The sequence below is a fragment of the Nicotiana tabacum genome, chromosome 16 (assembly GCF_000715075.1).
Source record: "Nicotiana tabacum cultivar K326 chromosome 16, ASM71507v2, whole genome shotgun sequence".
Taxonomy (NCBI): domain Eukaryota; kingdom Viridiplantae; phylum Streptophyta; class Magnoliopsida; order Solanales; family Solanaceae; genus Nicotiana; species Nicotiana tabacum.
In genome coordinates this window covers 158,163,240-158,235,328 of record NC_134095.1, presented here as the reverse complement: position 1 = coordinate 158,235,328, position 72,089 = coordinate 158,163,240, and the positions used below count along the sequence as shown (strand labels likewise).

The 72,089-nt window shown below is 35.0% G+C and overlaps 3 protein-coding genes across 3 annotated transcripts; 2 read left to right on the top strand and 1 right to left on the bottom strand.

Annotated features, from left to right (window-relative positions):
- Positions 1 to 13,628: 13,628 nt before the first annotated feature.
- LOC142170481 (uncharacterized) lies at positions 13,629 to 17,422 on the top strand. Its single transcript, XM_075232402.1, has 11 exons — positions 13,629 to 14,288; positions 14,395 to 14,586; positions 14,868 to 14,936; positions 15,019 to 15,124; positions 15,226 to 15,291; positions 15,416 to 15,490; positions 15,571 to 15,654; positions 15,744 to 16,125; positions 16,228 to 16,354; positions 16,656 to 17,194; positions 17,281 to 17,422. The coding sequence occupies exons 1-11, from the start codon at positions 13,629 to 13,631 to the stop codon at positions 17,420 to 17,422; spliced, it is 2,442 nt and encodes an 813-aa protein (XP_075088503.1).
- A 767-nt stretch (positions 17,423 to 18,189) lies between these two features.
- Positions 18,190 to 20,903, bottom strand: LOC107825325 (uncharacterized). Its single transcript, XM_075232401.1, has 5 exons — positions 20,762 to 20,903; positions 20,388 to 20,592; positions 19,647 to 20,197; positions 18,911 to 19,447; positions 18,190 to 18,500 (listed from the first exon to the last, which is right to left on the bottom strand). Exons 1-5 carry the CDS (start codon positions 20,901 to 20,903, stop codon positions 18,190 to 18,192), a joined length of 1,746 nt encoding a protein of 581 aa, XP_075088502.1.
- Positions 20,904 to 27,904: 7,001 nt separating this feature from the next.
- LOC107826765 (ABC transporter G family member 6) lies at positions 27,905 to 30,498 on the top strand. The gene has a single exon (XM_016653790.2). It carries the CDS (start codon positions 28,154 to 28,156, stop codon positions 30,344 to 30,346), a length of 2,193 nt encoding a protein of 730 aa, XP_016509276.2. The 5' UTR covers positions 27,905 to 28,153; the 3' UTR covers positions 30,347 to 30,498.
- Positions 30,499 to 72,089: the final 41,591 nt, after the last annotated feature.

The following is a 72,089-nucleotide window of genomic DNA, read 5'->3' as shown; positions in this document are numbered from 1 at the left end:
AGGCCCGCTCCTTTAACATTCGAGGAACCGTCAGTAAACAAAGTCAAAGTCCATGGATTAGATCCGGTAAATACCTGTAACTCCTTTTCTGCTTCAGGAACTAAATTCGTGCTGAAATCTGCTACGAAATCTGCTAAAACCTGCGATTTTATTGCAGTTCTGGGCTGGTATATGATATCATACTCACTGAGTTCTATTGCTCACTTAGCTAACCTACCAGATAGTTCTTGCTAATGCATTATATTCCTTAGAGGGAAAGCAGTTATTACAGAGATAGGATGACGTTAAAAATAAGGTCTCAACTTTCTAGATGTCATAACTAATGCTAAAGCAAGCTTTTCTAGATGAAGGTACCGTGTCTCAGCATCTAACAAAGATTTACTAATATAATATATTGGGGATTGTTTACCTTTATCCTCTCGTACAAGCACCGCACTTACCGCCACTTCTAACACATCAAGGTAGATAAGTAGCCTTTCTCTGTTTTTTGGCTTGGCTAGCAAAGGCGGATTTGACAAATACGATTTTAAGTCCTTGAGGGCTTGTTGGCATTCATCAGTCCATTCAAATTGATTCTGCTTTTTAATACTGAAAAAAAATTAAAATCTTTTCCGATGATTTTGAAATAAATCTCCCCAGGGCTGTTGTTCTTTCAGTTAATCTTTGCACTTCTTTTTTGCTGGTGAGTACATCCGGTATTTCCTCGATAGCTCTGATTTGTGCAGGATTTGCTTCAATCCCTTGTTAGAAACAAGAAAACCTAAAAACTTACCTGAAGATATGCCAAAAGCACATCTTTCTGGTTGTAGCTTCATATTGTACTTGTGTAAAATCTGAAAAGTATCTGATAGATGTTGGAAATGATCTCCCGCGTTGATTTAACTAGAATATCGTCAATGTAGACTTCCATAGTCTTTTCCAGATGTTCTTGAAACATTTTAGTACCAACCTTTGGCTTGTGACTCCAGCATTTTTTAGACCAAAGTGCATAACTTTGTAACAGTAAGACCACATGTCTGTGATAAAAGGAAGTTTTTTCTTCATCTATAGGATCCATCTTTATCTGGTAATATCCTGAGTATGCATCTAAAAAACTTAACAACTCATGTTCGGTAGTAGAATCAATTAGTTGATCTATGTGTGGCAAAGGGAATGAATCTTTAGAACAAGCTTTATTTAAGTCAGTATAATCTACACAAACTCGTCATTTTTCATTTTTTTAGGTACTACCACAGTATTAGCTAGCCAGTTAGGATACTTTACCTATTGACCCAATATTTAAAAGTTTTTGTACCTCATCTTGGATCACCTGATTTTTGAAGGATCCCTGCTTTCTTTTCTTCTACTTGACAGACGGATATGATGGGTCCTCATTCAGTTTGTGTGTCATCACCTCCGGTGGTATACTTGTCATATCTGAATGCGACCAAGCAAGCAATCTGTGTTAGCTTTTAAAAATTCAATTAACTTACCTTTCATTTATGTTCTCAGATTTGCTCCGATGTAAATTTTTCTATCTGACCAGTGTTTAAATAGCACCAACGCTTCGAGTTCTTCGGTAGTTGTCTTAATATTTTCTTTTTCTTCTAACTCTTGAATAACATCGAGTCTCAAATCAACATCAGTTTATGCTGGGATGCCTTCAGTTGAGGTTTGTATTTCTCGCCTGCCACCTCGTTTACTATGCTGGTAGCCACTACCGAATTGATACTCCTAGAAGTTTGTTGATCTCCACAGATTTGACGGATCCCTCACTGCAAAGGAAATTTGATAACTTGATGCAATGTGGATGGTACATCATCCATATCGTGAATCTATGGTCTTCCCGGGATTTTATTATAGGACATATCTACATCTATCACCTAAAACTTTGTGTCCTTGATAACCCCTTATGCAAACGTAGCAAACACTACTTGCCTTTTTGTGGTGATGCTTGAATTATCAAATCCAGACAAAGTCCGTGATTTTGGTATCACCTTGTCATTAACTTGCATTTCATCCACCACTCTTAGTAAAATGATATTCATGGAACTACCTGGTTCAATCAAAATTCGTTTTACATTAGTATCGTGTACAAGTAAAGACATTACCAGTGTGTCATTGTGAGGAATCATCAATCCATTCGCATCTTCGTCATCAAATGTTATACTGTCTCCTTCCAAGACTTGGCGTATTCGATTTACATGAGTGATTGTGACTTTTGACGTCTTCTTCGCAGCTGTATAAGTCACTCCATTGACCTCGTCTCCTCCAGTTATTACATTAACTATTCCTTTTGGAGATACGTGTTTCGGGGATTCTTGTCTGTTCTCCATATATGATTTTCTACCCTTCTCGCTGAACATGTCAGTTAAATAACCTTGTTTTAACAAATGCTAGACCTCTCTTTGTAGTAACCTACAATCTGTTGTTCTGTGGCCATGATCGTTGTGAAATTCACACCAGTAATCTGGATTTCTTTTGCTTGGGCCGGATCTCATTTCTTTAGGCTACCACAACTTATCTCCCATATCTCTTAAAACAGTCACCAACTCGGAGGTACTGACATTAAAACTGTAATCACCGACTCTCGTATGTGTGCTGGAGTTGTCACCTCGTGCATCCCCTTCCTTTCTGAATCTAGATGAGGAACCCGCATCTTTTTGTCTTGATCTCGATTCAGATCATAATATTTCCTATTTGGACCGAGAATATCGATCGACAGGACCCATATAAGGCTCGTACTTGTTTTTCCCGGTCCTTTTTTCTGATTCTGAACATCTTGACCCTGATCTTTCATCAACCCTTGGCTGCACAACCGTGTCTTTTTCTATCTGCAACTTTGTGATGTATCTGTTGTACACGTCGTTCCAAGTTGCTGCTGGAAATTCTTGCAAATTTTCCTTCAGTCTCCTCGTTGCTTCTGAACTTTTCTCATTTAGATTGCTTGTGAATGCCATGGCTGCCTAATTGTCATATACTCGTGGTAATATCATCCTTTCCCGTTGGAATCTATCCATAAACTCTTTGAGTAATTATGTATTTCCTTGTTTTACCTTAAAGATGCCTTCCATCCTTTTTTCAACTTTTCGATCTCCTGAATGTGTTTTTGTAAATGAATATGCAAGCTCACTAAAAGAATTAATAGAGTTTTCAGGTAAAAGAGAATAACACGTTAATGCTCCTTTCATGAGTGTTTCACCAAAAAATTTAACCAAAACTGATTCTATTTCTTGCTTGGTTAAATCATTGCCTTTCACACCAGTTGTAAACGCGGTTACGTGATCTCGCGGGTCAGTTGTTCCGTCATATTTTGGAATATCAAGCATTTTAAACTTCTTAGGAATCAGTAAAGGTGCAGCACTTGGCTTCCAAGGCTGTTGTGAATATTTATCAATATCTACTCCTTTAATCACGGGTGGTACGCCATGTATTTGTTCTATGCAATCATTTTGCTCTTTCAGTTGTTTCTGCAAAGTTAGTACCAAACTTTGTAAATCAGAATTATTTGGTGTACCTGACCTTCCATCACGAGATTCATTGGGAGTTCCTCCACTTCCTAAATTGGCAAGCCCCGAGCGTGGGTTTTCTATGTTTGCGGTATTATTTGGAGGAGGTGTTGGCGGCACAGTTGGCAATCCCCTAACAAAGGCTTGGAGAGCACTGTTCACATGTTCTGCGATCAATTGTTTTAAAGTGTCTTGTTTAACAGTCTGCTCATCCCCTTGATGATCATTCGTGTGTGACGTTGATCTTTCAGGTGTCCCCTCTCATGACTGTCAAGGGGATCCTTGTGGAGAAGGGATTGGTGGAGTTCCTCTCTCATGCAGGTTTAGCTGGTTATTTTAGTTAACAATTGACATGACTGGTTATCAAAAAGAGAATTTGGAAAGCGAAAAGATTATCAGATTCCCGGTAATGGAACCAATTTGCTTAACCAAAAAAAAAAAATTCGATCAAAGTCTATATTTAGAAAAAAAAATGGGTTACTGATAATCAGGTTCTACTTCACTTTCTCAATGATATTTAAAGAAAATTTACAAAATGAAATAAGGAATAAATTAATGGACAAATTATAGAATCAAGCCTGGGAACTATATTTCAATAGTACTTGGGATCTGCCCTTACAAATAAAATTTTGTATCCTTATATAAGAATGTACAATCATAACGGTTTTCTCACATAATTTGGGTCTATTAATTATGGGCATTAATTATATTGATTGCACATTACCACAAGAAGCCGTAACTGGCGTATTTACTGCTATAAATGCCCTATAACTATTCCGATTCACCTTCCTTATTTACTTCGAGTTGATGTATCTTCTCTTCTTTTTTATTTTTATTCATTCCACCTGCGCCTCTTCTTTGACAACCGTTAGGCCCGGTTCTCTTCTTTGTACTGTCCCGTGGGTATTTCTTCGGTGCCTTCCTCTCTTTTTAGAGAAACCGTGCGGGCCTTTGTCCAAAGCGGACAATATCATATCATATTAAGAGTATATATTGAGTTGTTTTAGCTATATATATATATATATATATATATATATATATATATATATATATATGCTCGGATCCATGCTGAAACTCCCTTGTCAAAGAGGCCTAACCTGATGTTGTCAAGGTTATTTGAAATCAAGTTTTTGAAGCTTATTAAGTACTATATATATCTAGCTTGCAACAAATTAGCCTACCGTCTAGCTCTACCTTCTTAATTAGCTATACTTTCTATATATATACATATATATAAAATCTTGAAGCGACTGTGTAACAGCTAGCAGTTGTCATGTACGTGAGGTTTAACATGCCTTTTATAGATTGGAAGCAGTTTTGGTGAAGTGGTTATGGCTCTCTTCAGCAGGAAGATGTTTCACATAGTCAGGGTATAGGTTTCACATAGTCATGGTCAGATGCTATAAAAAAAAAATTATTGGTACTTGAGGTTTACACCATATAAATAGATTTATATGTGTTTCCACATAGACTTCAAACTTCTACCACTTCTATCGCTTAACCATGGTAATTGATTAATATATATATATTTTCACCTCAGCAATTTGGTGTAGTATATTTTTAGCTAAATTCTACCTGCATGATCTTAGATAATAGTATATGTTCAGACTGTTGTCTTGAGTTTTGCGTAAATAAATAAACCTGTCAACTTACGTGTGATTTTACCAAGTTGATAATCAACATTAAGTAATCAAATTAAAACACAACCATGTATAAAGCTTTGTCAAAAAAGTAAGAATTCGTGCTCCTTTTATACGTTTCACTTGCTGTAGATATTCTTGGCGCTAAGAGAGAGAAGTTGGCTGTATAATTAGATTTTAGATAGGTCCGGCGTCTCCTACCTAATGCAATTGAATGACTTGGTCGTTTCGGCCATTACTACTATACATAAAGGAAAGCAAAGCACCTCATGGTTGTCGTAGGTGCCTCCCTGAATTAACATCTATTAAAAGGGTATTTTTGGAATTTTGAGTTCTTTTTGGTGAGCTTGTATTACATTGTGTGGTCTAAAGAGTTGACTTTTAGCTGTGTTCACGAAAAAGCCAGGACTATTTTCTCTATTGCCCCTGCTTTTGCACTTTTTTTTACAATAAATATGCTTGTACACCTTCGTAAATCCAACAAGGTCACATAGTTGCTGATGTCACGTGAAAGTGATATGCTCTCACAAGTGTCAGCTCCAACTATTTTTGGCACATGTGATATAAATTTATTCTTCTTGAAAGTAGATATTATACACATTATACAAAAAAAGGAAACTCATTTTTCTGACTTAAATTTGATTTTTATTTTATTGATTGTATATTAAAATTAATCTAATTTGCTACTTTGACTATGTGATACTTTTTTATAACTTATGATTTTAGATAGACCATAATAATTTTATAACTATAAAAGTATATCATTAAAAGTAAATTAGGACGTAGAAGATTAAAATTCTTTTTACAGTGTATTAAAAATAAAAATAGTGATACTAAAATGAGAGGATTGGAGTAATAATTTGTAATTCTCTTGAGTGATGTGATATATTTCCAGATACAAAAATAGTAATTTTGCTGCTAGCAATCTAAACCAAATTGCATCGATTATCTAACTTTTATTTCCAAGGCAAATTATCATTATCTCAAGTTAATATCACGTGTTCACCGAACAAGCAAGATAATATTATACTTTCTCCGTCTCATATTATCAGACGTGATTATTAAAAATAGTTGTCTCAAATTATTTATCACTTTAGAAGTTCAAGACAAAATTGATTATATTTTTCCTTTTTTACCCTTAGTAATAATTAACCTTAAAGACTATAAACACCTAATTTTATTCAAATATCAATGAAAAAAGATTAAATAATCTCATTTCGAATATTGTCACTTAAATTGGAAAAACCCCCTCGCGCATTTAATCCTTCGGGGCGGGGCGCGCAAAAAGGAGGCGTGACAAGATGGAAGGAGTATTTATCGAGAATCAATAAATAAATTTTGTAAGTGCATAAACTAACTATTAAAATGATCTAATGAGAACATTCTATTCTTTATATAGGTAATTGGCATAAAAAGTTAGAACAAAATAAAGTGTCATTATTTTAAAAAAACATTGATGAAAATAATGATGAATAATTTGTGGAGTTGTGTTTGAGAAACTATAAGCAATAATATACAAGAATTACCTTTTATCTAACAATGGCATTTTACAATTCATATTCCAACAAAACTACGGCACTCTTATTTCATTAAAGTTTTAAAGTGATTTTTTAATAATAAAATTAAAATTACACTCCAATATTTAATAGTACCATAAAAAAGGTTGTGGGTGCTATCTTTTAAGTTCTATTTCTTGGTTACATTCTGAAACTTATATTGTTGTTCATATACTACTTTATAGGGGATCAGATCACTGGTACAAAAAGAGTTATTTACTCCATTATATTTGAGCTTTCTACTCCGATATTGTTAAATATGCACCAGTTTAAGAGCTGATAACAATCATTACTTTGGCACAAAAATTTGGAAATCGGATAACATAGAAAATTGTCGAAGGCTTGAGCTAAAAATATTCTATCACTTAAGTTGTCTCATAGGCCAACTCTGAGGTCCTTTTAAAATATCTAAAAAATTTCTAAATGGTACCACAATGGTGTTGCCCTTAACAATTGACAGAGAAACAATTAAATTAAGATATATACTGAGACATAAATTGTTCACATAGCCATTGCTCAGGCATAACATCACTAGTGTTAAGACAAGAACGAACACCACAGCAATAGTACCAGTGAAAATTGTCGTTATACATGGTATTTAAATGAGCATTAAGGTGTGCTTCTCTGCATGTGAAATATAATATTGTGAATAGAAAATATATCTATACGAATTGATTTTAAAGGTGTTGGTAGAAATGCTTCAATATTGGCGGAAATAGGACCTTAGACTAGTGAATCTGAAGTGCCAAGTTTAGGGGCGAAGGTACACTCTTGTAAGGCTAGTTAATTGATCATCCTTCGTCGGAAAATATATATATGTGTGTGTGTGAAATATTAGGTTTTTGAGGTATATAACATATATTGGACACTCTTTGTTGATGAATTCTTTTTACTTCTTTCAAGTTTGAACACCTTAGGAGAAATTTTTGGTTTCGCCACCGGCCAGGTTCTAATCAATGAATCAAAACAAGAGGTGGGATAATCAGGAAAAGATATTATTTGATGCATAGGAGATCAACAGATCAAAATTATTATAATAGATTTAAGCTATATATATAGGCTGGCACAAAAAAAAAATGTAATTTAATCAACTAAAGTAGGTTATTGTTTTATAGTTTTTAGATTATTATATTAGGCTTGCTACGTTACCTACGTACATCGAATTATAGTTTGTTATTGTATTCCAGTTTATCCCGATCATGAAAATTTTTAAAACTTGAATTCTACGATAGTTACTTGACTATGTCACGAGCGTGTTATTAAATTAATATTCAACATCTATCTTAATTAATAGCAACAAAGTAGATACACCGAATTATTACTTTATTAATGTAAACATGGAGATATTTTGAGACAAAGTATGGACAGGGAAAACCTCCACGATTGGTGAAGTGACTTTTTTTGAAGAAAAACGCAAAAAAAGAATGGGAAAGAAAGTACGTTATCTGCCTGAATTTGTCAATGGTTTGGTTTTAATTTTTAGGTATTGGAAGCAAATTAAATGGTGAATTTAACAGACAAAGATTGGTAACCACTATAGCCAAACCCCAAAATAGGGAAATTGAAGCTAGCTAGTGAGAAACTGGGAATTAATGGAGAGAAGACTTTGGACCAAGATATTATGTGGGCGTTAATTCGACATAAGAATTGTGAAATTTCGGAAAAAAATAAAGAAAAAAAATCAAGTGAAAATGATATTTGAAAAGTAGAGTTATGTTTGATTATGAATACAACTTGGAGCTGTTTTTAAATTTTTATGAGTAAGTTGAAGTAAAAATTTTGAAAACTTTCGAAATATAACTTCAAGTGAAATTTGAAATTTTCATGGCAACTTCGAAAAAAGTAAAAACAAAAATTATGGCCAAACGGCCCTATATTACCTAATTGTGTATGGGGGAACTGAAGATTTTTCCTTTTGTTTGTATATTCATGCATGTATTGCTGAAAACAGTCAATCCCATGCACATGCTGAGATTTGAAAATTGATCATGTTCAATTGAATTCTGAATGAGTTTAACTTCAATATACTAATTACTAAATACACTTTGAGGTAAAAAAAATTTACATTATCAGATACATAGAAGGTTAAGTACAAATTAATAATTGCTCATAAGTACAAGTAATTACCTAAAAAAATAAAGTAAGCAATTTACTAGAAAAAACTGTATAAAAATTCTTTACAAAAGTTCTTTATGTTGTCGACGTTCATTTATTTAAATGTTTAATCCATTATGAAAAAAAAGGATAGTCCGGAACAAATAAATAGTTGTTCATAAGTGAAAGTATACAAGAATATTTAAATAAATCTTAATTCTTGTATACTTTCATCATCCATTATGAAAGTATACACGAATATATCTACATATAGGGGTGTACATAGGTCGGGTTGATTCGGATTTTACAATAATCAAACCAAACCATTTGTGTCGGGTTATTAAATCTAAAGACCAAACCAAACCATAAAACTCGGGTTTTTCGCTCTCGGGTTTCTCGGGTTTTCGGGTTATTTGGGTTTTTTCGGATTTTTTCCCGGTAAAATCATCATAGAACAAAACATATAAATTGTGCTCAAAATATTTCTTTAATCCTAGTAAGATACAACTATATAAAGCATTTTCCAAGAAAATAATACAAATTATGAGATGTGTCATGGTATTATCCTAAAATATTCAACAATAAAGACAATAAAATCATGTAATATAAATATTGCTAATTAAAAAGTCATAATAAAAATAAAAATAATCTAAAAGTACTAAGTCATGCACTCATGCTAAAATAAGCAGACTAATAAGAGAATATTAATTACATGACTAAACGATAAAGAAAAAATAAAAATAAGTTATGAATTTTTATCTAAATTATTGCAAAACAAAAAATAGATATTCAATACATTCTCGTTCGTAGTATTAAATTGAATGTCTTTTGTTAGCATTAGTATTGATTTGATTTTGGTTTGGGCTTTTGTTAGCATTATTTAATTTACTAATGTTAATGGCTATAAAACTTGTTGGAACATTCAAAAGTTCTAAGTTCAACCTTGAAATAATACCTTAAAAGATAAAATTATGAAAATTTTGAAGAAATATTTATAAATTACATCACAATAAGTATATTTATATATTAAATATATCTAAAATTTCTATATATGTAATGTCGGATTGGTTTGGTTTCGGTTTGACTTTCTTTAGTTAAAACCAAACCAAACCAATTATGATCGGGTTTCTTTTTCCAACACCAAACCATGATCGGGTTTTTTTTCTTGGTTTGACTCGATTATCAGGGTGATGCGATTTGTCGGTTTCCTTTGTACACCCCTATATACATATATTCCTGCTTTTTTTACTTCATCTTGTAAGAAACGGCGGAGAAGTACGGTGATTTTTACAAGTGCATTGTTGTATTCATTACCATCGATTGAGTATTTTATATAAATAATTTGATGTTAGATAAAATTGTAGTAATATTTAAAGCATAAAGGTCAACTAATCATATACAACAACAACAACAACAACAACAACAACGATCTAGTATTATCCCACAAGTGGGGTCTGAGGAGAGTAATATGTATGCAGACCTTACCCCTACCCCAAAGGGTAGAGAGGCTGTTTCCAGGAGACCCTCGGCTCAAAAAAGCAACAGGAGCCGATATATTAGTCCCATAAAAATGCATAATAAAATAACAACAATATAAGAGATATGAAATACAGAATACGAAGTACGAAATAGATGGCTGGTATAGTAAAACTAGCAGGTAAAGCCCTGCATCAATAGACGACCAATGACATTCTTAGTCTAACTCCTAACTGGCTAGTCTCACTCTATTGTGTTGTAGAAATATTCACAACTTTCCCTAACCTACAACCTTAATGCTCGACCTCTATAATTCTCTGTCAAGGGCCATGTCCTCAGTAATCCTAAGTCGCGCCATGTCCTGTCTGATCACCTCTCCCCAATACTTCATAGGTCGCCCTCTACCTCTCCGCGTGCCCACTACAGCCAGTCGCTCACACCTCCTCACCGGTGCATCAGTGCTCCTCCTCTGAATGTGCCCGAACCATCTGAGTCTTACTTCCCACATCTTGTTCTCCATGGGGGCCACGCCCACCTTCTCTCGAATATCTTCATTTCTAATCTTATTCATCCTTGTATGCCCGCACATCCACCTCAACATCCTCATCTCTGCAACTTTCATCCTCTGGATGTGTGAGATCCTATAGAAAATGTTGATACCTTATTTATTTTAAATAAATATCCTTTTAAAAAATTATATTCCATAACTACCTTATGATTTTTTATAGCCAAATATCTATTTATGGTCACCTCCTACCTTTAAGCCATAAAATAAGGTTTGTATTATTTTTCTCTCTCATATCCCCTCAAATTTCTCCTATCCCCTACCCCATATCTATTCTCCCTCTCTCTCTCTACTTACCCTACCAGCTCTTCTCCGCCTCCGAACGCCTCCACGCTTCTCTCTATCCATGCATCCCTCTCATAACCAACTGGCTCAAATCGCCTCCGATCATGTTCAATTGAATTCTGAATGAGTTTAACTTCAATATACTAATTACTAAATACACTTTGAGGTAAAAAAAATTTACATTATCAGATACATAGGAGGTTAAGTACAAATTAATAATTGCTCATAAGTGCAAGTAATTACCTAAAAAAATAAAGTAAGCAATTTACTAGAAAAATCTGTATAAAAATTCTTTATAAAAGTTCTTTATGTTGTCGACGTTCATTTATTTAAATGTTTAATCCATTATGAAAAAAAAGGATAGTCCGGAACAAATAAATAGTTGTTCATAAGTGAAAGTATACAAGAATATTTAAATAAATCTTAATTCTTGTATACTTTCATCATCCATTATGAAAGTATATACGAATATATCTACATATAGAGGTGTACATAGGTCGGGTTGGTTCGGATTTTACAATAACCAAACCAAACCATTTGTGTCGGGTTATTAAATCTAAAGACCAAACCAAACCATAAAACTCGGGTTTTTCGCTCTCGGGTTTCTCGGGTTTTCGGGTTATTTGGGTTTTTTCGGATTTTTTCCCGGTAAAATCATCATAGAACAAAACATATAAATTGTGCTCAAAATATTTCTTTAATCCTAGTAAGATACAACTATATAAAGCATTTTTCAAGAAAATAATACAAATTATGAGATGTGTCATGGTATTATCATAAAATATTCAACAATAAAGACAATAAAATTATGTAATATAAATATTGCTAATTAAAAAGTCATAATAAAAATAAACATAATCTAAAAGTACTAAGTCATGCACTCATGCTAAAATAAGCAGACTAATAAGAGAGTATCAATTACATGACTAAACGATAAAGAAAAAATAAAAATAGGTTATGAATTTTTATCTAAATTATTGCAAAACAAAAAATAGATATTCAATACATTCTCGTTCGTAGTATTAAATTGAATGTCTTTTGTTAGCATTAGTATTGATTTGATTTTGGTTTGGGCTTTTGTTAGCATTATTTAAGGAATTTTTATCTTCCTATACCATATATGAAACCTTATTACCCTCAATGTTTAAGAATTGTATTAATTACATTTCAGCATACCAAATTACCATTTATATACCACAATTCAAATTAAGGGTATAATTAATGCTTCATTTATATTAGGCGTTAATTTAGGAGCGTATATTCTCCCATTTTCGTTTACCCGCCTCTCTCTCCTCCCACCCCCCTCACGTTTTACCTTCAGTTAATTCCACCATTTTCGTACCTCTCACCCACCTTTAACATCAGTTACCCACGTAATTCTTTTCCAGTTAATTTCACAAAATCACATGTCATAGTTGTATCTGTTTTTTCAAGTCCCAAATCATGAAAAAAATCAGCACTCCCCAAAAAAAGCTTCAAAAGCTACATTAGCTGATATCCCATCCTTTGATTTGGGTGTTTTAACACCAAAATCACCACTCAAAAATGCAAAATCGAGACATGCAAGTGAACCTACTACTAGTATTTCATCTCCTAGACAAATTCGTGCGGAGATGAGAACCAAGCATTTGCACGATGTTGATGCGGGTGGAGGTGATAAACCAGTCGAGAAATAACTCAAACGAAAGGGCAAAGAGTTGTGTGTAGATGATGATTTTGTTGAACATTCCCCTAAAATTCCATCTGTGAAAAAGCCTAAAGTCTCTCCTTCTTCATCAAAACCGAAAAAGAAGAAACCCTCCAAAAAAGTACCAAAATTGGTTCACAAAAAGATTTTGTTAAAGGTAAACACTAATTGTTTTTCTTTACAGTTTTTTAGTATGATTTTGGTTGTAAAAATCTGTTGTTCAAGTGTTTTTTGGTAAAATGTGAAATTGTCCAAATTTTGTAGATTGTTTGTCTCAATTTTGTAGGTTAATTGTAATAGTAATTTTTAGACAGTGCATAAATGTAGTCATTTTGTAGTCTGCTGGATAAATTGTAGATAAGGTATATTTTTCACTTTTGTATGTTGCTACATTTACCTTCATACTAACTACAATTAATCTACGTTTTATGAGTTACTTGAACTAACTGTTATATTTTTGTAGTTATAGAGCTGTGGTTACCCTTTTCTTCCTTATTGTTTTGAGTTAATATTTACATGTGTAGATGTCCTGTATTGTTTTGTAGTTATAGGTGTGGGTAGGTTGTTCTTCTTTTAGTTATATTTTGTAGTTATCATGTAGTTATATGTATATTACAGCTTCTTTTTTATGCTAACTACTAATGTTCAATAATTTTTTATTTTCTGCAGAATGGCCATTACTTTACACCACAAAATGTTGATTATGGTGTGCTTAGATTTCACAGTTTGTGTGATCCGAGCATACCTAGCCAAATAAAAGTTTTACTCTCTCCAAGTGCTTTAAAGTTTTTCCAAAAAACTTGTTTTGGTTACTTATTTGGTCTCCCCACAATCAGTATGCAAAACCAAGCAATTCATCTTCTGATGAAGTATGAATTGTCAAAGTCTACTGACTCATATTTTTCAGTACTATTGAAGGGTGAAAAATTGAATTTTTCCTTGAGAGAATTTGGGTTGATTACTGGTCTAAATTGTGTGAATAAGTTTTCAGACTATGGTTACACTTCCACTTATGTTAGCCATTTAATGACTACCTATTTTTCGAACAAACAAAGGGTTGAAAAGTGGCATTTGAAAAATATAGTCACAAATAAAGCTTGGGCAAACGATGAGGATGCAGTGAGGTTGTGCATTCTTTATCTGTTGGAATTTTTTGTTTGTCCTTCTGATAAAGAACATGTGTCTTTCATAGACAAGTTTATGTTCTTTCTGATAGAGTCTGGTAATTTTGAGTCATACCCATGGGGTATCAAATCCTTCAAGCAGGTTATTGAATCTGTCCGACATCGTCTTAATCCCAATGTACATTCTTATCTGATACGGGGATGCTCATTAGCCTTGCAAGTGTGGCTATATGAGTGTTGCTCGTCCGTCAGTACAGATCTTGTTACGAGGTGTTCTGAATCTATACCTCGCATTTTAAGATGGTCAGCTACAAAGGGCCAGATTTGGTTAATTGCAATTGAAGAGAAGATGATCAAGCCTGAGTGGCTTAAGGTATATTTTTTCACTTTTGTATGATACTACATTTACCTTCATAATAACTATAATTAATCTACATTTTTTTTATTTACTTGAACTAACTATTATTTCTATCATTCAGTTCACAAGCATCACTGAATCGGGTGAAGAGATTGGAGTGCTTAATCTGCCAGACAAGATTCAGTATGAAGATGCACATGGTGCTCAATCATCACAAGTTCCAATTGTTGCTTCTCCAACATTTGAACCCAAAGATACAGATTGTCAAGAGGACACTGAATCTGTGACTAGCAAGCTCAGGAAGTTGGAAAAGGCGATTGAGTAGGTAATATAAATAACTACAATATAAAAATATTTTTTGCTACAATTTAACTTCATTCCATAACAATTATTGTATGTTATACATTGTAGTTAATTTGTGGTATAATTCTATATTGAGCTCTGTAGGTATTGCACAAATCTTTGTTAAATTGTAGTGGAACTGTAGCACTTTGAATAAGATTACCAACTAATTATATATTTAATTTTTAGGTTTATGAAAAGTTAGCTGAATTTAGGAAGGCTGTTTTTTAGGAACTCTCAAGCCTTTGACAGTTCATAGATGTTTCTGTGAAGAGTGTTATGAAGGTGATAAACAGGAGGTACGATGTGGACGAGTCAAAGGTAATAATTGACTTATATTTTTGTAGTAAAACTAATTATGACATATGAATCAAATATACTCAAACATACCCAAAAATTGTAGTTTGCTGGTAGTTCAACCAAAAATAATGACCAACAACAAGGAGAGAACAACCAGCAATTTCAGTTCAATATTGGTGATCAAGTGCATACAAGCACAAACAATACAGGTATTTATAGAATTCCTTCAGACATATCTACAAACTTCAAGATAGCATTATCTAATTATTATAACCCCTTTTCACTATGTTTTGCGCTGCTATTTCTCCAGAACATGTTCAAGCACATGTTGACTTATATCCTGATTTTCAAGAAGTAGTTGGGGCATATAAAGCAGGTATACTATCATACTTTCATTACAATAAGGTTACAATGCAAAAATTTTATAATTCACACTTTAACTACAAATTCCCACATATATCTACAATTCTCATTTTTTAATTTAATCATTCAAACTGAAGTTTCAACAGAACATCTCCAAGCACATATTGAGGAAGAACCAGAATTTGAAGGAGTAGCTGAGGCACAACAAGCAGGTATAATATCAGAAGCTCATTATATTCACTTTGTATCAACAATATTGTGCATAACTACATATTTAAACATTTATCTTCAGAAGCTGAAGTTTCTCATGGGGGTGTGCCAGCAATGATTGAGGAAGAACCAGGATTTCAGGAAGGAGCTGAGGTAGAAAAAGCAGGTATAATATCATAATATACTTTTGAAGTAGTAAATTTTTGCTTATACAATTATACAATGCTGTTAAGTATGTTATTTTATATGTAACAGATATTGAAGATAACGTTCCACAGTCGCCAATTCACGGTGTGACTGTGAATGAAGTTGTTCCTGAAGGTTCAGGCATTGACAAGAAAGGTCCGACATTGGATGACTTTGAGTTGCCAGACAACTTAACACAATTGGTCATGTATGGCGAGCCCATACCAGATGAAGCAACCCCTATTCATCCGGGTAGAACCAGGCAACCGGGGAAACATGCACGATCACCTTTCACACCTCTGTATAGTTCTGGAGGCAGCACCTCCGGTGGACCTAAATTTTTCTTCCTCAAGCACCCCTTCACAACTGTTATAGGTGAAAATGTAGATGCTGATTTGATAGAAAGGTTCACCAACTGGTTATACCTTCGTAGTGACAAAGTATCTAAGAGGTATGAATGCTTAATTTTATACTGTCATTTCACCATTTTTAAACTTTAAATATGTAATTCATTCTGTCATTTTTTTTATTTGATATTTTTTTGTTATTACAGGAGGAAAGAATACTTTTTAAAAAAGGATAACCAAATCAATCCTTGGTTAGACTTTGGTTGTGAAAAGGTGGATAAGAAGGACTGGTTTTATGCCCTTTCTCACCCAGGACAAGTCATCAATAACACGGTAAGTATAAAGAATAGAATCCTTCACAATATGTGTTTTGTCTTCAGTTGTGTAGTGTAATTGTAGTTATATTGTAGTTTTGTCTTCAGCTGTGCAGTGTAACTGTAGTTATATTATAGACAAGATATATAGGTTACTATGTTTTTTCTTCAGCTGTTGAATTTGTTCCTCTATATAGTAGCTAAAGTGTAGCAATCTGTTGGATTATTTGATTAGTTCAAATTGTAGTTTAAGTTGTAGCTATTATGTAGATAATTGTGGTTATTTTGTATCTTATAGTACACTTTATTTTATTTTGCAGCACATTGATGTTATTATGTATTATTTGAGAAAAAGAGGCAAGTATGACCCCAACAACGACACTAGGTTCACAACAACCAATTGCTTGTTCAGGACCAATATTGAACGAATCTATGACAAGTTCAAAAGTTCTCCACCAGAACTTAAGTATTCGGTTGTTAAATCGGATGATGATGTTGCAGAATATATCCTTGGGTATAGACTTCTTGCTAATGTTGCTTGGGATGTAGTTGACTATGTCATCATGCCTGTGAACATTGTAGATAATTTCCATTGGTTGTTGCTCGTTTTCGACATAGTGGACAGGCAACTTTATGTTTATGATTCCATGATGTCTTCAAACCATCATAAAACTATTGAATCATTGGTTGATAAGTTTTCAATAATTATCCATCTGTATTTGTCTTGCACTGGTTTCTACGGGAAATGTAATGACATTGACTTCAAGACCACAAAGGCATACATTGAGAAACCAATTACATACCCTCTCAACATACAGTGGATGGTTGCGGAGATTCCACAGCAAAAGGAAGGATCACTGTAAAAAAACTATTCTCCCTTTTTATATGTTTAATTATTTTATTTTAATCAATTGTTACATAATAAAAAAAATTTATCTTATGCAGCGATTGCGGTGTATTTGTGGCGGCTTTTGCAGAGTATGTTAGCCTTGGAGATTTGGCAATCCCAAAAGAAGATCTTTCTGATATCGACCAACACCGTAGACGCTATGGAGCTCTACTATGGGACTATGCTACAAAGAAGTAAGAAGATGGGTCAATCAGTGAAAGTGAGGTTACAGGCAGGCTAGTAAAGAGGAAGGGTGCTCCTGCTAAAAATGAGAGGACTAGAGTACAGAGAAAGAAGAAATAGAGTCTTGTGTTCCTAGTTTAGTTGATGTCATTTTGTAGTTGAAGTGGAATACACTGTAGGAAATATGTCATTTTGGTTGTTTACAGCACTTTATCTTCATTACATTAAACTCGAGTACTCTGATTTGCTAGAATACAATTTGCCTTTAATCTTCAAGTAATTTTTATGAAATACCTTCAAGTTTTAGGTAATTTCTGTATATAACTGTCATTTGTAATTAAGTTACGCAACCAAAATATGAAATAAATACATGAATCATATAAATAAATTATCCACAATTAATCTACAAATCATCTACAAATTATTAACAATACAACAATTTAAATACATTTAAACTACATTTTAACTACAAATTATTAACACGACTACAATTAGACTACATTTAAAGTACATTTTAACTACAATCTGGAAACAGTTTACATTGAATGAATTCTTCATTAATATTAGTTGTTTTGTATATAGTAAATATTAAAGTTTAACTAAGCTATAAAAAAGACAAATTTAGATGTCTGATAGAATACATAAAATCATATTAAACACAAATACACAAATTGTAGTATACTTCATAATCATCTTCAAAAACTTGAACAATTACACAAAACAATCAGATAATTTGAACTCACTAACATTTATTTTGAATAACTATTCTAATTACATGATATTCATTTCTTTTTGGGCGCATTCTTGCAAGTTCTTTTGTTATGCCCTTCACCTCCACAATTTTCACATGACACCTTGTACTTCTTTGACTTTATTTCATCAAATGTTTTATATCTTTCCTTATGAGGTCTCTCTGGCTGCCTTTTATCTCCTGTAGGTGGCTTTACTACCTTATCCAAAATATGTTGTGGCACATCCCATTTGCTTTCATCAGGAAGAGAATTTACTGGCATTTCATAGGTAAGCAGAAGGCTCTTCCTTGTGTAATACGGAGAGCAATAGTTTTCGTATGTTTCCTTCCTGTGCCTTAATGCTGCCAAAGCATGCGCACATGGAAGTTCATCAAGTTAGAATTTTCCGCAGCTACATTTCTTGGTTTCTAGACACACAATGTACCGCTTCACACCATCTAACACAGTATGTAAATGATCTGTTGAAGCCCTCACCTACAATTGAAGAACAAACATTAATAATAATATATCAATCATTTAAAAGGATGGTCCACAACTTACCTACAAATCAGCTACAAATACATTACAACTTATCTACAATCTACAATTACCCACAATTTGACTACAATTTATCTACAATCTGGAAACAATGCATATTAAGCAATTTATTTTTTTTGCACAAAACAAACAGATCTTACCCTTAGTTTCTGAGATAATGTATTATTTTCATCCTATTCTTTGTTGAATTTGTACCCAAGGTATGTGAAAGTACCCTTTGCCTTTAATAACTTCTCTTTCGTCCAACATTCAAGAAGCGTCCTCATATACTCTAATAGATCATATATTGGCAGCTCTCTTGCCTCTTTTGTTATAGCATTCAACGACTCAGCAATGTTTGATGTCATAGTAGAAGTTCTATTTACCGTTGCATGTACTCTTGTCCATCTATGATAGCCAATATCATATAGGTAAGATTTCACACGGGGGTCTACCTCTTCAATCTTCAACATCCTTTCATTAAATTCATCCAGAGTGTATGACCGTGCTGTAGCAAAGTACAATTCATGTAATTGTAAATGTCCCTTCTTGAATTTGGACCTTATATTTGTCCAAATATGCCACATGCAAGAGTAGTGTGGCATGCCCGGATAGACAATTGATGTTGCCTTCAGTATACTCTCATTCCTATCTGAAACAACACACATTGAAGGTCTTTCACCATATGCCTCCTTGAATTGCTCAAAGAACCACTTCCAAGACGCGTCGTTTTCAGAATCAACCACAACATATGCCAAGGGAAATATAGTACCTACATTTTTAATTCATAAAATATTAATTGGAAGCCCATGAAAAGGTATATAAAAATATAATTAAACAACAACTACAATATATATTCAGAATATAGACAATTTATCTACACTTTTTTCCTTTAGCTACAAAATAACTACAATTTAATTACATTTTATAGACTGCCTACAAAATAACAACAAAATTATTACATTATTTACCTGCTGCATCCATGGTGCTTGTTGTAAGAATAATCCCCCTATAGGCTGACTTTAAGAATGTCCCATCAACCACTACTACTGGCCTACAATGTTGCCAACCACTTATTGATGTACAAAGAGCAACAAATGCGTATAAGAAACAATCATCTGCTGCCTTCTTCAATTTAACAACAGAACCAGGATAAGTCTCCTCAAGAATATAAAAATATTTGGGTAATTTATTGTAGGATTCAGACGGATTCCCTCTCAAAAACTGTAAAGCCTTTTCCTTGGCTCTCCATGCTTGCATGTAGCTTAGGTTCAGTCCATGTTCGGATAACATGTCGGTTTGTATGTCCTTTGGTGTGTAAACAGTCTTAGGATCACAATACTTTGGAACGACCATGCTACCAACTACAGCTGCAGTACGTTTGCGCTGTATGAATATTTCGTCCAATAAGGAGCATGTGTGTTGTTGGCTGAAACTCCTTATTTTGAACATTGCCGAATCATTAATTGACGTTACCTTGAAGTGCCATTTACAGTTTTCAGCAACGCATATAAGCCAGTAGCTACAAAAAAATACAATATTTAATACAGGCTATAGATGTAGAAGCAACAAAAAAGACTGTTTTAACACAAATTCGTAAAAAAGTACAATTAACTACAATTTAACTACAATTAAACTATAATTTATAAAAACCACATATCTTCACTAAAACACTGCTTTTACTGATATATTCTCCACAAATAAATCCATACATTCTATGACTAGATCTTTTTACTTTGAACTGGAACTTGTGCATCACAGAAAAATTCTTCATTGCAGCAGCTACAGTTTGCTTGTCCTGATAAACTTGTCCTTTTTCAATATATGTTTGCGTAGATTCAGTTATTATTTTACTTTGATATTCCTCTATAGCTGGTGAGGATGGAAATTCAAGTAAGTTTAGGGATCCAGACGAACCTACAGCAACATAGAGATAAATGTAGTAACTATGTAGATAATTTTGAAAACAACATTGCTTTATGAGCTTCAGTACATTGTTTAATATAGTTAATTTGTAGATAAATGTTGTAATATTGTAGATAACACACTAACACAATAACTCTCTGCAATGTCGAATTAAACATACTTGCACTTGTGCTATCGTTGGTGATTGCCAATTCCATATTGAAATCTCTTACGCTTATACATAAATGATACGAACCTAAGTTCTTATTCTCCTTTTTGGTCTCCATATACACACGAACCCCCATATCATTCCTAATCTCCATTGGAGGACAATTTTCGTTCACAATGTATTTGATTTCTACAATTTATCCGATGTATCAATCGATAGTTGTTCTGCAATTGTAGAAATCAGAATTCCGTAGCTTGCATTCTCATCTACCACAATGGCATCAACTTCAAAATCTCTAAATCTGCCATAGTGATCCCAATTTCCATTCAATTTTAGCATTATTGGGATTTTTGACATGATTTCGTGTAGTTGAGAGAAAAATGATGAAGAACATATATAGGTTCGACAATTTGAGTACTGAGGTCGATGGAAAACAATTTTGAATTCTACAATTTGTATTGCGTTGTAGAATTTGTAAAAGCAATTTGACTACTGGAGCTTATGAAGCTTGCGTTGTTTTAGAATTGTAGTGAATGAGAGAATTACGCAGCAATGAGATCTCTTTCCATTTCAAAATTCGAATTTAATGTGGAAAGAATCAAACGCAGATTTCGTGCCTTCTTTTTAGCGCGTTTTAAATGGCAGAATCTTCCTAATTATGGATTGGTATATAAATTGTAGTAAAAGTGTGGACTGGGCGGGTAATTAACAAATTATGAACATTTTTGGTAATAAGGTTTCATATATGGTATAGATAGGAAAAAATTCCATTATTTAATTTACTAATGTTAATGGCTATAAAACTTGTTGGAACATTCAAAAGTTTTAAGTTCAACCTTGAAATAATACCTTAAAAGATAAAATTATGAAAATTTTTAAGAAATATTTATAAATTACATCACAATAAGTATATTTATATATTAAATATATCTAAAATTTCTATATATGTAATGTCGGATTGGTTTGGTTTCGGTTTGACTTTCTTTAGTTAAAACCAAACCAAACCAATTATGATCGGGTTTCTTTTTCCAACACCAAACCAAATCAAACCAAAGCATGGTTGAGTTTTTTTTCTTGGTTTGACTCGAATTATCGGGTTGATGCGATTTGTCGGTTTCCTTCGTACACCCCTATCTACATATATTCCTGCTTTTTTTTACTTCATCTTGTAAGAAACGACGGAGAAGAACGGTGATTTTTACAAGTGCATTGTTGTATTCATTACCATCGATTGAGTATTTTATATAAAATTAACTAGTTATATATATATATATATATATATATATATATATATATATCATTATCAATACTTCCAAATATTATCACAAAATCATAGAAATGTAATTGAATGCTATAGGATTAGTTATCCTATAGAAAATGTTGATGCCTTATTTATTTTAAATAAATATCCTTTTAAAAAATTATATTCCATAACTACCTTATGATTTTTTATAGCCAAATATCTATTTATGGTCACCTCCTACCTTTAAGCCATAAAATAAGGTTTGTATTATTTTTCTCTCTCATATCCCCTACCCCATATCTATTCTCCCTCTCTCTCTCTACTTACCCTACCAGCTCTTCTCCGCCTCCGAACGCCTCCACGCTTCTCTCTAGCCATGCATCCCTCTTATAACCAACTGGATCAAATCGCCTCCGACCCCATTACAAGTAGATAAGGCCTTAAAAGTCGTCTCCACACGCCGGTTCAGCGAGGAGAAAGAGAGTGAAATTGTGCTTGGGAATACTGAATTTAAGGACTTCGCGGTGGAGGTATTTGCAGACGTTGTCGTTTCGGGGGCTGGGAAAGAGCCTTTGAAGTGGGTTCCATTGGGGGCTTTTGGGATTGTTGGTGTTGGTGGGTGGTGAAGCCCGGAAAAGAATTGGTTGCGGCAGCAATTGGTGCTTATGCGCTTGGTGTTGCCGCTATACGTAAGCTTAGGATTGTTCTTGAACAAAGAAGACGGAGTTGGGGGCTGAGCAACTTGAATTTTTTGTTAATATATTTCAATGTATCTTGCTATATTTCATTGTGTTCATTGTTTTTTTTCATTGTATTTCAATGTATCTCGTTGTATTTTATATATTTCATTGTATTCATTATCTTTTTTTTATTGTATTTCAATATATCCCGCTGTATTCTATGTATTTCATTGTATTCACTGTCTCGCTATATTCCATGAATGTATTCATATATTTTTTTAATTAATATAATTTATGTATTCAGATGTATTTTACAATTTCTCTGAAGATAGCTATGTTTTTTGGGTGTTTTTCGGTTGAGAATCTTTTTTATAACTGAAAATACATAATTTGTGTGTTATATTAGGAGTCTATTATGTTAATTGATTTACTTTCCATTTAAAAACAGTGCAATCCCATGTTTCATGCCGTGAATACATTTGAATACAGTCGAATACAATAATCAGTCCAGCTGTAATCCCATGTTTCACGTCATGAATACACTCGAATACAATAATCTGTCCAGCTGTAATCCCATATTTCACGTCATGAATACACTCGAATACACTCAAATACAAAAATCTGTCTAGCTGTAATCCCTTGTTTTACGCTTAGAAATGCTACTGTATTCATGAATATAGTAGCTTAAATACATCGAATATACTCTAAATTTTTTAAAAACATAGCTATATGAAGTAATATAATAAATGATAGCTACAACTAGCTAATAACCACTAAAATATAGTGGTTTCTAAAAGTTGCTCAATGCCATATATCTATATCTATAGACAAAATGTTGAATATGTCAATAGTGACCTATTCCGGGGCTTAGGTCTAATGGTAAAAGAATAATGCCTGATGAATGGGATACATTCGGATCCTGCCACAATGATTTACAAGCCAAAAATTTAAATGAAGGGTAGAACTAAGGGGATCCACTATCTATTGAGTTTTGAATTGCGTGTTGCTGATTTTCTTTCGGGGTTGAATCGGGTAAATTTCACAAATGGTCATATACTTAAGATATTTTTCCATCAAAGTTATATAACTTTGTTTTCTCACAAAAAAAACATAAAATTTTTCATTAACTCACATAAAAATCATAATGACCGAAAAACGAAATTTTTTGGTAGTATTTTCTTATTCGAGATTTTTTATTTTTTATTTTCAGTCTAATATATAATAACTCAATTAAAATAAAAAACATATATTTTAGCCACTCTAAAAAATAATAGCCGATAAAAAATATTTATATATATAAGTATATGTCTGTGTATTATATACATATTCTATAAAAAAATTCTAGCAAATACAATTAGTTTCAGCCGATCGGTTAATTTTATATTTTTTTCCTTAAAATAGGAATGACTCAACCCAACCTGAACCAATATCCATATACATAAATTAAAATAATATTAAAAGTGAATCCTTTCCTACAAAAAAAAAAACTTAGCTTGGTATGCATGAGATTCAGACAAAAAAAAGGTATAACTCTAGAGCACTAAAAATAAAAATACTGTCAATTTCAAATGAAAATCTTGAAAAAAATAAGATAGAAGTATCATATTTTGAAAGATTCACTTATATATATAATGTTGGGCAAGTAGCGAGCAGAAAATGTTGGGTTTTGTGATCGTTACTAGGAATAAATGTAGAGGAGTGCCACACCCTTCGCGCCCGATTGCCTAATCAAAGCCAAAGCGTTCAACTTATTTTGAATGGGTCACCAATTAAACTCTCAGTTTGGTTTCAAATCAGTCGTCTGGTTTCAAATCAAATAACAGGGACAACTTTAAAATTATACGATCTGGTTTCAAATTAACCGTTCATTCAACACTGCTATAACCTCTACACGAAATCGTCAAATGACCACAAATCTCACCAAATCTCAAACAAAAGATTGAATTTATTAAATAAATACTAGAATTTAAAAATAGTTGACAATTTCACAGCAAACATTTTAATCATGATTTTTATCTTTATTCTTCACTGTTATCCCAGCCACTAATAAAAGCACGTTTAACAATAAGAAACAAATGATTCATAGTCAATAGGTCATTAAAATTTTCATATTAATTGATCCTCTTACTTGTGAAATAGGGTGGTGGGCGGAAATATCTACGCAGAGACTGGACGATTGAGAATCCAACATGCGTGGTTCGATTTTGCAAGGGATAATACTCATAATAAGTGGCGGAGTCAAGATCTCCAGGAAGGGGGTTTAAATTTTTTTTTGGTAGTTAGTGAAAATTAAACATATGACCTTATGAAAGTTTTGAACCCCCTTGACCACTTAACTACACTTTTGGATTATGTTAAGTGAGTTCAAAACTTAATATATAAAGGTAAACAACAAATTTTGCCTTATATATACAGTGTAATTTTTCGGCGAAGGGGGTTCGGTGAACCCCCTTCTGCCCCCCTAAATCCGCCACTGCTCTTAATAGTACTTTTGGTCCCTTTTAATTTTAGCCCTTGTGATATTTGATTATACATATTTAACCTCCAATTAACTGAAACATACACTTTTGATCCTTTTACCTATGAATATTCACAGATTTAACACATTTATTTATTGTTATTACAACTTAATTACTCATGTATTGTGTTAAGTTTGTATTTTTACTCCATATCTAACAATAATATAATTTTAAAAATAGTTCAAAAATAACATATTTCTTACATAAAGGGACCAAAAATATTCATTGAATTGGAATTATGATAATATCGAATTCTCTTTTTGTCACTCATTACCGAGAGGAAGAATCACTATCTATTTATCCATATATGTATCAATAAATGTGGTTCCAAGGATCGATCGATTGCTCCTCACAAGATCTAAAGGAGGAGAGAGGGATTATGTCCGCGCCTGGGCTGGGGACCTATCGGCCAACTATTCCTTTTTTGAATAGAAAGAAAGGATGATCGTCGGTTAAATGTGCTTTGTCAAATATCACAGTCAAAAATCAAAATTTATTAACAATTGAGGGACCAAAAGTGTTATTATCGCATTTTGCAATAATATGTGTCCGTGTTAGATTTATTGATGAGGAGGGGCTGCCAAACTTGTAGATATATAGTTAAACATCATTTAATAGCATCATAAAATTCTCTTTGTCTATGGAAATTATGAACAATAAATTGTCAGCAATGTTCAATTTCTTCACATGCCTATAGTATGTGTAGTAACAAAATAAATTTGAGCATAATTGAATACTAATGTGATTCTAACATATACTTTATTAAGTAGCTTTGTGCATATTGGGTTGGTTTTTATGGAGTAGAAAATATATCAGGCGCCATTAACTTCTCTTTTTGGTTAAAAAATAAGGAGCCTGAGATATTTATTTGAAATCTAATTTAGTCTGATTTGTGTTTTTTACATTAGGGTTCTTAAAAAGAAAAAAGATGCTCCTGCAAAAATATTTTTTTAAAAAGGACGATAATTTAACCGAAGCAAAGACATGATGAGATTATGAATTAATGTAGTATTTACAACTTAGATTTTGTTTTTGTCTACGGAATGTATAAATTAATTTTTGACGCGTTTTCTATAATTTGATCGACTTACAAAGTTACCCACATTTGAGGATATCAATTATAGGAGATATATAGTACTTTCAAAATTAGGCACCCATTATTTTTCTGTCATTTTGAGCATAACCTAAATTTGCTCTTCTAAACATTTTGACCATTTTGAGCTGCATATATATATAATCAACCCATCAGTAAACTCATCAAAGTGAAAAATAAAAGAAAAATTAAATTGTTTGATACGATTACTAAACAGAAATGAAAAATAACTTTGAATTGGGATTGAACTATGACCGCTCAATTGATCCCTATATTTTAACCCAAGCAAACTTTAACATAATTATAAACTAATTCATGTATTGATTCAATACATTTAAATCCGCTAAAATCTAGCTATCAACAGTTATTTTTTCAAATAAAATATATGTTTATGTATGTTTTACACGTTAGTATAGAAAAACTCAAACCCATAGGAAGAAAGGAAAGAAACACTCAAACTCTACCCTGCCGCATTTTTCTACCCATAAATATTGTTTGCGTAAACAGTAGATTACCATCCATACCTAAATAACAAGACTTGAGAAACTTGGCATAAAAGAAATATCCTTTAAATCCTTATGACCCAACTTCCTCAAATAGCAATAAAAGACTTCCTCAAATAGAAACTACCCACGTGTCATGTACCCCCTACCCTAACTAGCTCCCACCCCCTACCCCAGTAAAACCAGACGTGTAGATAAAAGATTAGGAGATATAGGTCATCTCACTCCTTCTCTTAAACTCTTCCCATTCTCCACAATTCAATTTATTAGGTCATAATATATTAATGAATAAGTTTATAATATCATCCTCTTAAACCCTAACCACCAAGAATATAATATGTATTGAGGGGTCATTTGGTTCATATACTTATCATACAAGTTACAAGGTAGAGATTATTTATGCAGAAATAAATAATGAATAAATTGTAATATAGTGATTGATGAAATGATTGTTATACATGAATTATTAATTTTAAGAGGAAATTTTTGCCTTCAAAATAGTTTAATTCCCTTATTATTAATACATATACTTGTATTTCACATTTTATTCTGTATAAAATAATACTACATAAATTCTAACTTACAAAAATGGGCAGCCTGGTGTATAAAGCATTTCGCGTTCACGCAGGATCCGTGGAAAGGTCGCCCCCCAAGGGGCGCGATATAGATAGCCTACCCTAAGCACGAGTTAGTGTCTATTTCTATGACTTGAACTTGTTCTTATAGGTAGCACAAAGACAACTTTATCATTGCTCAAAGACTCCACTTCTCTCATATAATATTTTATTATTATAAGTCTCATACAAGTTATATTATATTATTCTACAACAAGCTAAATATCCACTCATCAACCAATTTGGAAAAAAATTATCCTAGAATTATCCCGGGATTAGGTATTTCACATTTTCATAGAGATAAAAAAAATACTACACTCCAGAGATAACTAATCTCGTGATTAATTATACCGTAATTTTCTCTCAACTAAACATGGGATAAGCTCTTGTTAAATTTAGTTGCAGAATTAATCATTCCTTATCTTAGTACCAAACGAGCCCTTAACGTACTATATTTAATATCACAATCTATATAAAGTAGGCTGTCTGCTCTTTCATTTTCTTGGGAGAGTAGATTCACTAATTTAAATGGGAGACTTGTTTTCTTGTTTATTTCATACACAAACTCCTTCATCTATTTCCCTCCTTAAAACTCTCAAAAAACCCATAGTTTAGTTGCCAACTCTACCGCCGTCCTTTCCGCCGCCCTCTTCTACTAGTACCCTTATACCCATTAAACTCGCATCTTAATTATATCCATCAAATAAAATTACCATATATTAGGGATTTATATCTAGAGATATATATAACAAATGTCAAGAATAATTAATGCATCACCAGTTAGAGATAGCATACCACTTTATGATCGGAGACAAGTTGTAGAAATGTCATCGCCGACGTTTGGTCAGTTGTTGAAGAACGTCGGCGATGTCACCGGCGACGACGAAAGTCCACTTCATCAAGCTCTTACCATGGACCCGCATCACTCTAATATTCCCTTTGTACTCGCATTCAACAACCTCACATACAGTGTGAAAGTCCGCCGGAAGGTCAATTTTCCGGCGATCTCACGTAGCCGGAGCAGCCGCAGCCCCGCTGAGGAAATCCCGTCCACCAGAACAAAGGTGCTTTTGAATGACATCTGTGGAGAAGCGCGTGATGGAGAGCTACTCGCGGTTTTAGGGGCGTCTGGTTCGGGAAAATCGACGCTCATTGATGCGTTAGCGAATCGTATTGCGAAAGATAGCTTGAAAGGGACAGTAACACTGAACGGCGAGCCACTGCACTCGAAATTACTCAAAGTCATATCGGCTTACGTAATGCAAGACGATCTTCTCTACCCAATGCTTACAGTAGAAGAAACGTTAATGTTCGCAGCTGAGTTTAGGCTTCCACGGAGTCTATCAAAATCGAAGAAAAAATCCAGAGTTCAAGCTTTAATCGATCAATTAGGGCTCAGAAACGCCGCGAAAACTATCATCGGCGATGAAGGTCACCGTGGTGTCTCCGGCGGTGAACGGCGGCGCGTTTCAATCGGAATTGACATAATCCATGACCCGATTATTCTCTTTCTCGACGAGCCAACTTCGGGTCTCGATTCCACCAGTGCTTTTATGGTGATTAAAGTACTTCAACGAATCGCGCAGAGTGGCAGTATTGTAATTATGTCAATCCATCAGCCGAGTTACAGAATTGTCGGTTTACTTGACCGGTTGATTTTCCTATCACGTGGACAAACTGTTTACAGTGGCTCGCCGTTGAATTTGCCACAATTTTTTGCTGATTTTGGAAATCCAATACCTGAAAATGAGAACCGCATAGAGTTCGCGCTTGATTTAATTCGCGAACTCGAAGGGTCAGGTAGGACAAGGAGCTTAGTCGATTTCAACAAAACATGGCAACATATGAAACGGACTAGTAGTACAAATCAGAATACTGAAACAACAGGTAGAAATAGAAATCGTTTATCGTTAAAGGAAGCGATAAGTGCTAGTATTTCTAGAGGAAATTTGGTTCCTGGTTCAACACATGTTGCTACTAGTCCTACTTCTATGGTTCCTACTTTTGCAAATCCAATATGGACAGAAATAGCTGTACTTTCAAAGCGATCATTCACTAACTCGTGGCGCATGCCCGAGATTTTTGCTGTTCGATTTGGTGCGGTTATGGTTACGGGGTTTATACTGGCTACTATGTTTTGGCGACTTGACAGTTCACCTAAAGGTGTACAAGAACGGCTTGGATTCTTCGCGTTCGCGATGTCAACGACTTACTATACATGTGCGGACGCATTGCCCGTTTTTATTCAAGAAAGGTACATTTTCATGAGGGAAACGGCTTATAATGGATATAGAAGATCATCTTATTGTCTTTCTCATGCTTTGACTTCGATACCAGCGTTGATTTTCCTCGCTCTGTCATTCGCCGCCGTGACATTCTGGGCTGTTGGCTTAGATGGTGGATTTTCTAGCTTTTTGTTCTATTTCACTGTCATTTTGGCTTCGTTTTGGGCAGGGAATTCATTCGTTACGTTCCTTTCTGGTGTCGTGCCTCATGTCATGCTCGGATACACAATCGTGGTAGCAATTTTAGCCTACTTCCTACTCTTTAGTGGATTCTTCATGAATCGTGATAGAATCCCGTCTTACTGGATCTGGTTCCATTATATTTCGCTAGTGAAATACCCGTATGAAACTGTGTTACAGAACGAATTTGATGATCCCACGAAATGCTTCGTTCGTGGGATTCAAATGTTCGATAACAGTCCACTTGGGGCTGTTCCGAATTCGTTAAAGGAGAAGTTGTTGAGCAGTATTAGCAGTACATTGAATATGAGGATTACAAGTTCAACATGTGTGACTACTGGATCAGATATATTGGTGCAACAAGGGATTACACAATTGAGCAAGTGGAATTGCCTTTGGGTAACTATTGCATGGGGGTTTTTGTTTAGGATTTTGTTTTATTTCTGCTTGTTGCTTGGAAGTAAGAATAAGAGAAGTTAAAATAGCTTGGGATAGTATAGTTAAAAGGTACTTTTGAAAAACCTTTTTTTTTTTTTTCATTGAAAAAGTTATATCAAAGTTGGGTTTTATAAGTTGTAAAGCAGTTGCAATTTGAAATTTAATAGAACATGAATATATATTTTCATGGCTTATGAATGGGCTTTTATCTGTTTTTTATATTATAAGTACTATTTTTATACAATAGTTGATAAATTTTCACAAGAGCTCGTCATGTATCTCGAAAAAAATGGCAACATAACATTGTATAATCTCGCTTAGAATAATAACCAAATAAATAAATAAATAAATATGTATATATATTATATTTTGTAGCTACTAAATATAAATAGTTTTGACCGCGGACTAAAAGTGATTTGCCCTTGAAATATAGGATAACATTTGCATGAATGGTGTGAATTTTTTACAATATCAATGCATGTAACTTAATATTCTGATCAATCTCTATAGGTATGATGAAAGTGATTATTATTTGCTTAGAACTTTTATGGCCTGTAGGTTGAGCATTTAGTCTTGGCAGTTCATCCATTTGATGAAGTCATGAATTGATATATTGATTCTTTTTATTTTTTAAAAAAGAAAAAAAGATATTTAGAAATAAATTAGAAGTATTATTTATCAAAAAGTTTTGTAATTAGAAGCGAATGAATAGATAATAGGGTTAACTTAGCACACATAATACACCCCAGGTATCTTATTTCACTAGTCAAATCAGCTTGGTAGAGTTTATAGCGTTAAATTAGAAATAGATATTTATTTTTAAACATTTACAAATAAGATTTTAACAAGCAATATATAGTTCATTCCTAGATATCTTATGTCACTCGCAATCTTTTTGAAAGACAAGTTGCAATTCTCCTCTTATTAAAAGGTGAAACAAATAAAAACTCGATATACAAAGCATTTCGCATTTATGAAAGGTCCAAGAAAGGGCGATATCTCATGGGGTATAAATAAGTAATCTATCCTGACGCAAAGGTCAGTCGCTGATTTCGCGAGCCGTGATCTATAAATAACATAAAAACAATTTTTACGTTATTTTAATGCTCCCTTTCTCTTCATATTAAAAGGTGATTTATATTCTAAAATGTCAGTCAATATTAAAGGAAAAATAACATTGTATAGCCGCTTTCAAAATAATAGCCAAATATATATATTCTATATGTTATATACAAATTTTATACACTTTTTCGATTACCAAATATAAATAGTTTCTGATGCGAGCTAAAAGTGATAATACCCCAAAATTAAACGATAAGTGCCAAATAGTTTAGACCAGATGACTTACAGAGCTAGAATTTGGTAGCAGTTCCACTCGCACTTAATCCCATAGCTGCCTTAGATTAATGCTCTTTAAAAGTTATTAACCATATTGATAGTAAAAGCTCGAAATATGTAAAATTATATCACGAGGCTTTTTATATATCATTAATTCTACCACCAGTTTTTACGTTATGTCCTTTGTTTAACTAAAATTACTAGTATTTTGTTGCATTTTTCTCTACGTCTTCTAAACATGCAATTGATAGTTAATTAGTTACAGTGAATAATGTTCCCCATGCTTGAGACATTGTAGTATAGGGTAATCTTCCTTTAAAACGATAGATCTACGAAAATTAATTAAGTAGTCCAGATAACTTGCTGCACCCAAGAGTATGGTCTAGTAATGAGGTTTCAAAAAAATATTACGTAACTTTTTTTTATCACTCTAAGCCTTAGAAAGTTATTCAGTATGTACTGATAAGAGATAGCATGTATTCCATGAAATTAAATAATCGAGGTGTGCAAATAATTAAGAAGAAATCATATTTTTATAATTGTGGCATCCGGGCTAATCATGATTCATTTGTTTCAGTTATGTCCACAAGTACGAGATTAAATAAAAAATTGCTTGGTATGTGATTTTATTTTATTTTGTATCGAAATGTTTAGACTATTAAATAAACCGAACACTCAATTAAAGAGTTGATATAATGCTTGGCAGAAATTGTTTTTTCATCACATATATCACTGAATTATGTGATTACTTCATCTAAAGAACTAAAAACTTACATTATTAGATCTAAAAAGAGGAACACTTTTATTTATTTTGATATCATGATATGCAACATGCCTCCTAACATGCAAACCTAATTCTTTTTCTCAGGCTAAACATGTGTAAATATTTTCATTATCGGAAACTAGAAATCAATGAGACTAATTAATTCAGGACATATAATATTAACACCATTTAGAATTGAGTGATATTTCTTTAAAAACTTAATTAAACTGTTGGAAATGGAATATTTATCTTTATATATCTTTGTCAGTACTCTCTCCGTCTCAAATTATTTATCGCGAGTCAAAAAATAGTTATCTCAAATTAATTGTCATTTTAGAAGTTCAAGACTAAATTAATTGTTTTTTTCCTATTTTACCCTTAATATTAATTAATTGCTCTTGAAGACTACAAATACCTCAATTATGAGTAAATATTAAATAAAAGAGATTATATCTTCAGACATAAATAAGGGTAAAATAGTCAAAAATCTCTTCTATTTAATATTTTCTTAAGGGGCGTGTAAAAGAAAAATATGACAGATAATTTGAAAGAGCAGACTACATTACATATCCTGCTATCACATAAGCAAACAAGGATTCACAACAAAGTAAGAAACTATTCTTCCATTGCATAGAAAATGAAGTACTAATAATTGGAAAAGTGGTCACACCAATCAATTTATAGTTACAACATATGCATGTTTTAAACTTACACTCTTTGTCAATATTACTCCACACTTCTCCAATTAACCAAATTCCATACTTTTCCACATGCATGCATGGTTGGTAGCACATGCATGTTGTTGAAATGCTAGTATTTGCCATAACGTAATATTACCAAGATTCTCCAGTTTCCTCAGCAATATAACTTCCCACGCTGATACCTTCCCACGCGAATTTAAAATTTAAATTTAAATTTAATGGGTTCAATATAAAAAAATGAAATAATTATTGAAATTTGAAGTATTGAAATATATATATATATATATATATATATATATATATATATATATATATATATATATATAAGATTATTTTATGGAACATTTACTTCCTATATCCAATTTTGGGGCAAGTACACCCATTGGCGGATCCAGGATTTTGGGTTCGTGGGTGGTTAACTTTTTTTGACGTAAAATTACTACTAATATATCATATAAGTATACAACTATTTAAATATGGAGATAAAAAAATTAATGAGAAAACTACAGTACCAATATGAACGACGCCGTAAAAATGTGATACAACAACAACAACGCAGCCTTTCGGAAATAACATCTCTATTCCTTCGGGGTAAGGGTAAGGTCTGCGTCTATTTCCAATAGACCCTCGGCATCCTTCCCTCCAAGAACTTCCCACCTTGCTTTTGGGGAGACTCGAACTCACAACCTCTTGGTTGGAAGTGGAAGTTGCTTACCATTAGAGTAACACAATTTACGGTTCTGGAGGAATCCTTAGTTTTTAAAAGCACATATTCTTTTCTTTCTTTGTTATGGTGAATTAGATAAAGTAACAAAAGAAAAGTAAAAAAAAAAAAAACAAAGGTAAAACAAAGTTAGAACCAAAAGAATAAAAGTAGTAGTATTTGCTAAACAAAAGTCGTCAGTAAAAACCGAAAGAGCAAAATAGATGACCTAATAATTAATGGAGCAAAAGAAAGTTAGTGCTTGATATTAGAGCCCGTAGACTTTTAGAGCCCTTCATCACCCATCATAAACCAAAGCACCCACCAAGCCTTTTGTTATCTGGGTGCTTGCTATTGTGTTATATTCCTTTTTTTAAATTCTCTATATAATTATACGTGTTCGGGGTCGAGGTTAATGGGTGCTCGAGCACCCAATTTTTATATGTAGATCTGTCCCTGAGTGCACCGATAGTCAGATAGTCATTCTTAGGGATACTATTTAGAGATTAGCCAATACTTATTTTGTCTTGAATTTTTAAACTAAAAATCTTAACTTTAGAACAATTCCAGATATTTTTGTCCTGAAAAATTGAAATTCAAAACGCACTAGCTAATTCCTAAATAGCAACCTTTTAAAGTGGTTATCTGGTGTCATATCTACTCCAATTTTAGAGAAATTAAAAAAACGATAAAAAAGGATGTATATCGTTTTCCTCCAATTTTATCCCCTTCAGTTTCACTTACTCCTCTTTTCACATAACCAAGCTTCGTGTAAACGATGAAATTTTCATAATACGGATATTGGGTTTTTTTATGTGGCAGAAATTTGAATGATGTGTCGCTAGTACGATGGCCGTGCGATCCGACGAGTTATCATGAATCATCACTTTAACGGATTAGCTATGGTTTGTTAATCATCCCTTCGAGAAGTTAAGGTTTATTGCACGTATTAGCTCTAGAATTACGTTTGACTTACGATAATGTAAGTCACAAAAAGATAGAAAAGCAAAGGAACAAAAACTTGAACATTAGTTAAAAAGTTGGAGATTGCCAAGTTACCGAATAATACACCTACTCTTTTGTGAGTAGACGTGTATACGAGTAAAATTACTATTTTTGCTAACATGACCGCCATAATTTATTTACTAGTAATTTATAGTAACCTTTTTCAAGCAACGTGACAAGAGGTTCAGTTAGTAGTTACAAGGGCTCTAAGAGTCAACTTAGTTAAGATAGGCCAGCCACCGAACTTTGTAATTTCGTTTGACTTATAGGTCAGAGGTTCGGGCCGTGGAAGCAACCATTTATATTAGAGGAGACTGTCTATAAAGGCGAATCCAAAATTTCAAGATGATGGGTGCACTAGTAAATCTAGAATTTATATTTGATGGGTTTAACTTTAGTCTCTTACCATGAACGCGCTACACTTTTGAAATTGTAGGTTCAAATACATACATACATACATACATACATACATACATACATACATACATACATACATACATACATACATACATACATATATATATATATATATATATATATATATATATATATATATATATATATATATATATATATATATATATATATATATATATATATATATATACACACAATGCCGAAAATAAGATCGTCCGAAATGGAATTTGACCCATTAATTTTATTTGTAGAGGTGCATCAATAATTATTGCACGACAGGATTCTTTAAGCATGGGTGCACACACGTATATTTAGTAATTTTAAAGAAATATAACATTGTTATACATATATAGTTTAACGAGAGGAACATGAATTCACATGAACTCATACTCATTAACCTAGATATGCCCTTGGATGTCTACATTACATCCTTTGGATTGCAACCCTTCCTAAGACCTCGTGCGTGAATGCGAGATGCTTTGTGCAACAGGGCTGCTCTTACTTTCAGGGGCGGAGCCAGAGTGTGGAATGCGGGTTCTACCGAACCCAGTAGCTTTTGTTAAGACTTTATATTTGTCTTAAGAAATTCATTGAATATATAAATTATTAATTTAGAACCGAGTAACTTAAAAAGATTACAATACTAAACTCATAAACTTCAAATTATGGCTCCACTTATGCTTACTTCCAATGAAACGTTAGACGTAAGTTTGGTAGAGCACTAGCCTTTCTTATTTGAGTATGAAAAATCATGACTTTTGAATTCCAACTACAGGCTCGTGACACTTGATCAAATGCATGCAAAGATCGTCTTTTGGATTCACTATAGTCAAAGATATCTGTGTGATGTTTCCACTATACATATACCAAAAATATATGAACAAATCTTGCTGATCAATTAAATGCATAGACGAGATAAAGAAAAACGAAAATATTAGCACAAAAAGAAATAGAAAAGGCCGAATTTTTTTCTCCCATTTGGGTACACCATCTTTTCAGATACTGCAAAGGAGGGTTAATTTCACTTATGATCACTCAATTATGTTTTAATTTCATTAAAGTCGCTTAATTATTTTTTTTGTCACTTAAAAGTAACTAAAATTTCACATTGTCACTTAAAAGTTATTTTAGCACAAATCCCTACCATAAATATGACATGGCATAAAATATAATAAAAAAATCCAAAAATAAATGTCACATAAGCTTAAATGGATCATATCCACTTTAGATCCATTTCTTCCTTAATGCGATTTGACACATAACCTAAATATTTTTCAATAGGGGGAAAAAACACATATCCATGATTGTGGGGTTTTTATCATACAAATACAATGTTTCTTTTGTCCAAACAATTGCAATAGATTGTCTGTAATTGCATGTTCATTGTAAAAGTAGACTCTTATTAGCCTTATTATTATTCTTTTATGCTTATGATATGTAAGATTAATACAATACAATTTTAATTTTACTAAAAAATTATAAATAGCTTATGTGAATTGGATACAGTAGTATTTTAACTTCAGTAGAGTTATAAAACGACTCAGATGGGCATACAAACAAGATAAGAATTCTTTTAGTATAGAATAATTGTAAATGGGCATTATGCAACAGAAAAGGAAAGAATTTTGTAGTATAGGATAATCATTTTAAACTAACATGTAATTTAATATTTTCTTTTATTGAAAGCATTTAGGTTATGGGTCAAATCACATTAAGGAAAAAATTGATCTAAAGTGGGTAGTTCTGTATCGTGATTGGGACTTGGTCATATGCCCGAAATCAAATTCGGAGGTCCCTAGATCAAATTATCGCCATTTAACGGAATCTAGAAATCTAAGGCTAAAGATTTCTTAGGTTTGACCGCAAAGTTGACTTTTTTATATCAGGGTCGGAATCTAGTTCTAAAAATTTTCATAGCTTCGTTATGTCATTTATGACTTGTGTGCAAAATTTGAAGTCAATCGAACTTGATTTGATAGGTTTTTGCATTGAATATAGAAGTTGGGTGTTCTTAGTTTCATTATGCTTGAATTGGGGTGTGATTCACGGTTTGAGCATTATTTGATGCGATTTGAGGTTTTGACTAAGTCCATATCATGTTTTAGGACTTGTTGGTGTATTTTGTTGAAGTCCCGAGGGCCTCGAGTGGATTTCGGAAGGTTAACGGGTAGAAAAAGCTGCTGAAATTCTCTTTGGGAAGCTGCCGCCTTTTTTTTACAACATCATGAACAGTGCCCATGAATAGTCCCGTGAATAGGCCCCATGAATTGTACCCGTGAATAGTACCCATGAACAGTAACCCCGAATTCTGGACAGAACGTTTATTTCTGAAAATGGGACTTTGTCCCATTTTCCATTTTTGTCGAATTGGAGCTCGGGAAGAGACGATTTTTGGGAGATTTTCAAAGAAAACAACGGAGTAAGTATTTCAAACTTAATTTTGGTTAGATTACCCGAATCTATTACTAGTTTTGGTATTAAATCTGTGAATTTAGTTGGAAGAGTTTGAAAAACTCTCAGATAGATTTGAGGATTTGAGGGTCGAAATGTTATCGAAATTTAGTAAAATTGGTATGGTTGGACTTGTGGTTGGATGATGTTTCATATTCCATGATTTTTGTCTTGTTCCGAGACGTGAGCCCCACAGGCGAATTTTTAGTGTAATTTTGAATTTTTAATGAAAAATGTAGAATTTCATATGGAATTAATTCCTACAATTTTTATTGACTGAATCGAATTGTTTATGACTAGATTTCAGAATTTCGGGCACGAATTCACGAGGTAAAGGCTTGTTGGAATTTTGAATTGGTTGCAAAGCGAGGTAAGTGTTTGGTATAACCTTAGCTTGAGGGATTAGGAGTTGTGTCCTATTTGTTATGTGTTATTTATTGAGTATGACGTATAGGCATGGTGACGAGTATCTATACTTTAGTGTCAAGCATGCCCGAGTCTTATACTTTCATTAATGTGACTCTGTTTCGTATTGTATGTGCTCTACATGATAATTTCTATTGAGGAATATGACTTGTGAAAGTATTATTGTTAATTAAATATGGTAGGGCATTGACTCAAGTTGAGAATTGAATTGTTGAACATTGTAGAGCATTGACTCAAGTTGTGAATTGAGTTGTTAAGTAAACGTGAAAGAAGAAAGGAGAGAGAGAGAGGGAGAGAGAGAGAGAGGGAGAGAGAGAGAATCATGATATTGTCTCCCTTGCCGGGATGTTATTGTTTTGATGTTGTTTCCCTTGCCGGGATTTGATTGTTGTACTATTGTTCCCTTGCCGAGATTTTATTGTGATTTCGTTTATTTCCTTGCTCTTATTCCTTGTGATTGTTGTTTGGTTGAGGAAGAGTGTTAAAGCACGAAGGGTGATGTCGTGTATGATTTTGTGAGGAAGAGTGTAAAGCACGAAGGGTGATGTCGTGCAGCACGATGTACAATTCCGTGCTGATTATATTGATTTTATGATGAGGATGAGAGTAAAAGCACGAAGGGTGATGCCGTGCAATTTATATTATTCTTACGATGAGGACAAGAGTAAAAGCACGAAGGGTAATGCCGTGCACTTGTCCTTGATTTTTCCTAATTCTAATTGAGTTATGTTGTCCTTTACGTTTATTACTGATTTTCTGTTGTTACTTGATTTTATTTCGATGTTATATATTCCCTTACCCTTATTTCTTGTGATTGCTGCTTGGGTGAGGAAGAGTGTAAAGCACGAAGGGTGATGTCGTGTATTGTTTTGATGAGAGAGTGTTAAAGCACGAAGGGTGATGTCGTGCACCTTCTATTTGTTGTGTTTACTTGTTAATAACAATTCAAGTGTATTAACTGTTTAGATCCCTTTACTGTTGTGATCCTTTGTGTTGGAATCCATAGTGTTTACAATACCTCGCCTTATTTTTTTTTATATGTTCAATACTTCAAATTTCAGAATTTGTTACATTTTTAACTCAATTGATTTCTCAATTAAATTTTTCTTAAACCGTTTGAGGTTGTACTTTACTTAAAAAGGAATTTCTATTATGTTTTGATTTATTGATTTCTCGTATTAAAGGTAATAATTCATTCGATATTGTACTTTAATTGAAAAGGGTATTTTCTTTATCAAATGATTTCTAAAAATAACTTCATCTTTTCTTGTTGGTTTCTTAAATGGGTTGGAAGTTGTACTCTACTTTATGTTAAGTGAATGAGGCTCTTTGAACATTCTTAATTATATTGGGTTATGGAACCTATGAACTGAGTAACATGAGGATATTGTTGTGCAATGTGAGGCAGAAATATGTGGGCACGTCGTGCCGGGGAAAATATTATGGTTTTATTTAATGGCACGTGAGATGTCAGTACGATTGTGATATAAATATGGGCACGTGGTTCCGGGAAAAATATTATGGTTTTATTTAATGGCATGTGAGTTGTCAGTATGATTGTGATATAAATATGGGCATGAGGTGTCGTGAAACTATGAAAGTGGGCGGAGACCTATATTATTTCTGATTATGAAATGAGGCGTCACAAGGTGACCTTTACTCGAAAGAATTATATTCGAAAGATGCTTATTTGAAAGATATTTATTTAAAGGAAATATATTCATTGAAAACCATATTATCTTAGAGATTTATATTTGAAGGACTTGATTAATTGATTGCACTTGTATCTATTATTTGTTGAGAAACATTTACGGTGTTCTTGTTGCTTGTTATCTATATCACTGGTTGATCATTGTTGTCATCATTGTTATATGCTTCCTATTATTTTTGCACGCTATATTGCACAGGTTTATTTGGTAGTCTGGTCCTAGCCCCGTCACTACTTCGCCGAGGTTAGGCTAGGCACTTACCAACACATGGGGTCAGTTGTGCTGATACTACACTCTGCACTTTTTGTGGAGATCCAGTGCTGTAGACTTTGGACCACAGTAAGATTGTTGTTTCTTGTTCATCAGGCGACCCGAGGTAGTCCTGCAGGCATCCGCAGGCCTTGGCATCTCCTTCTATCTATTATTCTTGTTTCCTTCATGTATTTCCAAAGACAGTGTTGTATTTATTTCTTTCAGACCTTTAGTTGTAGTACTCCTAGACAGCCTGTGAAGTTGTGACACCAGTCTTGGGTAGATTTGTATGGATTGGTATTAGCAGTATTATTAAAACTTTAAAATGCAGCCTTTCGCTTATTCAATTCTGTTGTTATCTAATTGTTGGCTCTTGACTGTTATTAGATTAAAAATGGAAACAAGGTAGATAGTTCAGTTGGTTGGCTTGCCTAGCTTTCACTAGTAGGCGCCATCACGACTCCCGAGGGTAGAAAATCCGGGTCGTGACAATAATCCAGAAAATAAGATTGATTATCTGTTGATTACAACAGGTAAAAGTGACTTGATGGTGTAAATATCTTATACTAACAGTGTATATAACTTAACCTCAATTAAATATGTTAGATAATCGATGCGTATTGTGTTATTGAATGTATAGAAGTCAATTCATCAAGGCAGACCTAATCTTGTGCGCTAGGGGAAAATTGTTCACCAAGGCTTGAAAAGATAAGGCTGGCATGTGGGCCGTTTAGGCCCGGGCCCAGCCTAAGCCCGCGAGCCCAAATGGGTAGTGCGCCTAAAAAGGCCTAACCGTTTAAGTCCGGGACCAGGTGGGAATGGGCTGCTAAGTGAGATGGTCGCTGAAAAAGCTTGCGAGACCGCTACAGTTTGGCCCCGGGACCGACTCCTAAGTGGGTCGGTTCAACCGGTCCCAAACGGGCTCAAACAGGCCCAACGACTATTTTTTTTTATAAAAAAAATTAATTCTAAATTTCTTTTTAGCTATTACAAAAGTTTGGAAAATGATCGTTGGCCTGCAAAAATAGCCGTTTGTTATTTCTAAAATAGCCATTTAACCTCCCCCCCCCCACCACTTTGTTTTAACCCCAAACTTTTTATAATTATATTTTTTTCCTATTTTAAACTATAAATACCCCTCATTCTTTCATTTTTCCTCACAAAATCATCAATTTCTCTCTAATTTTCTTCTATAATTTGCTTACTTTATTGTTGCAATTTGTGAAAATTTGTGAAGTTGGTGAATTAAAGTCTTCAAGTTTTCAACGATATATAATTTTCAACAAGGTGTTCGTCAATTCGGTAAAAAAATCGTTCCAACTCTTAAGTTTTAATATTATAGTTTTGTTTGTTTTATTTACTTTTTTGTATTGTTTGATTAATTAAGATGGATTTGTGGTTAAAAAAATATTTAGTAAAAATAAGGAAAAATCCAAGAGTGCTGAATCTAGTGGCCAATCTATTCCTCCTCCAATTCCCCGGGCTTCCCTACACAAACCCCATACCCACCCTCCACCTGCTCCTATTCTTGATAGTGATAATACTTTATTACAATTTACTGAGAGTCAATATTTGCATAATGTTGGAGGTGGTGAACACTTAGACCATGAATATATGAATGCTCTTTATGGTAATCCAACTATTGATGAAGATAATGAGGAGGAAATAAATTTTGATGAAACGCAACCGGATGATGATATACCCACGGCCACTAGTCCCGCTGCTGAAGTTAACCCAACTAATAATAATCCAAATGATGTCCCGTCTGACCCCCCTGTTACTACCCCTACTTTTTCTAGACAACCTTCTAAACAGATCGAAAAATCTCTTGTTTGACCATTTTTTATTCAAATAAGAAAAACAAATAGGGCTAAATGTAAAACTAATGGCAGAGAGTTAGCTTTTAAATATGTTGGAGGTCGAGGGAGGACGGAAAGTTTGAGGAGACACATAATACTACACCCTCAAGATAAAGTTAAATATCTTCATATGAAAGCTTCGGCCGGGGAGACAAGTGTACCTAGTCAGCCTGACCCTAGTACCAGGTCAAATCAATTTCAACCGGGAATTAACACTGTTACCGGTGATATTTTATATTATGACCCAAGAAAAGACAGGGAAGAATTGGCAAAAATGGTTACTGTTATGTGCTCACCCTATAGTTTTCCGTCTAACTCCCACTTTATGCATTATATTAGAAGAGTTTTTAATCTTACTTATAAAGGATGTCCTCGCATAACCGTAAAGAGCGATATTTATAAATATAAACATGAATATGAACAATATTTGCGCTATTTATTTACTCATATTAATTGTCGTGTTGCTATTACTACTGATATTGGTAGAAGTGGTAATGACTGTGATTATCTTACTGTTACCAGTCATTGGATTGATGAGGATTGGATAATGCAAAAACGCATTATCGCTTATAGAATCATTAATTCACGTCACACAGGACAGTTTATTTCTAGCACGGTTACATATATTTGTAGATATTTTTGCATTAGTGATAAAATAATATCAATTTCAATGGATAATGCTACTAGTAACATTAATGATGTAGCCCTGCTTACCACTACACTAAATCCCGTATTAGTAACATTTTTCATGTTATATGTATTTGTCATATTTACCATTTAATTTTGAGTGATGGTATAAGAATTTTAATGGTGAAATTGAAAAGGTTAAAATGGCTCTTAACTGACTTTTTTACTCAAATCGTAAAAGTAGACTTAGAGAATGTTTTAAAAGAAGCGATGAATTTGGCCTAAGAGAAAGAAAGGTTCCTAAAGCTTGTCCAACTAAATGAAATTATATGTATGAAAGTTTAGTTGTTGCACATGAATATAGAAACCCCATAAAATCAACGTTTAATGCTCATGTAAGTGATGATGATGAACACCTTACAAATGCGGATTGAGCTAATGTTAAAATGCTTGTAGATTTTTTAGAAAAATTTCATATTGCTACAAATGAATTTTCTGGGCAATATTATCTACTATTTCTAACTATTAGTTTATATTGCAGAACTTGCAAATTTGTTTGCTCATTTTTTAGAGGGTGGGAAAATTTATGAACAAGCTATTGATTCTATGAGAAAAAAAGTTAAAAAAAATATTTTTTCGTTATTCCCTCTATTTATGGTGTTGCTGTCTTGTTAAATCCTACTATAAAATTAGGAGGTCCTCAATTTTGGTATGAAATTATTTATTATGGTTTAGCACTTGAAGAAGAGGAGTTGTCTAAACTTCCGGAAGAACAAGCCTCAATGAAAATAAATGCTCAAACTATTTATAGTGCTTATCAAATTGCATTAGATCATGCTAGACCAAATGTTCCAACTCCTTCTTCTTCTAGTTCTCAATCATCTAAAAGAACTGCGGGAGTAATAGCACTTACTGCTTTGGCCGGGTTCAGGGGTTCTCAAGGTTCTAGTAGTAGTGATTTTTCACAACTAAATGAGCTTGAAGTTTATTTATCATAGGGAATTGAGGAAGTGAATCCCGACGACTTTTTTAATATTTTGGAATGGTGGAAGGACAAAGAAAAATACTTTCTGGTTCTTTCAAGGATGGTCCGAGATATTTTAACTATTCAAGCTTCAACAATGGCATCGGAGAGCGCTTTCAGTCAAGCAAGACTTCAACTCGGTGATTATAGAGCGTCTATGAGGGAGAGCTAGAAAAATTCAGTACTTTTCAGAGATTGGATTCGTTCGGAACGAAGAAATTTTGGACTTGCTGAATCACAACCAGAGGTAGACGAAGTTTACGAAGAAATGCTTGTTGAACTTGCGGAGGATGCTGCTTCGCCCGGAAGCGGTGATGAACAAGCTTCTTTTCCGCCATCACCAACGGAAGTTCCTCCGAACCTTGAAGGATTTATGAAATTTGTAAGAGATACCATGTAAAATTAATATGTAATACTTTTTGGCACATCTTGATTAGTTTTTTTTCTTCTTAATGGTGATATTAGCACCTTGTTATGCTCATTCCATGGGGGGAGGAAGACTAAGAAAGATATTGCCATGTTTTAAAATTATAACACATTTCTTTGAATACCTCTTTACAATATTTTTGTGTTTAAATTTGAATTCACAGTTCTATAATATAATTTTTACAAGGAATTGCCTTAGATAATAATTTATTTTAAAAAAAAAATTGAAATTAACCATTGGGCCCACTTAGGCCCACATAGGCCCGGGACCGGCCCACTTAGCCCGGGACCATTAGTTCATGATCCCGGTCCCGGTCCGGTTCCTACCAAAAGCCCACGAAGTCCGGGCCCACTTAGGACCGGCCACGAGGTCCATTTAGACCCGAGCTCAGCCCACATTACAGCCTTATAAGAAGATGACTTGAAATCACTTAATATTTTAGACTTCGATAAGATTTTAACCTGAAAGTTTATGGTTCTAAACCCAATTCATTGATCATTAGGCCACACCTCAATCGGTTTATTTACCTTGAAATTTATTTCAAATTCTAAAGTTTGGATTAAGGTTTATTTCGAAGGCTGTAATACTCGAAAATTCGAAACAATTATATTCCTACTTCCTAGAATTTGAGTTTCTTCTATGTTTTCTAGATCATCTTTAACATTGGGTCCTTTTTTAAATGAAAAAATCTAGTGTATGTCTATATACTAGGTGGGGTTGGCCCGTGATATTATTTAACTTTATATGATTTGTAATTGCAGATAATAGAAAATCGAATAGATAACATTGCATGTTAATTGATAGATACCTATTTACATACATCTCGGATCAAATATACATGGTTTGCATCCATGAAAGCATCACATTAAGGGATGCTAAAGTGGCACAGTAGATACAACATGTACAACATATAATATTTATATATCAGCTGAAGATGATGCGTTGTATGTGTTATTAGGTGTTCTTTATGGTCTTCTTCTTAGCATTTCTTGACTTAAAACACCTCTAAACAAAGTAGAAAGGCAGTTATATAATGTTTTTTCTTCTCATCACTATGGCAAAAAGGTTTCATCTTTATATTCCATATAATATAGTTAAAACCCTTTAAGATTTCAAAATACCTGAAGAATACCTCAAAAAAGATACCCATGTCCCATAGAGAGTCTATAAGAGGTTTTTAAATTAATCATTAATATATAAGAAAAAGAAAGTCACACTCAAATGGAGGAGAAATGATGGTAGTAGAAGATTTTGTCATCTAGTTGATGATAGGCGATAATTACGTATTTTAGTCGATTATTACACTCTAATTTACTGCATTTTAGTTGAGTTTGCGCTTTAATCGCTAGTGTTTTGCACTAATTGTGTGTTTTATGCCTTGTAGGTGTGATTCAGAGCTATATAGATGTTATGTAATAAATTTAAGTGATTTGGAGCTTTGAAATCTGAGTAATAGCTCAAGGAATTAAGCCGGGATCGCGTTCGGGGATCAACGGATGATAAAACAACAAAACGAAAACTCGAAGAGGCATATTGCGCACTGTCTAGTAAAATAGACATAACCCTTTATTCAGAATTCCATTTGAGCTCCACAATATATGGTTCGAAAGCTAACTCAAAGGGCTACAACTTTCATGTTTTATGTTTTTCCAAATTCCAAACGGAACAGGGTCAACAACCGATACCGCGGCAGAACCGCGGCAGAGGGCAATCGCGGACAACTGAAGAATCTGAGAGGGTGTTTGGCCGCGGTTCCGGCGCGACCGCGGTGGAACCGCGGCAGGAGGCGGAAATTTCAGGGACCAAAGTGCAAAACACAGGATTTTAAGCCCTAAACCCTATATTAAACCAAGGAAGCCGGTCAAGAATTGGAGAGGACATATTTTTGACATAGATTTGACCTAAGGAGGCAGAGACACAATAGGAGCAAGGCTTGGGAATTCTTCTACAAGTTTTTTCTTTTCTCTTCCTATTTTTCATTGTTAGTTATGACTTTTAGTATTGTAGTTTTACATACTATTATGAATAGCTAATTTGTTATCTAGAGTTTTGATAGAACCTTTTGTAGGATAAATTCTTGTTATGTTTTTATATAATTGAGCCGTAGTATAATCTCTATTTGTTCAACTACGTTCTTATTGTAGTTAATTGAAGAGCTCTCAATTAGTTGTGCCTATTTAGTATGCATAACTCGGGAGAGAGTGCATATTTAGGTAATTGTTGAACAACACCACTCCCAGAGTATATGAGGGATCAATAACCGAGGGTTTAAAGGCGGGATTAGGGATAACGAAGCCTTGGGTGCGATCTGAAGTGAGCTGTATCAAAAGCCAGCTAGCGTAGCTCGGGAGAGTGCGTCTAGTAAATTGTCGTGATTACTCGGGAGAGATTTACGGTAATAAGAGTGCTCATGATCGGTACAGAATACTTAGGCGAAATTATAGAAGACATAGCGGGAAGGATTCCGACAATTAGGGAAATCATAACCCTAGACCTCCTTAATCTTGTCTCTAACTCTTAGTATCTTTAGTTGTTAATTTATTATTTTAATTTGTTAATCAATTAGTTAAACACAAGAATCTAAATATCTATAAGTTAGGAACTGTTCAAGCTTGTCTTCTTGGTGATAGTGAACAGCTGTAGCTAAGCCTTAGTTCTCTGTGGGATTCGACTCCGGACTTGTAAATCGGATTATATTTGTAACGACCGCATTGTCCTTTTTATAAGGCATAGTTGGGCGTGATCAAATTTTGGCGCCGTTGCCGGGGAACTAACGGTGTAGCTGTAGGTGTACATATTGCTAAGTTTCAAGTTTGAACTTTTATTTTTATTTTTTTTGTATTTGATATTTTTTTTTGTTTTACTTGTTGATTTAAAAAAAAATGGCATCATGGAATTATGAAAGTTTTGATGTTGGTAATTCTACTTTTAATCCTCCTTATGCATATTGTGATGAAAAACACCCTTGGCAAAATTATCAAAATATTTCCGCGAGCGAGTTATGTGCACCAACTCAATCTTATGTGTAGAATATGTGTGATATGTGTGGTGGTCAAGATGGTCACTTTCATGGTTGTGCTTATATTTATTATCTTTCCCCAATCCCTTATTATGATGATTCTATGTTTTCTTGTGAGGATAACAGGAACAAAGAACCTAGGGAAGCTGACCTAAAGAAGATCGAAGATATGTTAAAGTGCATTATAGAACAACAAAGTAAAATAGAGCTGCAGATAAAAAGGCAAGATGAAACTATTCACAACTTAGAGGCTCAAGTGAGTCAATTAGTTGAAGCTTTTAATGCTCAATATGTTAATATTATGGATAGTAGCCAAGAGCAGTTTGCATTAGAGACGGAAATTAAAGGGCCAATAGAGGGGTCCAAAGTAGAACCCCAACACTCTAACCATCTAGAATTTGAGGATGCCGATGTTGAAGAAATAATACTAGAGTCAACCAGGGACGTTGAAGATACAAATTTAGTTGACTCTAGTGTTTTGGGTGTTGAGGAGGTCGAAAATTTTGAAGTTCATGAATTGGAACGTGTTGGACCTCATTCCAAACACTTCTCTACATTATTGTTCGGACGGTGAAATGGGAATGGATCTTTACGAGCATAAAAAGGAGTCCAAGGAAGAGGTAGATGGGCCTTATATTTTGAAATTCTCAAGGCCGTCTAGGCAAGGTGACACTCCTCGGTCGAGAGCCAAAAAGTGCATAAGACTCTATCTAATTTTTGGCTGGCAAGAATTTGTACCGCCCCAAGATCATAATCATAAGCTTGAAGCAAAACTTGGGGTGCGATTCATAAGTTCGAAGTGGAGGTAGAAAGTGATTCACGTCGTGCCGCGACGTTAAATCAAGCGATTGTTGGGAGGCAACCCAGCTTTACTGCTTTCTTTTATTTTTTGTATTAATTTTTTTTAATTGTATTATTTTTGTAGTGTCAATTTTTTTATTTTCTAGGAGCATGGAAAGCAAAGGTATTGGAAGGATACAATAACAAACTAAATGGTTGGAACTAAGTGTGAGGTACCCGCACGAAGGACCAAGCTTGGGAGAAGTCTGAGTACCCCATGAGCTGCTATTGCTTCGGCCTTTGGCCTACCAGGGAGTTTCTTTTACCCTTTTATTAGTTATGGTGTGCATTGGGGACAATGCCCAATTTTAAGTGTGGGGTGAGGAGATTGTCTGGGGGACTTTCTATGCTATTTTAGTTGTGTTAGTTTAATTGAACAATTTTTTTTTAATAGAAAAGATTGAACTTTTCCTGACGATGGATCTATTAGACAATTTTCTTGAGGGATTTAAGTCTAAAAAAAGTACAAAAAGATTTTCTTTTGTTAGGTAGTGTAATAATTGCCCCTTGGTTTTTCTTTAAACCACGGTTCTTTTCCAAGGGTTTTGTTTGAACCGGGTGTAGTTAGTTTTATTTATTTTTTAGGAGTAAGGGCCAGTGTGAGATGAATTGAATTGAAGCAATATCTCTTGACTTTGTTATGCCTTGAGAATAGTGAGTACTTTGGTTGTGACGCTTAGGCTCAGCTTTTGACTCTTGTAGAAGTACCTTAAATTGTATGATCTTAACTTTACTTAAATGCTTTGACTAGAGTGTCTTGATGATCCAATCTTGAGTGAGTCATGTGCCATGTATGTGTAAGGATTTGTTATATTCTGTGCATTGCATTTGATGCCTAGAACTTGTCCCGTGTGTTTGCAAAGCGAAATAGTAGTTTTATTTAGTCTAGGAAGTGATATAGGCATATCTTTGTTGAGCCAGATATGTATATTTTACCCACCTAATTGTTATGTATCGTAGTTAACCCCTTTGAGCCTATAATCTTATTTCTTTGGCAACCACATTACAAGTCTTACTCATTTATTTGAATTAACCATCTATTGAACCATTGTAACCTCTCATGAGCACTTGAATTGTTTATGAACTTTGTAAAAGTTAAAGTGTGGGGTGGTTGGTTTGGCTTTTGAGTGGAACTAATGAAATAAGGAGAAAGGGTGCATTGATTTGAAAAGCAAGAGCCACTTGAATTGAAAAGAAAATAATGAAAAAAAAATAATATAGTTGTATTGTTGTGGAAAAAAAATATTCTTTGATAGTGGTGACTCTTGATATAATTGTGCTTAAATAATTTGGGAGTTGATGTATATTGATGTGAAGGTGGAGTTTGGCTTGACATAAGTATGGGGTTTGAATGTTAAAGTATATATATTAAAGTGCTAAGGGAGTTGTAGTCACTCTTATATCTAAATGTATCCTACTTGTCCCGTAGCCTACATTACAATCAAATAAAGTCCTAATTGATCCTAGATTGAATGAGCTCCATTAGTAGAGTAGTACACTACGGGCAAGCTTATGGTGCATCTTTTGTGGCATATGAATATTATTTCTGAGAGTGAGTGAATTCTTTCTATCTTGAGTTCCTAAGTGTTCTTAAATTTTATTGTGTGGAACTACTCTCTTTTGTTGTGCGAGGGCACTTGATTCATGAAGGAAAGGTAATGTCAGTGACCTCTATATTAGAGTAAGTAGGTGAATTGTGAATAATGCGTGGTACTTATGAGTCAAATCTTAAGGTGAAGATGTTACACTTTTGTGCTTAGTATTTTAAATACTCTTGGTGTGATGAGTTAGGAGAATTGTTTAAAAAGGTTGTGTCTATAAAAAAAAGTGTAGGTTGATTGCTCGAGGACGAGCAATGGTTTAAGTATGGGGTGTTGATGATAGGCGATAATTATGCATTTTAGTCGATTATTACACTCTAATTTACTGCACTTTAGTTGATTTTGCGCTTTAATCGCTAGTGTTTTGCACTAATTGTGTGTTTTATGCCTTGTAGGTGTGATTCCAAGCTATATAGATGTTATGTAATGAATTTAAGTGGTTTGGAGCTTTGAAGTCTGAGTAATAGCTCAAGGAATTAAGCCGGGATCACGTTCGGGGATCAACGGATGATAAAACAACAAAACGAAAACTCGAAGAGGCATATTGCGCACTGTCTAGTAAAATAGACATAACCTTTTACTCAGAACTCCATTTAAGCTCCACAATATATGGTTCGAAAGCTAACTCAAAGGGCTACAACTGTCATGTTCTACGTTTTTCCAAATTCCAAACGGAACAGGGTTAAAAAATGCAGCCGCGACAGAACCACGGCAGAGGGCAGTTGCGGACAACTGAAGAATCTGAGAGGGTGTTTGGCCGCGGTTTCGGCGCGACCGCGGTGGAATCGTGGCAGGAGGCGGAAATTTCAGGGACCAAAGTGCAAAACACGGGATTTTAAGCCCTAAACCCTATATTAACCAAGGAAGCCGGCCAAGAATTGGAGAGGACATATTTTTGACATAGATTTGACCTAAGGAGGCAGAGACACAATAGGAGCAAGGCTTGGGAATTCTTCTACAAGTTTTTTCTTTTCTCTTCCTATTTTTCATTGTTGGTTATGACTTTTAGTATTGTAGTTTTACATACTATTATGAATAGCTAATTTGTTATTTAGAGTTTTGATAGAACCTTTTGTAGAATAAATTCTTGTTATGTTTTTATATAATTGAGCCGTAGTATAATCTCTATTTGTTCAACTACGTTCTTATTGTAGTTAATTGAAGAGCTCTCAATTAGCTGTGCCTATTTAGTATGCATAACTCGGGAGAGAGTGCATATTCAGGTAATTGTTGAACAACACCACTCCCAGAGTATATGAGGGATCAATAACCGAGGGTTTAAAGGCGGGATTAGGGATAACGAAGTCTTGGGTGCGATCTGAAGTGAGCTGTATCAAAAGCCAACTAGCGTAGCTCGGGAGAGTGCGTCTAGTAAATTGTCGTGATTACTCGGGAGAGATTTACGGTAATAAGAGTGCTCATGATCGGTAGAGAATACTTAGGCAAAATTATAGAAGACATAGCGGGAAGGATTCCGACAATTGGGGAAATCATAACTCTAGACCTCCTTAATCTTGTCTCTAACTCTTAGTATCTTTAGTTGTTAATTTATTATTTTAATTTGTTAATCAATTAGTTAAACACAAGAATCTAAATATCTATAAGTTAGGAACTGTTCAAGCTTGTCTTCTTGGTGATAGTGAACAACTGTAGCTAAGCATTAGTTCTCTGTGGGATTCGACTCCGGACTTGTAAACCGTATTATATTTGCAACGACCGCATTGTCCTTTTTATAAGGCATAGTTGGGCGTGATCACTAGTCAAACTCACCCATGAAAGGAAAAACAATTAATGGTCAAGAAGTCATTCAAACTGTAGTACTACGGTTTAAATCTAAAAATTTGTTTACTGTTAATGATCAATTAGGTACCGTATGCTCTCCGATAGATCTGTATGCAATACAAAGGCAGTAGAATACATTGATTTAGCTAAACTACAGAAAATCTCATAATCTCCTAAAATTTCCATAAATAAGTGTAGATACTTTACAAAATATTATTGAAAATACAATTAAGTGGTTAGGAGGATTCTGTCATCTCTGTAAAATCACTTTTTCCTAACTTAGATGGATATTCGAGAAATTTGAAAATAATTTGAAAATACCCCGCAAGTGTTTAGTGACAACTATTATGGATGTTTTTATTAATTTAGATCTCTTATTTAAGCCTAGGTTTCAAAAGTATTATCCAGTTATCTAATGAGAAGGAAATTCAATCTAATTTGTAAATCGTTCTATTTTTGAATTTCATAGCACAACCCTCAAACAGTCAAGCTAAACCGATATGTCAGCTGCAGTTAAATGTTACATATTGCACCTTTCTAGTTCAGCAGAAGGTTTATGCTTAAAGATGTAGTTAAATCAATTGTAACCACATCCAAACATCAGCAAATATGATACTTTATTCTATAACATATGTGCAAAAAGATACAATAGACATAATACCCAAAATAATACTATAAAAATTGCAGCAGCATTGTGTCAGTTGGTATCAATGATTTTGAGAAAACCCGGTATAAGATGTCAGTTTACAGGCTAAAAGTTATGAAGAGTTTGATGTGTGATCAGTTAAGCTAATCTAATATCACATCGGCATATCCTGACTATAGGAGCATCCAGAAAGCATTGGCAAAACTGGACTTAAACACATTTAGAAACTTCAGCAAGAACTGGCTCAATCGCATCCCAAAATAGTAGCAAAAGATCTTTTACTGGCAGGAGCACTAACAAATAGTAGTAATTATTTAACTTGTTTGGCTTTTCACATAACTGAATCTCATATTAAATCTACAAGGAATAGAAAGTTCAAGTACCTTTCAGCACTTTTTGAAGGAGGAATTTTCATTTCCATCTCATGTTTCGCATATACTTTACTTGAGGACGATCTTGGTCTTCCAATTTTTCTAGCAAGGATGACTGTGTATTCGTTAAGCTGTCTGAATAGTTTGTTCCCATCATGATTAATAAATCTTCCCAAAGTGCGGATTTTGTTGGTTTTTTCCTGTATAAAATGGAAAGAAAATGTTCAATACCTATGTTAAATCATCATGAGGATCGTAATGCTTGAGGAGCACAAATGAACAACAAATTTTAACATTGAAGTGCTGGAGATGGGTTAAAAAATGAACACATATTTGTCTCTTAATGTGCAGTAATTTCGATAATACAACAGTTTTGAAAGAAACCAATTATTCATTCCTATTCTGACTATTCATTCCTAACAAAAACTTCTCAGGAAAAGTAGTTTGGAATAAGTTGTTCCCAGAGATCCGATAAGTCTCAAATTCCAAAGAGATGTCAGAGTTGCTTCATTACTTTGTGCAAATATTCATGCATATTAAAAGCTAAATACAAATATAAATCAGTTGCTTAAGGCGTATAAATAATTCATCGCTTACTACGTCAATGATCCAAGTAGAAACTCAATTGGTTGAGAAAGGAAAACCAGCTATGCAGAAACTGATTCATACTGTTCTCACTGGATTTAGAAGCATAACTTAACAATATAAAAGACACTTAAATGCATTGCACAAAGAAAATTTTCATGGATGGTGGATTTTCTTCTCAAAAATAAGAATCGCAGAGCCATTTTTACAAACACAAGCAGAAAACTGAAAGCATACAGCTGAGGGGATGACCAATGTGAAATCTTATGCATGGTCAAAGTCCTTATTTAATTTATCAGTAAAATCCATATCATTATTTAACACATAATTAAACAAGCACATATAAAGAATTGATATAGAATCCCACACCGAAATCGAAGCCCCTTGCAACTTCTATAATTAGAAAACTTAGCATGTCGTAAATCCTCACACTCAGGTTTTTACAATCATTTACAAATTCCACAATGTCTCATAGGTCAGAAAATTATTGCTTTCTCTCCATATGTGTGTGTGCGTATAACAATCAAGAATGAGCTATTGAAAACGTCATGTTATGACTTTATAGCTAGTCAAATTGCACACTCAGGTTCTTACAGTCATTTACAAATTCTGCAGTGTCCCATTGGTAAGAAAATTATCTCTTTCTCTCCATATGTGTGTGTCTGTGAATAACAATCTAGATTCAGCTATTAAAGACATCATGTTATGACTTTATAGAAAGTCAAACTGCCAAAAATTTCGTCGGCAGAAGTCTTTGAATATGTGCGCAGAAGTGGCTTTTCCTCTAGCCAAAATCACTAGTAGCAATTATCCTTTTTTAAATCCTTTCTAAGTAATTAGAATTATTCCTTTTTTTTTTATAGTGCCATATGCATATGAACTTTGAAGAAATGAAAAACACACTGAAGTAATATAGATACTGACTACATTCTAATCATTACAACCATAGAAACAGATCTTAGGAGGAAATGAATATTCTCTACATCCTAAAGTGGTTGTCTGTTATCTTGCATTTACTCTAGTAAGTTCCTTAAATATTTATTTTTCTATTTTTATAGCAGCAAAAATTCTTCCCTATGCATCATGGCTAACAACAAATCACTTGTCACCATGATTTGTTTGTCAAATGTATTCCTAAAATTTATACTGCTTGTAAGTTATAGGATGATGTACAAATTTACAATCTATAATAGGGTTTGCATCTATTTGAGCTAAATAGAACTCTAAACCATGGAAGCCAACATTCCCTTATTATTTTACTACATGATAGAAGGACACAACAGAAAAGAGAGATAAAAATAAGTCTTTTTCAAATGATTGCCAGGACGCTCAATCCCTCTCTCATATCAAATTTCCCCTCTCTTCTGCGAAATAATTAAATAATGTATAGAGATATAATTAATTCATCATCGATATGAGAGTTCTATGTAACCAAAATATCTATGACTCGAGATATTATTGTTAGGGATATAGTAGATATGTCCTAGATCCAATCTCATATTTGATGATTTGAACATATTTTTGTGAACGTTATTTGATATAAAAATATATGACATTCTTTTATCATAGTTATTATTAATTGTTTGATTAATTTGATAAGGTCCTTGATTAAATTTTGAGATTTGTCATCGTGATAGAGATCATGATAATGAGAGCAAAGTCTCTTACAATTTAATCTAAATTCGTTCTTGATCGTAGGATTATTAATTTGGACATTAGTAATCCGGTTAGATCAATATTCATGTGATTGTCTTTATGGGATAAAGATTAGTTGATCTCATTAACTAAATCACGTAGATAGATGATGCATATAGAGATATGATTATTGAACCGACTCATTGGATAATTCCTAATGGTTAGAATTACCATAAACTGTCAATAGGATATTCTCTTGAAGAATGTGATGTAAGAGTTTCTTTTGACCTGAGATCGTCATAGTAATTGCCAATTTATTTGTTGTGCTTTAATACCAGACACCCATGGCCCTAGGGCGATAGTTGAAAGGATATTGGGTACGATTAAATACTTGTAGAATTAGTGATTGATCAAGATGGAATCTGTTAACTCTTGGTAATGAGTTTAAGCTCCATGTTGTCATGAATTATAAACGACCAAATTAAGACCTTGGTCAGGGCAATTGAATGAAAGAAGAAAAGAGTTTTTTAGGCCATTCAATGGTCGAATATATTTGACATGAACACATAGTTGGTCGCCTATTAGGATTTGACAGTTAAACCATATCCTAGGGTGACCCAGAGCTATAAGGACAGAAGGAATTACTACATTATTCTTCTACTGGTTCTTGAGAGTAAATTGTATACTTCAAGCTATCCAGTCGTTAAGGAGTGTTGCTAGACGCCGCCCTTGATTAGTATATTGATGTGATCAATTTACTACCGGTTTAGTATTGAACCTATGGGGTCGCACACTAGCGAGTGTTCTAATCTTTGCTAAAGGATTAATTACTTTATTATTTGTTAATTAAATTAAAGAATTTAATTAGTCAAATAAATTTAGTTAGTTAGTCCAAATAAAATATTATAATATTCTTTGTTAGCACAGGGGATATAATTAATATTGTGAACAGATTGAAGTTTTCTATTTTTGAAATATAAAATTAAATTATATCTCTTGGTTGAAATGTGTGTGTGTGTGTGTGATACACATATATATATATATTTGATCAATCCACAACGTCAGTTATTTCATCCCCATAAGAATGGGATTGATAATTTTAATATAAATTATTACTTGAAGTCCAATTTAGAATTAGACAGCATCTTCACGTCAAAGTCCTTAAAGGACGTGTAGGCTATCAGAATCCCATGAGTAATGGGATTAGTATTTTCCTATATAATATAAACCTCCAATTTAGAACTTGGTTTTTTTTCCGGTTCCTTTTCTTTAACCTAAGGAAAAACAGTTGGTGTGTGTGTATATATATATATATATATATATATATATATATATATATATATATATATATATATATATATATATATATATACACACACACACACACACACACACACACACACACACACACACACACACACACACACACACACACCAACAGAGATATCGAAAGAGTCAAGTCTTGACAAGAAAATTTAGTTTCTTGGTCTTTCATGTTGGCTACAGTTTTTGAGAAGAACTTTAGCACAATAGTTCATTCAATTTGTTTGCGGGTTTCGTTGATCAAAGAATTGATAGCAAGGATCGGTCTCGGTGTGGATACGCATAGAGTTTTCGCACTATCGAAGAATTTTTGAAACGGGACTCTCTTCACCAGGTACGTCTCAGATTTGATCTTTGACATGTAAATAAATTTTAAACACGAAAAGATCTGCCTAGGGTTGTTATTGTCTTCTGCTTCGTGTTACGAACACCTATATGCAATCCTTCAGTGGTATCAGAGCCGTGGTTTATTGTGTCTAAAATTTATTTACGAAATATTTTAATATTATATTTGAAGAGTTCAAACCATAATACATGTGTCTTGTGCAATAGTCAAATCGTTTGAATGCTGATATTATTTTATTGTGGATAAAATATGTATTCATATAACTATTGAGATAGTTCATAACTTGAATTTGTATTTTTGTATTAGATACGACGGGAATCTATAATAGGTTACATGATTCTACTATTATTTTTAATTGTTATTAGTTCATGAGATGTTAATTAATAATGATATTCTGGCATGAATTACTTTTATGTGATATATAAGATAATTATGTTAGAAGATGTTGAATTTCGTTTTTATGCATGCTTGTTCGTTACATAATTTTGAATTATTTATTACATGTGATGTAAATCAATTTAGGACTAAGCATGTAGACAACTTGAACTAAATTCACATGCTATAAAAGATTTGATATTCATGTTATTAAAAGTTGTTTTAGTAACAATTCCCTCTTACTAAAATTTGAGTTCTTAAATAATAAAATATAAGATATTTTATTATAGAGCTATCCATCAAGGTAAATAATTTTACTTATTTCTTGTTTATAAGGAGTGGCCTGACTACCAGGAGACTTATAGTTCGAGAATATGTTAAAATTATTTATTGCATTAGATGTATGGATTGAAAGAATTATTCAATTTTACACTAGACGTCTGGACCACCCGGGGGAGTATAAAATTTAATAAGTTCTTTGCTATCATAATGGTTGAGCTCAACTATGCCAATAGGATCGACCTGACTACCAGAGGACTATTTGACATAGAGCAATTTAAGGAAATTGTATGGGGATACAATCGGTAAGAGTTCCTACCTTTAAAATATATGTGATAAACGACTTGACTTCCAAGGGGCTCATACATATTGTTAAAGGATTCCTTTACTCTACTAACAGAAATAAAGATTTCGTAAATTATAATGAGGGTAAATAGTTTAAAATAATTAGTGGAAATATCATTTAGATAAAAGTCCATGTCTTTATGATATATGCAAATATGTTCTTATATCATTGCCTTTTCTTTTCTATATTTTAGATTTCTCTATATGTCTATTATATCACTGCGTGAAATACTTGAGACCAACAAGTTGGTAGGACCAAACTTTGATGACTGGTATAGAAATTTGAGAATTGTTCTCATGCATGAAAAGCTCATTGATGTGATCGATAAACCTGCAAAGCTAATCCCACCAGAAAATGATGCTCAAGACACCAAGGTTTATCAGAAACACTTGGAAGAATGCCTTGTTATTAAACGCAACATTCTAGCTTCTATGAGTTCTAAACTCCAGAGGAAACATCAGAATATGGATCCAACTACAATAATTGAATATCTTAAGAAGATGGTTGATACACAGTTGGACATTGAAAACTCTCCTGTTGGACCCCCTATCAATCATATGATTGTTCTTACCGAAGAACATGAGAAGTTGGGGTACAAGCTTGGTAAAGAGCTTTGTGAAGATTTGATCTTGCAGTCAATATGTGATGTTGAATGTTTTCACTGTAAGAAGAAAGGGAATTGGAAGAGAAACTGCAAGGAGTATCTTGCAACTCTAAAGGACAAGAAACAATGTGAGACATTAATGAAAAATATTTTCAAAGTTTCTTTAGCTACTACTAATTCTTCACTGTGGGTATTAGATACTAGCAGTAGTTATAACATCTGCAATATGTTGCAAGGGTTCAAGATAAGTAGGAGACTAAAGAAAGGAGAAGTTAATCTACAAGTTGAAAATGGTGCAAAAGTTGCGGCCGTAGCTGTAGGATTAATTTCTTTAATAATGCCTACGGGAAAGTACTTATGTTAGATTATTGTTATTACGTTCATAAATTTGTTTCGAACATAATTTCAGCTTCCATGTTAGACAAAAGTGGTTTTCGCATTATTATAGGCAATGGTATTTGCTCTATTTATTATAGTAATAATTTATATATGAATGGCTATCTCCAACATGATGTTTATGTCTTACCTAATGTGAATGTTAATTCAATTATGCATGTTTCAAGTCTTAGAGGAAAAGAGATGATCAAGTAAATCATACATACCTCTGGCATTGTAGGCTTGGTCATATTGGAGAGAAAATAATTAATAAGTTGTACAAGGAGGGGTACCTTGACAAATATGATTTTGAATCATATCCAACTTGTAAATCTTGTCTCAAAGGAAAAATGACCAAATCTCCATTTACTGGAAGTGGAGAAAGAGCTTCTGAATTATTGGGGCTAATTCATACAGATGTTTGTGGGCCCATAAAAATTCAAGCTAGAGGTGGATATTCTTACTTCATCACCTTCATTGATGATATGTCAAGATATGGATTTGTGTATCTTATGAAACACAAATTTGAATCTTTTGAAATGTTCAAAAGGTTCCGTAGTGAAGTTGAGAAACATACTGGTAAAAGTATCAAAGTACTAAGGTCTGATAGAGGCGGAGAATATCTTAGTGAAGATTTTACTGGATATCTCAAAGAGAATGGGATTCTCTCACAGTGGACACCTCCAGGAACACCACAACACAATGGTGTGTCTGAAAGGAGAAATTGAACCTTATTAGATATGGTGAGATCTATGATGGGGTTCACTAATCTTCCAATAAATTTATGGGGATATGCTTTGGAAGCAGCAACATACTTACTTAATAAAGTTCCCACTAAGTCAGTCTTTACGACACCATATGAGATATGGAAATGATGTAAGCCTAACCTTAAACACATTAAAGTTTGGGGTTGTCCAGCTTATGTTAAGAGATTGCAGTCTGATAAACTTGACTCAAGATCTGATAAGTATAGGTTCATTGGGTATACCAAAGAAATAATGGGATAGTATTTCTATTACCTTTCTATCCATAAAGTGTTTGTGGCTAGAGGAACAACCTTTTTGGAAAGAAAATTTCTTTTGGAAGGAAATTATAGTGGAGAAATAGAACTTGATGAAGTTCAAGAAACTAATGAATCAACACAATATAAAGATCATGAGACACAAGTTGAAGAACCTTTATTGGATGTTTTGAAGTTGCCAAGGAAGTTGCCATCTTCAACAGTTGAAGTTCAAGAACTAAATGAAGTTCAAGAACAGGTTAATGAACCAGTTCTAATCCAAATTGAACAACAACCAAATCCAGCACAAGGTGAACAGGTTGTACAAGTACCTCTTAGAAGGTCTACACGAGAACGTCATGTACCAACTAGATTAAATTTATTGGTAAAAGATGATGTATCAAATGAGGTTGATCATAATGATGATGACCCTAAGACCTATGAAGAGGCTATACAAAGTTCCGATTATGAGAAGTGACAAAAGGCCATGGAATCCAAAATGGTATCCATGAAGGAAAATAAAGTATGGACTTTAGTTGAACCTACAAAGGATATAAAACCTATAGGTTGTAAATGGGTTTTTAAGAAAAAGATTGGAGCAGACGGAAAGGTAGAGACCTAACAAGCCCGTCTTGTTGCCAAGAGATATTGTCAGAAAGAAGGAGTCGACTATGACGAGACTTTCTCTCCCTTGGCAATGCTCAAATCAATTCGGATTTTGCTTGCTATAGTAGAATACTATGATTATGAAATATGGCAAATAGATGTGAAAACGGCTTTCCTTAATGGTGAGCTAGAAGAGAATGTGTACATGACATAACCTGAAGGTTTCACATCTTCATCTGATTATAATAAAATTTGTAAGCTACAAAGATTCATTTATGGACTAAAGCAAGCTTCTCAAAGTTGGAATATTCGATTTAACAAGACAATTGAAAAGTTCAATTTTGTTAGATGCGAAGAAGAATTTTGTGTGTACAAAAAGGTTAGTGGAAGCACAATTATATTCTTAGTATTGTATGTTGATGATATATTGTTCATAGGGAATAACATACCGACATTACAAAGTACCAAGATTTGGCTATCTGAACAGTTCTCCATGAAAGACTTGGGAGAAACAGTTTATATGTTAGGAATAAAGATCTATAGAGATAGATCTAGGAAGCTGCTTGGACTTTCCCAGTCTTTGTACATTGATACCATCTTAAAGAGGTATAATATGGATAATTCCAAAAGAGGCTATCTACCGATAGGCACTAAAATTACTCTCGGTAGGGAGGATTATCCTAAAACACCTAAAGAGAGAGAACGCATGAGTAGGATCTCAAACGTTAGTGCGGTGGGAGCTATCATGTATACCATGACATGTACATGTCCTGATGTGGCTTATGCACTTGGAATGACTAGCCGATATCAGGAAAATCCTGGTGAGGAACATTGGAAGGTGGTGAAAACCATTCTTAAGTACTTAAGAAGGACTAAAGACCAATTCCTCATCTATGGAGATTTTGAGTTGAAACTTGAAGGTTATACTGATGCAAGTTTCTCTTCAGATAGAGATGATAGCAAATCTATTTTTGGTTATGTATTCACCTTAAATGGTGGTGCGGTGAGTTGGAAAAGTTCCAAACAAGCTACAGTAGCTTATTCAGTGACTGAAGCAGAATATATAGCAGCTAGTGAAGCTGCTAAGAAAGCTGTATGGATGAAAAAGTTCTTAACTGAACTTGGTGTGGTTCCTTCAAGAGAAGGTGTGGTTCCACTGTTGTGTGACAATACTGGAGTCATTGCTCAAGCAAAAGAACCAAGATCACACCAAAAATTCAAATACATTCTGCGAAGGTACACTTGATAAGAGAGATCATTGAACGTGGAGACGTCTAGGCTCAAAAGGTTGATGGAAAGGAAAATGCTCCATACCCATTCACTAAAGCTCTTGGTGCAAAGGAGTTTGACAAGCAAAAGTGAAAATTGGAAATGAAGTACAAGAGTGATTGGCTCCAGTGCAAATGGGATATTGTTAGGGATATAGTAGATATGTCCTAGATCCAATCTCAATTTTGATGATTTGAACATATTTTTGTGAACGTTATTTGATATAAAAATATATGGTGTAGACACCTGATTTTTGACCATCCCCGAGAATTTTCACATTTTTAGCATAAATATGTAATTTAGGCCTAATATAGCTATTTTGACTATTTTTGCTTTATTTCGTCGCAAAAGAGGAAAATTACAAAAATATATATATAAATTTTAGTTTATGTATTTCTCATAAACTTGAAAAATACAAAAATTGTACTTTATTTTTGTACTTTATATAATTTCGAAAATTACCAAAAATATAGTTCTATTAATGTTTTATGGTCATTTTAATTTTGAAAAATACAAAAATGTTACTTTATATTTTATCTTTATATTAAAAACGAAAATTACCAAAAATATAGTTCTATTAATGTTTTATAGTCATTTTAATTTTGAAAAATACAAAAATGTTACTTTATATTTTATCTTTATATTAAAAACGAAAATTACAAAAAAAATAGTTTTATTAGTATTTTGTAGTTATTTTAATCTTGAAAAAATATTAAAAAAGATCTAGTTTTGTGTTAATTATCAGTCTTATTTTTGTAGTTATTTTGCTTACATAATTAGGCGAACAACGTCGTATTCTTAATCGGGTCCGGACAAAAGAATAATATTCGGGTTCAAATTACCCGCTTTTAGGCCTAATTCCGGGGACACAAGTCTTGAACCCCACCACGTGTGGGGCTCATTTTTCGGGGGCAAAAGTTTACAAAATACACGGACAAACAAGCCAAGAGGGTCAGACGTGAAGGACTTGGAAATTTTTTTTTTGGCAAGGCACTGTGGATCTCCTTCCTCCTTTGAACAAAAACCTAGCAAGAGCTACTGTCCCAGAAAAACCAGTAACACCAAACGACCACCCCGTCTCCTCCTAGTTCCATCACTCCGTCGACCACTACCCAAAACTAACCAGTCCGACACCCCCTCGACCTCACTGTCATCGCCACCACCCAAACACCATGTCCGAAAACCACCCTCAACCCTAACCCAAAACCACCACGAAAACAACCAGTCCTACACCCTCACGACCACCGTCAACCTCCAGCTCCCCCCCCCCTCGTCGTCACCGTCCAAACGCCATAACCATCGTCCAAACACCACCACCCAAACACCTATCCAAGCTACCAGCCCAACTCCATCACACCCGTCGCAACCCAAAAACCAGTGGTGACGCCCCCCTCACGTCCGAACGACCCCCACACCTCAGCTGCTATCAAGCAGCAGCTGCCGCTGCTTCCTCGTCGTAATCACCACTGTTTCGCCGTCCCCAGTCCAGCGACGCCTCCAGCCATCGATCACTGCCAAGACGATCCTCCATAGCTTCCCTTTCCTCACATCCAAACGACCCCTTTCTGCTGCAGCTTCACGTACCCGTTGTTGTGTCGGAAAAATACAGCAGCAACCAACAATCCCTGGTCCTTGACAGTTTTGGGTCCAAGCTTTCCATTTCCATCGAGGTCGTCGTTGTTCGTCGAGGTCCGGTACGTTGAGGTTGTTGTCCGAGGTTTCGTCGCAGGTCCAACGCATCGAACGATAATATCAAGTAGGTCATCTCTGTCCGTGTCCTTCATATTTGCTGTTAAGTAACATGTACATGTGTTTGTTGAAATACAATCCTAGTTCATGCGAATAGTATGCAAATGAGCGAGACATACTCATATGATGTTTGTAAGTTGCTATTTCTTGTTAATTAACTCCGCATGATATTGAAATTTGGTCGCGAATGTATTTCCTTTGTTTCGTCATGTTAAGTAGTTATTCGGCATTTTGTTTCTTCATGCTCAGATTATTGTTATCTAAATGTTTGTCTTAATAGTTGTTTGTACATGTAGTAGTAATGTTAAAATCATAGTAGTAATTTAATCCCGCGGAAAAAATACTCATTTCATCAAATAAGTTCAACTTACAACCCATTACCTCGCAAAGTGTTCAAAATGTAGTTATTTTAGCCTTATCCTTTTTCTTTTAAAAAATAAATAATAATGCGCTAGTTGCTGTAGGCGCGCCTTTAATAATGTTATCTCCCTAAACTCGGGTGCACATTTATGTGACCCAAATCCAAATCTCAACGAAATCGAAATGTGTCTCTAATCACGGGTACATTGACTGTGACGTGGTATGAGATGCATTTCCATGACGTTGCAAATTCATTTTTTTAAAATAATAAATGGGACGAGCCTCGACAAACAAAAAATGCAAATTGCGGGGCCCTCAGTAAATACTTGTTTTAAATTTACTTAGAATTCAGGAGGGCCGCTTAGCGAATTTCGTGACCTTCCCAAAATAATAACACGATAGTCTCTTTAGGCGCGTGTTTAATAATCTACTTTCTTAAACTTGGGTGTGCATTTCATGCGACCCAAATCCAAATCCCAAAACGTCAAATAAAATATGTTCCGGATTGTGGGTGCATTTCATGTGACGCAGCCCAAGGACATGTTTTAAGCGATGTTCACATTCTTTTAAAAAATCACAATAAAAGCGGTCAAGAGTAAAATTTGCACATAAGTTCACATTTGTATAAAATCAGATAATCAAGCCGAATATAATAGTTGAGCGACCGTGCTAGAACCACGGAACTCGGGAATGCCTAACACCTTCTCCCGGGTTAACAGAATTTCTTATCCGGATTTTTGGTACGCAGACTGTAATATGGAGTCATTCTTTTCCTCGATTCGGGATTAAAATTGGTGACTTGGGACACCCTAAATCTCCCAAGTGTCGACTCTGAAATAAATAAACCAATCCCGTTTCGATTGTCCTTTAATTGGAAAAACTCCCTTGTACCCTATCGGGTGCGAAAAAAGGAGGTGTGACAGCTCTGGCGACTCTGCTGGGGATTAGAGCACCCAGAACCACTGGTTCAGGGTTAAGAATTCGAGCTTAGAATAATTGTTATTATTTGGCTTTATTTATTATCTGATTTTCATGTTTGAGCCTAATGTGCTAAATGCTGCTTTTATCGCTTTGATATTATTTGAACTGTATATAAATTGTGCCGAAACCTTTCTCTTCTTACCTCCGGGGATGTGCTTACTGGTTGAGACTCCCTATTCTGTTAGTGTCATACCCTGAATAAAAGAGGCTCGGAAAGTTTCTAAGTCGGCTGGCCTTTTGGTTCCCGGAAAGGAGCTCCTTCCTCAGCTCGAGTTGTCCGCTCGGGTACACTGTCTAGAACACCGACCCAGGTTTTTGAACATAGAATAACGTGACTTCATGCCGGATCCCTAGTAGGAACGCTTATTTGCATCACGTTGCATTTGACTCAGGGGACTCAACACAGGGGTTGGGTCCGTCTAGGACTAGCGACCTGATATGAAAAGGTCATCCTGATGCATCCTATTTGTTTTCCGTGCATTTATTTGTCTCGTACCCGCATGCTGACCGGTGTTTGAATATTATGAATTTTGTGAAATTGAAAAAAGGGAAATAACGGTTAAGGAATTGATTGTTTATTTTTGAAGAAAATCAATACCCAAATACTATCAAAACTCTGCCGAAATTTTGAGAAAATGAAAAAAAACGTCTTATTAGTTTGTTTTATTAAAAGAAAAGGAAAAATAGAAAAAAGAATCGTTGTTCTGTTTTGTTTTTCAGAAAAAATATAGAAATACATAGTTCGTCTTGTTATAAAAATAAAAATCAAAAAGAGTCTTATTTTTAAAATGGTTTTTTTTTATGAAAATTCAAATAATAATAATAATAATAAAAAAGAGTCTTTCATTATTTGTCACAAATATATACATGTATATATATATATATATATATATATATATATATATATATATATATATATATATATATATATATATATATATATATATATCCAAAAGTTTTTATTTCCAAAAAATATATATATGTCTTTATTTGTTGCAAAAATATTTGTCTTGCCAAAAAGTCTAGAAAAGTTTTTAGACTCCCAATTTTAAAAAAAAAAACAAAAAAAAAATCCAAAAATATTTTCCATTATTAACTTCTTTAGAAAGTCTTTAAATTATTTTATTTTTTTAAATGTATAATAAGAAGAAAAAAAATCCGAAAATATTTTGATTCTTCTTTCGAAATTGAAAAGAAAATTCAAAATTCAAAAAAAAACATTTTTAGAAGCATTTCTTTTATTAAAGGTAAAATTCCGAAAAATATCTTTTTCTTCCTTTAGAATGAGAAAAAAACAAATGGAAATGAGAGAAAAAAAAATATCTTAGAAGTCTTTCTTTTAAAAAAAGAAAATCAATCAAAAATCCAAAAAAAATAAAATACTTCCTTTCTCCTTTTAAAGTAGTTCTTTCACAAATTCAAAAAAAAAAGGAGAAGTTAGTTCATATACTTATTCTTGATTACCCGAACTACGCGGGTTTGATTCTCATCGGATGTGAGATACGTAGGCAACACTCATCGGGTCCAACCCCACCTTTTGCTAAAAAGCCAAAAACAAAAAAAAACAAAAAAAAAAAAAAAAAAAAAAAACATGTCAAAGATTTTTAATTTTGTCGTAAATAAGTCTAGTGATGTAACTTCCCCCTTTTACAAAAAATAGCAAAAACAAATATGTCAAATTTTAATTGTCATAAAGAAGTCGGGTGCCGCTGTTTTATCAAGACATAGCCGAATGTTCCCGAAAGGGACGCCGGAAGGCTGACTTTGCATAAACAGCCACCTTTGGGTCATTTTTAAGACTTGGTCCAGTTGACCCACACAGCCTTAAAAATCTTCGTCCCCGAGGCATTGAAAGGCCGTGTTTGCAATGTTGAATTTTCTATTTTTGAAAAATGATAAAAGAGTCATAAACAAGTCCGGGTGATGCCGCTTATGTCAAAAATAGCCAAATGTTCCCAAAAGGAACTCCGGAAGGCTGCCTTGGTACAGACGGCCACCTCGTTTTTTTGTAACGCAACCTTAAAAATCTTCGTTCATGAAGTGCTGAGAGGTCGTGTTCAGAAATCCTTTTGAGAAAAATCGCATATATTTTTGTTTTTACAAGAATAAGTTTCGTTTGCTAAAATCTTATTAATAAATGTGCAGAATGAGCACGACTCCAAATGAACCCTTTTCAATCATGAATAAAATCCCCCTCCAATTGCGGCTCTGGTGGAATGATTTAGGCAAAGAAGGGCATGACGAAATCAAGAAGTATCTGAAAGGCCTCACGAGTTTGTTGGATATCAGGTCACGGGGAGATATCATAAGGGCACTAGTCCCCCACTGGGATCCTGCGCACAATGTCTTCCATTTCTCGGACTTTGAACTTACCCCAACTTTAGAAGAAATAGCAGGGTATATCGGCAGCGCTGAGACTCCTTTGAGGCACAAATATCTGATTGCTCCAAGAGCTGTAGCAATACACTGGTTTCTGGACTCCTTAAAGATAGTCAGAACAATTCATAACCCTGACTTGGCAAAAGGTTTTTGCAGCATGAGTTTCATATATCAAAGATATGGTCACATAGGAGGATTCGACAAGCCAGAAAACCAGTTGTGCAGCAAAAGTAATCGTCAAAAGTGGGAAGAACATAGACGGATTGCTTTCATGATAACTTTCTTAGGACTACTAGTATTCCCAAGAAAAGACGGGAATATTGACATAAAGATAGCAGGGGTCGTCAGTACGTTGCTCACACAGAGAGATAGTACGTTGGCGCCCATGATAGTATCGGATATGTTCCGGGCTCTCACGTCTTGCAAAGCCGGAGGAAGCTTTTTCGAGGGTTGCAATTTGTTGTTGCAAATGTGGATGACCGAACACCTATATCACCGAGCCCAGTTTCTGAGCCATGGATCCGCTGAAAAGACCTGCATAGAGGAGTTCTATACCAGAGTTAATGAGACCTACCTACCGGAAGGAGTCACAGCATGGACCTCATATTTCCGTACCCTCGACGCAATTCAAATACAGTGGGCGCTAGGATGGTTACCGATCAACGAAGTCATATACATGCCAGCAGCCAGGCCCCATTTTCTCTTAATGGGACTTAGGAGCATTCAACCATACGCGCCGCATCGGGTTTTAAGGCAACTTGGGAGGTGTCAGATAGTGCCGAAAGACGAGGATCTAAGCACCCAGGTGATTGAGATCAGTCCCGACGGCCAGTTTCCTGAAGCAAGGGTTCGCCAAATTTGGAGCCAATGTCAATACTTAGAAGCAAATACTTGTGTAATGAATCGGGCAAAAGGGGAAGTTTCGCCCGGGTATCAGGCCTGGTACAAAGGGGAGACATCATCTGGAAGGCCGACCAAAAGACCTCACCTGCAAGAATTTGCCAAATCTTCACAAGAGCAGTGGGGCTGGTTGGCCAAAGAGCGGGAATATCTTGCCGAAACAGGCAAACTGAAGCAACAAGTTCAGGATATGAGGTTTGAATGCCAATTACAGCCTGCTGCCCACAAGGGAGAAAAGAACAGATTAATCAGAGAAGGCGAGATCCTCAAAACTCAGATTCAGAGGATGAAAAAGGAGGCTGATAACCAGCTAAGAAGCCGGGCGGATAAAAGATTGATAGCGGGGTTAAAGGATCAGGTTGCGGAATGCCAGGAAGATTTGGAAAGAGCCAAGGCTAGCACAGCAAGATTGCGGACCAAGTGGGCAAAGGGTACAATGGCCCGGAGGCAGCGCCTGCAACAAGTCATAAGGGATTATGAACTGAGCATCGGGACATTAAGGGAAACGAATTCCACTCTTCAAGAGCGGATCTTCAAGCAAACACGAGATGCCCAAGCCGACAGAAGGCGATGTTACGATGCAATGACCAGAATGGAAAGACAAATGGAGATGTTCCAGGATCAACTTGCCAACAATGCACAAACACTAGGATTGAAGAACCGACAGATAAGGCAATTGTTCACAGAAAGGGACAACATTCGAGGAAGGATCGACGAGATTGGGCATTACATCTACATGAGATGCCTGGCATGCGAGCAAATGCCTCGGAAGACCCTCCTTGCTTCCATCATGGGTTGCGTCCACCGAATCATGAATGAGTTGAAAAGCCTGCAGAGGGACCTCACACCAAGGGCCGCGGAAAGGCCGAATGATGCCTCGCGGGCCCCTAAGTTGGAAAATTAATCTTTGGTTGAGTCTTGTTTATTTGGCTTTGTTGCTTTTCCATATGTTGTTTTCTTTTCTTTTAGTCAAAACGGGTTAAGAACTGTGGAGTCTGTACTATTGCTATTCCTCGTTTGAAGTAATTTGTAATAGCAAAATTTTGAGAATGAATTTAATGATTTCACAAGAATTTTGTGTTTCTTTACTTTAAGGCAGAACTACGCCTGGTCTGATTCGCGCGGGGACGTGATACGTAGGCAATCCCCATAAGATTCGACCGCTTTTAATAAAGAAAGAAAAGAAAATACAAAAATAAAAAAAATAAAAAAAAACAGAAAAGGGGATAAATGGGCAAACCGGGATGACGCATGTTGTTTAAAGCGAAGCATGTAGAAACGGTTAACTGCCTAGGAGCATTGCATCCTCTATGTGTTGAGATTAAATCCATTAAACTCTAACGCTAACAAAGTTTGTTGTTGTCTGATCATATCAATTAGTTGTTAAAGAATTCTGGCAACACACCCTTACCAAACCAGATCCAAAGGACCGGTAGCAATAAGCATGACTACTTTAGAGAATAGTAACGAGGAAGAAAGGCCGATGAGCCAGTTGTTAAAAGAAGCGATGGAAAAGATTGAAAGGATGGGACTAGAGATGAATGCAATGCAGCTAGCTTTAGCCAAAGCACAAAAGAGTCCTGAGCCATTGGGGCGCATGCCGGAATACCCTCATTCTGGCCCTTCCACAAGCCTCCCGAATCCCCGTTATCATCAAGAAAGAAGCCCTCATGATTCCCAAGCTCCACCACCCCATCAACCTCTCCCAACACCAAATATTCCCACTTTTGTGGGACCCCCATCAGCCACCTTGCAAAGAACGACCAGTGAGCCATTGTTTCAGGCCCACGATACGCAGTACTACCCCCCTGAGCCTACATTCCATGCCCCCGAGCCCCAGGCCTACAATCCGCGCTTGGAGGTACCGACAGAGATTGAAAAGCCAGTTAAAGCCCCTGAACAGGATGAGGTATTGAGAAAGTTCAAAAGCCTGGAGCAGTCCTTCAGGAACCTACACGGTTTGGGCAACCAAGTCAGCGTAGCTTACAAAGATCTATGCCCTTTCCCGGACGTCCAACTCCCGGCGGGGTTCAAGATGCCTAAGTTTGATTTATATGAAGGGCACGACGATCCCATGGCACATTTGCGGGGATTCTGTAGCAAAATGGGAGGGGCAGGCGGCAAAGATGAGTTGCTGATAGCTTATTTCGGCCAAAGTCTGAGCGGATCTGCACTAGAATGGTATACCAGGCAGGATTCCAGTAGGTGGTACACTTGGGATGATCTGGCGCAGGCTTTCGCAGGTCATTTCCAGTACAATCTCGAGATAGTCCCTGACCGTCTCACATTGTTGAGGACTGGGAAGAAACCTGGGGAAAGTTTTCGCGAGTTCGGTTTCCGCTGGAGAGAGCAAGCGGCCAGAGTCGATCCTCCCATGAGAGAGGGAGAGATGGTGGACTATTTCTTACAAACATTGGATCCAACCTACTTTGGTCACTTGGTGACAACGGTTGGAAAATCCTTCAACGAGGTGGTCAAGATAGGGGTCATGATAGAAGAGGGTCTGAGGTCTGACAAAATCCTGAACTACTCGGCACTCAAGGCAACGACCCAGGCTATTCAGAACGGCACGGGAGGTGCGCTGAGAAGAAAGAAAGAAGAAGTTGTCTCGATCGAGGCAGGCATCTGGTCCGGATCTGGCAGGCCACACTACAACCAACCCAGACCTCACAGGACAAACTACCCATACAACCCACCACATCACTACTATCCCCCCAAGAACCGCATTTCACCGTCCATCAAGCCCAGACATACACCCAACCTCCAGTTCGCCCACAATGGCGTGCGTCGGCTCCCCACACCACATACCCAGCTCCACATAATACCTACCCATTACCACAAAATACTTACCCTCCACCCAGAGCACACAGGAACCCTCCAGGGACAGGTTTTCGAGGGAGTCAAGCGGCTAAAAATGATAGGCTATAGAAACATAGAGCCTTTACTGAGCTGGGAGAGTCCTATACCGCCGTATTCCACAAGTTGAAACAATTGGGTTTGGTAACGCCTGTCGAACCCAGAAAGCAAAACCCCCTGCCTCAAAATATGAACAGGACGATAAGCTGTGAATATTGCTCAGGGATGCTGGGACATGAAACTGAAAAATGTTGGAGATTGAAGCAGGCGATACAAGACCTCATTGATACTAACAAAATTGAGGTCCAGACACCGGGGGTTCCCAACATCAACCAGAACCCACTGCCAGCACACCACGAGACTCACATGATTGAGTTGGTGTATGAGGGAGGAGAGTTGAGAAAACCCTCACAGACAGTGATGATGATTCAAGCCGCCCCGAAAGAAGAATCAACCAGTGGGGGAACGAGGGTACAGTCGCAGAGGGAAGGCGTCAATCCAGTAGTGATATTGGGGAAGAGCCCGTCCTCCATAACAAGCAAACCCGAGCCAAACAAGTTGGTATTATTAGGGACTCCGCCCACACCTACTATTGCGTTGAAGGGGGTATACAGAGAATTGGTCACTATAAATCCTGTAGTCCAGCTGTCAATAATTGATAGCAAGGTTGTGTCTTGGAAATACGAGAAGGCAGTAGTGATGTACAAAGGAAAACAGGTGGAGGAAGTTAGTTGTGAAGCACAGGGGCTGACTCGATCAGGTCGGTGTTTTGCTCCGGCGGAGCTGAGAAGAACCAACCCAGCTGCAACCAAGAAACCTGTATCTGAAGAAGAGGCTGAGGAGTTCCTGAGAAAGATGAAGGTACAGGACTACTCCGTGGTCGAACAGCTGAGGAAGACGTCGGCCCAGATCTCGCTGTTGTCATTACTGATCCATTCTGAGGAGCATCGTCGGGCCCTGATGAAGATATTGAATGAAGCTCATGTGCCCAACGAGATTTCTGTAAACCACCTGGAAACCATTGCCAACAAGATTTTCGAGGTGAACAGGGTAACATTCTCAGATGATGACCTACCGATGGAAGGTACAGAGCATAATAAAGCTCTTTACCTGACTGTCAAATGTGAAAACTCAGTAGTTACTCGGGCATTGGTGGATAACGGTTCAAGTGCCAATATCTGCCCATTATCCACTCTGAACCAGTTAAAGGTCGATCACGGAAGAATTCGCAAGAATAGCATCTGCGTCCGAGGATTCGACGGAAATGGAACAGCCACGGTAGGGGATGTTGTACTTGAATTGACCATCGGTCCAGTCCTGTTCACCATGGAATTCCAGGTGCTAGATGCCACAGTATCTTATAACCTTCTGTTAGGACGACCATGGATTCATGCAGCCAAAGCAGTGCCCTCCACCCTACATCAAATGGTGAAGTTCGAGTGGGAAAGGCAAGAGGTCGTGCTACACGGCGAGGACACGGCGTGCACCATGGGTGGCGCCATTGTACCTTTCATAGAGACCGATGATGACAAAGGTCCTTGGGTCTACCAGATTTTCGATACAGTGTCGGCAAACAAAATTTCTGAAGGAGAAATCATCCCGCACCCTAGGGTAGCTGCCGCGACAGTCATGATGGTCTCGGAAAATGCTGGGTAATGGATTTGTGCCGGGAAGAGGCCTGGGAGTCGAGCTTCAGGGGATTGTCCAACCTGTCACCCTGCCTAAAAATCTGGAAACTTTCGGATTGGGGTTCAAACCAACCGCAGCAAATAGGAAGCAAGCGCGAAAAATGAAGAAGAGGGTCTGGTTTCTGCCCAAACCGGTGCCACGTCTCTCAAGGTCCTTTGTCAGAGCCA

Excerpts from the sequence above, each read along its gene's own strand:
- LOC107825325 (XM_075232401.1), bottom strand. The coding sequence starts at position 20,903 with ATGGAGATTAGGAATGATATGGGGGTTCGTGTGTATATGGAGACCAAA. Across the intron at positions 20,593-20,761 it reads CAACGATAGCACAAGTGCAA|GTTCGTCTGGATCCCTAAAC; the intron begins GTATGTTTAATT and ends ATGTTGCTGTAG. Across the intron at positions 19,448-19,646 it reads AAGCACCATGGATGCAGCAG|GTACTATATTTCCCTTGGCA; the intron begins GTAAATAATGTA and ends TTAAAAATGTAG.
- LOC142170481 (XM_075232402.1), top strand. The coding sequence starts at position 13,629 with ATGCAAAACCAAGCAATTCATCTTCTGATGAAGTATGAATTGTCAAAG. Across the intron at positions 14,587-14,867 it reads AGCTCAGGAAGTTGGAAAAG|TTCATAGATGTTTCTGTGAA; the intron begins GCGATTGAGTAG and ends AGCCTTTGACAG. Across the intron at positions 14,937-15,018 it reads ACGATGTGGACGAGTCAAAG|TTTGCTGGTAGTTCAACCAA; the intron begins GTAATAATTGAC and ends CAAAAATTGTAG.
- LOC107826765 (XM_016653790.2), top strand. The coding sequence starts at position 28,154 with ATGTCAAGAATAATTAATGCATCACCAGTTAGAGATAGCATACCACTT.